General features: G+C 38.0%; 2 protein-coding genes across 2 annotated transcripts; one reads left to right on the top strand and one right to left on the bottom strand.

The window, feature by feature from the left end:
• Positions 1-19,197: 19,197 nt before the first annotated feature.
• LOC107632426 (protease Do-like 9) lies at positions 19,198-24,536 on the top strand. The gene is made up of 9 exons (XM_016336109.3): positions 19,198-19,999; positions 20,881-21,080; positions 21,564-21,744; positions 21,868-22,059; positions 22,518-22,750; positions 23,193-23,294; positions 23,735-23,785; positions 23,897-24,001; positions 24,097-24,536. The coding sequence occupies exons 1-9, from the start codon at positions 19,414-19,416 to the stop codon at positions 24,193-24,195; spliced, it is 1,749 nt and encodes a 582-aa protein (XP_016191595.1). The 5' UTR covers positions 19,198-19,413; the 3' UTR covers positions 24,196-24,536.
• LOC107632436 (WAT1-related protein At3g28050) lies at positions 24,372-26,423 on the bottom strand. Its single transcript, XM_016336118.3, has 7 exons — positions 26,064-26,423; positions 25,929-25,991; positions 25,706-25,822; positions 25,401-25,626; positions 25,160-25,318; positions 24,897-25,048; positions 24,372-24,736 (listed from the first exon to the last, which is right to left on the bottom strand). The coding sequence occupies exons 1-7, from the start codon at positions 26,258-26,260 to the stop codon at positions 24,595-24,597; spliced, it is 1,056 nt and encodes a 351-aa protein (XP_016191604.1). The 5' UTR covers positions 26,261-26,423; the 3' UTR covers positions 24,372-24,594.
• Between the last annotated feature and the right edge of the window lie 34,525 nt (positions 26,424-60,948).

Below are 60,948 nucleotides of genomic sequence, written 5' to 3'. Positions count from 1 at the left end.
TTACATCAAGGTTCAAGAGTTTGGTTGCCCAGTAGGCCTTGTGTTCCAGCTCCACTGGCAAGTGGCACACCTTTCCATACACCAGTTGATATGGTGATGTTCCTATAGGGGTCTCGAAAGCTGTTTTGTATGCCCGTAGAGCATCATCAAGCTTTCTTGCCCAATCCTTTCTAGAGGTATTCACCGTTCTTTCCAGGATTCTTTTTAGTTCTCTATTCAAGACTTCAGCTTGCCCATTTGTCTGTGGATGATATGGGGTGGCCACTTTATGGCGGACTCCATATCGGCTCAGAACAGAGTCAAGCTGTTTATTGCAGAAATGAGTTCCTCCATCACTGATCAGTGTTCGAGGGACATTAAACCTGCTGAAGATGTTCTTCTAAAGGAACTTCATTACTACTCTAGTGTCATTTGTGGGTGATGTGACTACCTCAACCCATTTAGATACATAATCTACTGCCGCAAGGATATAGGTGTTTGAGTATGAAGGTGGAAAAGGACCCATGAAGTCTATATCCCATACATCAAACAACTCAATCTCTAGGATTCCTTATTGAGGCATGTCATGACCATGAGGGAGATTGCCAGCCCTTTGGCAACTGTCACAGCAACGGACAAACTCTCAGAAATCCTTAAAGAGTGTGGGCCAGTAGAAACCACTTTAGAGGACTTTAGTAGCTGTTCGCTCTCCTCTAAATTGTCCTCCATAATCGGAGCTATGGCAATTCCATAGGATTTTATGTGCCTCTTCTTCAGACACACAGCGGCGGATTATCCCATCCGAGCATCTCTTAAAGAGATATGGTTCATCCCACAAGTAGTATCTAGCATCATGAATGAGCTTTCGGGCTTGCTGCCTACTTTATTCCTTGGGGATGAATTTTATAGCCTTGTAATTCGCAATGTCTGCAAACCAGGGTGTCGTCCGGATGGCAAAGAGTTGTTCATACGGGAAGGTTTCAAATACCTCAGTAGAGGGGGGAGATGTCCCTTCTACTAGTTCAATCCAAGATAAGTGGTCAACCACTTGGTTTTCTGACCCTTTTCTGTCTCTGATTTCTATATCAAACTCTTGCATGAGTAATACCCATCTTATCAACCTGGGCTTAGAGTCTTGCTTGGTGAGTAGAAATTTAAGAGCAGCATAGTCAGTGTAGATAATGACCTTAGATCCTATTAGATAGGATTTGAACTTGTCAATGGCATAAACCAGTGCAAGTAATTCCTTCTCTATGGTAGTGTAGTTCTTCTACGCATCATTTAGAACACGGCTGGCATAATAAATGACATGCAGAAGCTTGTCATGCTTCTGCACCCCAGAACTGTGCCAATGGTATGGTCACTGGCGTCACACATCAGTTCAAATGGTAATTTCCAGTTGGGTGCAGAGATGACAGGCGCAGTGATAAGCTTGGCTTTCAGAGTCTCAACGGCCTGCAGACACTCTTGGTCAAAGACAATTGGAGTGTCAGTAGCTAGTAACACTACTAGAAATTGTGTAATTATCAATGCTAAAAATCGACGAAAAAAATCTTCGTCGATAATTTTCTACGGTTTGCCGTCGATAAAATAAAAAAATAAAAAATAAAAATAAAATATTAAAATCGACGACAGAGTTGTCTGTTATTTTAAAAACTTAGAACATTTAACTATTAACATCACATTGCCGACAAAGGATGGGTTGAAATATTTTTTTCCTTTAAAATCGACAGAAATGTCGTTGATTTTAATATTTATTATATCGACGGCCTTTGACTGTCGATAAATTTGAACGATCAAGATTTTTTTTAAAATTATACGGATGGTTTAGATTTATTATATAAAATAGACGGTTAAGATGTTAATTTTTTTCCAAATAAAATCGATGGTATTGCTGTCGATATTTATCAAAAAAAATTTTCACCCGCGTTTACTTCCCGCGCCCTCGTTTCGTCCCAATTCACCTCAATTTACCTCATAAGATTCGCGTCTTCTCTATTTCACCTCTTCTCCATTTCACCAACCCTCCCTCTCCGATGCCGCCACACCTCTTCGCTTTGCTGCTACCGCGTCGTTGCTCTGCTGCTCCCGCACCCGTCGTCGCCCCGTCACACTCGCGCCGCCGTCCCTCCGTCCCTGTTTCAAATCGAAAACACGTAGTAGCACCTCCTTCTCCACATGAATCTCCAGGTTCGGTTTTCCTTTTCTCTTTACTTTTCTATGTTGTTTTCCTTGTTTTGTAAATTGTAATTCCGAATTTCTGATTTTCGAATGGAGTTCTTCTTCTCTACTCTGCGAATTGTTGATTTCTTTCTTTTTTTTTGTTCTCTGATTTTTCTCTTGGCTACACAATTGATTGAGTTTTTTTCTTCTCAAATTATGTGATTCGTTTTGTTAAGTTGTAACTTGTGAGTATGCAATTTCAATTAATATCTTTAGCGTTTTAGAGATGTCGATTATTGACGCAGATATACAGACTCTCGGTGATTGTCGCTTGATCTTCATCTTCCTCTCTTCAAGTCTCAAGTAATGAGCACAAACCTTTACTATTAGCGTGATTTTTAATTTCTAATTGTTCCTCTCTTTATTAGTTTATAATATTAGAGTTTTTGGGGAGTAGTCTCTGGTACTGGATATAGAAACTGCTTAGAGGAATTTCAAGCTTTGAAATTTTCTAATTTGATGCTTGTAAAATAGATGGAATGCTTTATATCAAAACCACGAGTTAATTTTGCTTCTATTTCACTGAATATATGCACACACATCAAGCAAAAATTAGGAAAGAGATAGCTATTTTCTCATCTGCATCATTATCAGAGGTAATATGCAAGCCTTCTCTACAGGCCTCTGAGCAAAATTAGTTTACTCTTAGGTACGTGTCATATGAACTCCTCAATTTTCATCAACTATGTAGATAAGGTGCTATTCTGTATAATTGTTCTACATCATGGCTTAACATTGAAATAGATTACAATTATTTAATAGCATTACTGTCTTGCATATATTTTTTATTAGGATTCTAATTGTAGTTTATGCAAATTGTAGGTATTAGTGATACTGAGATACATAACTATGCCATAAATTTGAAAGTAAATTGTAGTTAAGTTTCTTTTTCAATAACTGTGTGTTTGGCTTTTTTGCAGTGGCAGTGAAGTATGTCTCTCATCTTTTGTTAGCATTGATCTCTTAGTGGCTGAGATTCATGATTTTTTAGAGAAAGTAATGTTAACTTTCTTGCACTATTTCATTTGATCAATTTATGCAATTTATTAATAAATTACTTGGGATGAATGAAAATTTTGGTGAGAAGACATTTTCAATCTTTAACATGTTTGATCAATTTATAAGATTTTTCTACACATGTGTAGATAGTCCTAGTACAATGACAATGGGTACATTTTACTTTATGAAAATGGATAAATTTTTCTATTTGGCCTTCTGATCCCATGTCCAATAACATGAGATCAAATTTTGGAAGTCTAGTGTTTGGTGATAAAGCTATCACATTGCTATCAACCTTGATTTTGATGTTTGTCTCATACACATCAGTTGCAACTTCAGCTAATAGAGCATTACCAATGGCACCACCAGGCATAGAAGTTGGGCAGCCCAATGACAGTCTGTTGCCTTCAAAGGGGGGAACGACATTGCCATTGGATAAATCTTCCCGAACACTAGAGTTTGATAATAAAATGCCAAATGGAAAGCCGAAGAATAAGGTTGTTCATCCTGAGAGTCCTATAATTGATATTGTTGTTGCTCTTGACAGAAGCAAGGTAATGATAGTTTTATAGGTTCTAATAGATGTGAATTTATGTGATATTTATTCTTGCATAATCTGCTGCCTTTGATTTGCTGTAGCTGAGAAAAGTTTCAGAACGGGTTATTTCTCCAAAACCACCCAAGTTAGATGAAAGAAATTCATTGTTAGAGAAAATAAGATCAAAGGTTACCCATACCAACTTTTATTTTTCTTCTGTATGATGTTTGTACCATTATGTATTACAAATTCTGCTTATTTTAAAAATGTAATTTTTTTCAGTCTTTCAACTTAAGACCTACTGCAGCTACACGACCCATCATGGAGGGTCCAAAAACAAATTTGAGGGTTGCTGCCATCTTGGATAAAGCAAATTCAATTCGCCAGGTCTTTCTCTCTCTCACACGCACGTGCGTGCGCAGACACACATATCATATGTGCATATGGAGGTTCCACCAAGGCCCTAAAAATTTTATATCATCTAATCATTAAAATTGATGTAGGTTGCATTGGAGAATTTAAGTATGTTGATGACCATAGGGCTGGAAAAATTTTTGTCAAATTGAACAGCAGGCTTAACAAGTGTGGTGTAATCAGTCCCCGATTCGATGTCGGCGTTAAAGAGATCGAAAGTTGGACTGTTAGACTCCTCCCCTCAAGACAGGTCAGCAATGTTTCCATAGTTTTGCGTTTGCATATTGTGATATCGTGCAAGACTTATGAATGTGTTTCCATAGTTTTGTGTTTGCATATTGTGGTGTATTTTTGTTTTTGATAAACTGTTGCCCTGAAATTTCAATTTTGAGATGAGGTTCACCGGTTGGAGTGGATGATATTCTTTTACTTTCATGGTAGTATGATAGTGAGAGGTGTTTTTCGTGTGCACTTTGTTTGCTTAATATGGCTTCTTTATCATTATTTTTCTTATACCAAAATGTACTCCAGGATTGTTTTATGTTTTAAACTTTGAAGACTTGAATCATCAAAATGATTGACATGCTTCATATGATGTTTTCGTTTTTGTTTCTTTGTTCCCATTAGACACAAAAGGTTCACTATTTTATAGCAAATTTGTCATAGCTAACTCTTCCAAGTCATGGGTGGTTTAGAAATACACACTTTTGTCCTCATTCTAAGAGAATTTTTTATTGCTGTAGTTTAATTTTGAACTTAAAACTATTCTAGGATCTTCTTTCTGCCACTGATGCATATGGTTTTTGGCTTTCTATATTAAAGAGTACTTGGTCACAGTGGAAGTGGATTGCAACCTAATGACAGGCAATTTATGTATGCAAATTGTTATTCTAGAGCTTTCAATGCTAATGTTATAACTTTTGGAAGGGATTTTCCCCAAACACCACCACTGAGTGAGCAATAGCCCATATACCAAACTCTTAGCTATTTGTTGTAACTTCTTTGATTCTTGTATTGTATTATCTCTCAATATAGAAACTACATATACTTATGGGTCTGCCAAAAGCATTACTTCGTACGCAGGACTTGAATCTGAATTCTACTCCAACCAACCATTTATCGGTTGAACACTTGAACTAAATTATTTTGAATCAGTATAGTCGCTTTTCATTTTTAATATATAGCAATTAAAATCGACGGCATTGTTGTCGCTTTTTAAATTTAATATAGACAAAAATCAACGACAATGTTGTCAATTTTTAATGTAAAATAGACAAAAGAAAAAGAAAAATATGTCGGTAATTTAATAATTAAATCGACAGCTAATATGTCAATTTTAATTAATTAAATTTCGACACAAGCGCTGTCGATTTTGGATAATATTATTGACAACGAAGGTGTCGCTTTTTTTAAATACGTAAAAATCTTAAACCTATATTATCGACACAGTAGCCGTCGATTTTATTGAAAGTTTATCGACACCTCGAAAAGCCGTCGATTTTATTAGTTTTTTGAAAAATCGACACGTTTTAAAGCGACGACTAATATCATCAATTTTATCGTCGATTTTTTATATTATCGACGGCTTTCCGTCGATTTGGCCGTCAATTTTAATGGTGTTTCTTGTAGTGTAAATTGCACAAGGGTTTTGGGATTTTGGAAAAATCTTTTATAAACCTCCTGTAGAATCCTGCATGTCCTAGGAAACTTCTTATTCCTTTGGCATTAGTTGGTGGTGGTAATCGTTCAATTACCTCCACCTTAGCTTGATCCACTTCTATTCCTTTATTCGAAATTCGATGTCCAAGGATAATTTCATCAGTCACCATGAAGTGACATTTGTCCCAATTTAAAACCAGGTTTGTCTCTTGGCATCGTTTGAGAACTAGGGCCAGATGGTCAAAGCAGGAGTTAAATGAGTCTCCAAAGATGGAGAAATCATTCATGAATACTTGAAGGAACTTCTCTACCATATCAGAGAAGATGGAGAGCATACACCTCTGAAAGGTGGCAGGTGCATTGCACAGGCCAAATGGCATATGCCTATAAGCAAACATGCCATATGGGCATGTGAATGCTGTATTTTCTTGGTCCTGAAGAGCTACTGCAATCTGATTATAGCCTGAATAGCCATCCAAAAAGTAGTAGAATGTATGACCTACTAATCTCTCTAACATTTGGTCTATAAATGGTAAAGAAAAATGATCCTTTCTAGTGGCATTATTGTGCCTCCTATAGTCAATGCACATACGCCACCCCTGTAACTATCTTTGTAGGAATCAGTTCATTCTTTTCATTGTGAACCACTATCATGCCTCCCTTCTTGGGAACAACTTGGACAGGGCTCACCCAGGGGCTGTCAGAGATGGGATAAATAATCCCAACCTCCTATAATTTTGTGACTTCCTTTTGCACCACTTCCTTCATGGCTGAATTCAGTCGCCTTTGTGGTTGTACAACTGGTTTGGCATCATCTTCCAGCAGGATCTTGTGCATGCATCGGGTTGGGCTAATGCCCTTAAGGTCACTTATTGTGCACACAAGAGCTGTCTTGTGTGTCTTTAGCACTTGGATTAGTGTTTTTTCTTCTTGTGGTTCTAAGCTAGAGCTTATAATCACAAGATAAGTATCTCCATCTCCAAAAAATACATATTTCAAGTAGGATGGTAATGGCTTGAGCTTGAGTTTAGGAGGCAATTTTTCCTCCTTAGGAGTTTTCAGAGGTTCCTTTATTTCCTCTGGCTCCTCTAACTCAGGCTGAGCATCATAAAAGATGTCGATCAGCTCTTCTTCGAGTCCCTCAGCCATATTCACTTCTTCCACTAGGAAATCAATGATATCAATACTCATGCACTCTTCTGGAGTGTCTGGATGCTGCATGCCTTTGACAGCATTTAGTACGAACTCATCCTCATTGACTCTTAGGGTTACTTCCCCTTTCTGAACGTCAATGAGAGTTTGTCTTGTAGCTAGGAAGGGTCTTCCTAGAATGAGGGTTGAACTCTTGTGCTCGTCCATTTCCAGTACCACAAAATCTATGGGGAAAGCAAAGGGTCCAACCCTAACAATCATGTCCTCAATCACGCCTGATAGATAGGGATGGCAGCAGTACCCGTACCCGCGGGTACCCGCCCCGCCCCTACCCGGTCGGGGCGGGTTTGAACCCGACCCGGAGAGAGGCGGGTCTGAATCGTAGCGGGTTGATGAGCGGGGCGGGGCGGGGTCGGGTTCAGGCTAAACCCGCCCCAGAGTGCATATATATATATAATTTTTTACTGATTAGGTTCAGTTCTCACCGCCACTCAGTCACTCACTCGATTAGGGATTTAGGGTTAGCAACCCCTTCCTCTGTTCCTCAGCTCTTCTCCTCTCCAAGACCATAGCCTCGCCGCCTCGGTTCAGTTCAACCCAGTGCTTGTCGTCGAATCTGCTCCAGTTCCGCGTCTCCTTCAAGCCGCCTGTGCCTGTCGCTCCTCCTCCGCTCAACTCGTCTCTGCCATCGCAAGTTCGCAACTCGTCGAATCATCTGATTCATCTCAGCACCGCTCCTCCCTCCGCCACCTCCGCCACCTCCTCTCGACCCTCTCCTCCCGTGTCGTCCTCTCTTTGCTCCCTCCAGTCCTCACATTCACAACCTTCGCCGCCGCTATCGCCGCCTACAAATCCGCCGTCTCCGCACACTTCCTGCTCCCGGAGTATTTCCCAGTTCTCAGGGCTTCTTCTCTGCTTTACCAGCTCACCGCACCCGCCCTGGCCCTCCTCCTCATTTTTTGAACCGAGGCTTCATACGCAAGGTTGGTACTCAGATTTCAGATAATGGTGTGAAAGAAAAAATTATACTTTCCTGCTTCATAATAGAATTGTTCACTCAAGTGAAAATTACTTGATTTATGATATTGTATCGTTGGATTCTGTAGCTGATTTCGTCAAGTGGGATAAGTCTTTAGTTGTTAAATTTCAATTTTCGGAAAGCAATGCTACTATAACCGTAAAAAACAAGGGGAGAAAAAGGAGGAGATTTCAGTGTTTCTGTGAAAAACACCATGGTTGTTTGGGTAGTTTCCTGAGGTTGTTGAGTTTTCCAGCCTTTCTTTTCTTTTTGAATGATTTGATATGTTGAAACAGCTTGTTTGGGTTGAATCACAAACTATTCTGTTTGCTTTGTTAACAAAATATGCAGTTACTTGGAATAAAGCTTGAAAAATTGAATGTGTCTGTGAACAGCTTCCAGAGTTTGGTTTGATAACAAACTAGTAAAATAACGAACTTTAATTTACAAGAGGAGCAAATACTCTAACTTAAAATTTTAGAATTTGTAATGTTGATAAGTTTTGTGGATTGAGGTGACCAAATTAGATTGAAGAATAATGTAACTGTTATCTTTAATGATGGTTTATTCTGGGACTTCAGGTAATGTTGTTAGCTAATATACATTTTTGACATATATTGCTGATTTGGTTGTAAGGAGGTGTGATGGTGCACGTAGTTGTCAAAGTTTGTCTGACCTGTGTGCCTATTCTCTTCCATTCTTGTACTCTTACATACTTTGGACAAATTTATGTTGTTTCAAAATAATGTAACTGTTATCTTTAATGATGGTTTATTCTGGGAGTGGCTGCTGAAATTAGATGGTGTACACAGTACTGCAAATTTGATGATTAACTTGTAAATGCAAACTGTAATATGCTTTATTCTTCAATCTAATTTGGTCACTTGCTATTTGTCATGATTAGTTACACAGTTACCATAATTTGCTATTTGTAATATTGAATTTGTAATGTACTTATTATTGGATTTTAAAGGAAGTGAATGCATACATTTGGCTCGACTACTTTAATTGTGCATTCTGATTTGGTTTATTCTAATTTTGTAATTATGCATTTATGATATGATTTATGTTAATTTTATACCCTCATGTATTTTAATTTTATTGATATAGGTGTTTTCAAATTAGTTCATGGCTAGTAATGCTAGAGAAGACACACAAAGCAACAGTGTTGCTCCAAATGATAATAAAGATCATTTTATATCTAATATTGTAATTTATTTATTATGGTGTTAAATTTGTAGTGATATAACAATATTTTTTTTAATTTCAAGTTATTTTAGCTAATGACATTATATGAATTTTATGTTTGTATTTTAATTTATCTATGAATTTTAAATTTTTGTCTTAATTTATATATGAATAGGTAAAAGTTAAAATATTTAATTTTTACAGGGGCGGGTCGGGGTGGGGTAGGTACCCGCAGGGGCGGGTTCGGGTTCTGCTATTTACTACCCGCGGGTAGTGATGGGGGCGGGTAGTATATGCATAACAGGACGGCGGGACGGGGTCGGGTAGGGCAAAAACACGCCCCTCCCCGCCCCACTGCCACCCCTACTGATGGAAGCTTAATAGAGCCATCAGCAAGTTGAAGATATATGCGGGTAGGTTTAACTACGTGAGTTAAACACAGCTTCTTTATTAATGGTGCAGGTATTAGGTTAATACTTGCTCCGAGATCACATAGGGTTGTCTTTGTACAAGCATCCCCTAAGGTGCAGGGTATCATAAAGCTCCCAGGATCTTTGAGTTTCTCTGGTAAGCTCTTTTGGATTACTGCATTGAATTCTTCAGTGAGGAGAACTGTTTCTGCCTCTCTCCAATCCTTCTTATGACTTAAGATGTCAACTTAGCATAAAAAGGTATCTGCTCAAGAGCATCTGCAAAAGGGATCTTGATCTCAAATGTCTTGAGATAATCCGCAAAGCGGGCAAACTGTTTATCTTTTTCTGCTTGGCGGAGCTTCTGAGGATATGGCATCTTGGCCCTGTATATGTATTCATCAACTTTAGTTGATGAAGGTTGAATGCCTACAGAAATGGAATGGGGTTAGTAGCTTGCTTAGGAAGGGTCTTATCAGCACTTGCATGTGTCTGACCATCCTTAATTGGGCGTCGAACGCCCTTGCTGCCCCCTTCCTAGCGTTCAACGCCAAGGGTGGGTATCTCTTCTTGGCGTTGAACGCCAAGAGTGCTGCCCTCCTTTGGGCATTCAACGCCAGGAGTGAGCACCCCTTCTTGGCGTTGAACACCAATAACATTCCTCTCTGGACGTTCAATGCCCTTAAAGGTGTCTTAGGTTGTAGTTTAGTTATCATCTATCAGCTTTTCTTCTTCTGGTCTCCTGTTATTTTGAAGTTGGGTGTTTAATGTTTTCCCACTCCTCAGTTGGATCGCCTGACATTAATCTTTTATCTGCTTAGATAGTTTATGCTTTGTTTGATTCAGTTGGGCTTCTACCTTCCTGTTGGAAGCTTGAGTTTCTCGCAAAGCCTCTTACAATTCCAGCAACTGCTGTGCAAGGGCGTGTAGCTGCTGAGTCAATGGGCCATTTTGTTCTAGAGGGTTAGACTCAGTAGATATTGCCTTAATCTCTCTTTTTATGGAAGTCTCATCAATTGAGTACAGATGCTGGTTTAGGGCAACTGTCTCAATAAGTTTGTGAGCCTCTTCAATTATTTTCCTCATATGTATAGAACCACCAACAGAGTGGTCTAGAGACATCCTAGCCATGTCTGTTAGGCCATAATAGAAGATGTCTAATTGCACCCATTCTAAAAATATTTCAGTGGAGCATTTCCGTAGCATTCTTCTATACCTCCCCCAGGCATCATGAAGAGATTCATTATTCTCTTGCTTGAAGCCTTGGATGTCCAGCCTTAACCGGGTTAACTTCCTTGGGGGAAAGTATTGATTCAGAAACTTGTCTACTAGCTGCTTCCATGTTTTCAAGCTAGATTTTGGTTGGTTATCTAACCACCTCTTTGCTTGATCTCTTACAGCAAAGGGAAAGAGTAGTAGTCTGTAGACATCCCGGTCTACTCCCTTAGTGTGTACTGTGTCAGCAATTTGTAAAAAGTTTGCCAGGAACTCAGTAAGCTCCTCCTGTGGAAGTCCAGAGTACTGGCAGTGTTACTGCACTAGAATAATGAGCTGATGATTTAGCTCAAAATTACTTACTCCAATGGGGAGTATACTGATGCAAGCAAATTCATCGGTTGAGAATTCCTTCTCGGTAAAGGAGAAATAACCTCGTTGCAAGTATAGTTCTCAACCAACAAGTAATGTTCGATCAAAGTTTACAATTTCTAATCTAAACTAAGAGTAGTTAAATCTCGGGTCATTCTCCCTAGGAATGCAAATGAAACGTTACTTCTTTCGGTTGTGAAGAGAACAAAAGGAGTTTTGTGCAATTAAAGAACAAAAGATTAAAAGAACTAAGCAATGAGCAAAATTGTGATTAATGCAAGCAAAGGTAAATCGGATAAAAACTAGTGAAAATGCTATAGATGCAATAAAGAGCCTTGACTTGGGCATGAGTATCCAAGGAATCCTATCATTGCCATAACCACAACTATGGTAATTGTCATGAGTCAATCTCGCCTAGTTAACCCCAACCATCGAGGAGTAAGTCAAGCAAGCATAATTGACCTTAATCTGTAACTCCTAACCAACTTACCAAACTAGTTGATAAAAGGCTAGCGTCAATGGAAACAAGGGTCAACTAACTACCCAAGAATTACCACTAAATGTCGGACATTATGACTCTAGCATTCTAGGAACTCAAACCACAAGCCAAGGTGGGAAAATCTACTCAAAATTTAGAGTTGACATTTTCACAAACACCTTGTGTGCATAAAAGTAAAGCATGGAAAATTGCAAAGTAAAATATAAGACTATAACCACTATCAACAAAACCAAACATAAACAAGCAATCAAACATAAAGGAAGCATGAAATGTAAAATTCATTAATCAAAACTTCAAGAAACACAAAATTGTAATATGAACAAAGTAACTTGAACCAAGAGAAATTGAAAGTAAAAGTACTTTAATTAAAGAGGAAATTGAAAGTACTTACAATTGAAGAAGTAAAATCAAAGATCAAAGCTTGCTATAAAATGCTACAATGGAAATTGATAAACCCTAAGAGAGCTTTCTACTCTACACTACTCCCACTCCTAATTACTATGAAAACTATCTAAAAATTGCTCCAATGCTTCCCCCCCCCCTTTGATAAGTCTTCAATTCTCCTTAATATAGCACTTCCAAACAGCAATTCATCCTTCCAAAATGGGCCAAGAGGCCTCCAAATTCGCGCAGCACATGCCTCATTAATGAAATCACGTGCAGGGACCTGTGCGGACGCACAGACGTGTGCGTCCGCACATGCGGCTGAAAATTGACCTGTGCGTATGCACAGGTGCGTGCGTACGCACACATGGAAATTCTTGCTTGTGCGCGCGCACGCAGGGCTGTGCGCACACACACTTCGCTGTGTGTGCTTTTACTTGTTTTCTTCATGTTTTCTCCCTTGTACATGCTTTCTTCCACTTTTGGCTATCCATTCTTGCCTACAAGGCCTGAAATCACTCACAAACCATATCACGGTATCGAATGACATAGAAGTGGGATTAAATTGCTCTATTAAAGCACAAAATTGCATGTTTTCACATTTAAGATCAAACTATGGATCAAACACAAAAGTATGCTATTTGGGTGCTTAAGCGTGAGTTCGTGTGCTAGAATCCATCCAAATTGAGTTAAAACATACCATCAAATATGGACTCATCATATACTAATACTTCTCCCATAGAAGTTAGGAGTGGGGGCCATATAGGACCCTAAAGTTCTTCTGAACTGTTCATTCCCATTTGTGTTCATGGTGAAGGAATGTAGGAGAGATTGGATATTAAGAAGTAAAAAGGGAGACTAGAATGAAAATATTTTTGTTTTTATTTTATTTATTAATTAAATTCAAAAATAAGAAGGAGATTAAAAGCTAATTAATTAAAAAGATTTGAAAATTAAATGGATGATTTTCGAAAAAGAAGAGAGAGAAAGAGGTGAAAAGTTTTCAAAAATAGAAGAGAGAGGAATTAGTTAGGAAGTTTCGAAAAAGAAGAAAGAGAAAACAAGTAACTAATTAAGAAAGATTTGAAATTAAGATAAGATAGAAGATTTGAAAAAGAGTTAATTTTGAAATTTAATATTAGAAAAGATAAGATAAGAATTTGAAGAGATTTTGAAAAAGATTTTATTTTGAATTTTAAAATTTAAACAAGATAAGATAAAGATTTGCAAAATAATTTTGAAAAGATAAGATATGGTGAAGATTTGAAAAGATAAGATTTGAAAATTGATTTTTGAAAAAGATTTAATTTTGAAATTTGAAATAAGATCAGATTTTTGAAATTCAAAGAAAGATAAAAAGATAAGATAAAGATTTGAAAAAGATATGATTTTTGAAAAGATTTTAAAATTAAGATAAGATAAGATAATGATTTGAAATTAAAAATTGAAATTTCTTTTGGAATTTTTGAAAATTTTTTTTTAATAAAGATAAAAAAGATATTTTTTATTTTTTATTTTTGAATTAATGAAGAAAGAGAAAAACAACCAAAAGACACCAAACTTAAAATTTTTAGATCAAAAGACACTTGTTTTCGAAAATTAAGAAGACAAACACCAAAAGACACCAAACTTAAAAATTTTAAGATCAAAACAAGAAAAGAAATAAAAACAACTTGAATACTAAGAAGAACACTCAAGAACAATTCGAAAATTTAAAGAAAATAAAGAACACACAAAGGACACCAAACTTAAGAACTGACACTAGACTCAAACAAAAGACACTATTTTTGAAAATTTTGGGAAAAAGACACCAAGAAAGTTCGAAACTTTGGCAAGAACAAGAACAAAAGACTCACACAAAAGACAAAGATTAATAAAGAAAAGAAAAGGTTTTGAAAAATTTTTGAAAAGAAAACAAAAGACACAAACAAAATAGTAAAATGTACATAATCTAAGCAACAAGATAATCCGATAGTTTGTCAAATCCAAATAATCCCCCGCAACAGCGCTAAAAACTTGGTGCACAAAACTGGCTCCGCAGAATTTGCACAGATAGACCGGCAAGTATACCGGGTCATCCAAGTAATATCTCAAGTGAGTGAGGGTCGATCCCACGGAGATTGTTGGTTTGAGCAAGCAGTGGTTACCTTGTAGATCTTAGTTAGGCAGTTAGAAATTATAGTTTGTCATGGAAAACGCATAAAATAGAATAAATAAATAAAACGTTACTAAATAGGTGGGAAATCAATGGTGTGAGAATGCTTGAAGCTTCGGAGATGCTTTGTCTTTCCGGATTAAATTTTCTTACTATCCACTTCAATAACTTTCTGATTCCTTCAATGGCAGCCGTAAGTGATTAACTCATATCCTCTCATCAAGTTAACCTCCTCCACTATATCAATCCACCATTTTGCAAGTGACTCATGTCCTCTCATCAAGCCACCGCTAGGTTTCTCACTGTAATAGAAGATGAAGCTCTAAGCAATCCACTCCCCTTCATGATCCTACTCAAAGTACCACAGACAATGCAAATCTTCTTGATCAGGGAACGCTACTTCTCAGACTCTAGCCTTAGCGCCACAGAGACGTCACTTACCCACGGTCAACGGGGTTTCATGTCATGTATCCAAAGTTGCCCAGGTACTCTATTGGAATTCGCAATGCAATCTCTAGCTTTGGTTCAACGTTATCCGGGTCAGGACTCGCACGGAACCCATGTAGAACAATGGTGATTTTCATGGGTCACCCTCAATTCATAAGATGAAGAACGAGAATGCATAAGAGAATAGAATCAGATATATTAAACTAGAACAGTAATATTATTGATCTATGAAACTCAGTAGAGCTCCTAACCTTAACCTTAGGAGGTTAGTGACTCATGCTTATAGAAAAGTACAATGGAAAACGTGGAAGTGGGCAAGAGTCCTTAACAAGGGTGAACTCTTGTCTATATATACTAATATGTTAACTAAGAATTATAGAAATAAGATAAACTAGTCTTGTAGTGCGAAAATCTACTTCTGGGACCCACTTGGTGAGTGTTTGGACTGAGCTTGAGTGTCTCCCACGAGCTAGTACTCCTTAGAGGCGTTGAACGCTGCCTTGGGACTCCCTTTTGGGCGTTGGACGCCAGCTGCTCCCCTGTGGGTGCTGGACGCCAGGAATGGGACTAGTGGCTGGCGTTGAACACTAGTTTTGGGCCTTCATTTACAAAAAAAAGTATGGACTATTATATATTTCTGAAAAGCTCTGGATGTTAGCTTTCCATATCCATTGAGAGTTCGCCATTCGAACTTCTGTAGCTCCAGAAAAGCTCCTTCGAGTGCATGGAGGTCAGATCCTGACAGCATCTACAGTCCTTTCTCTGTCTCTGAATCAGACTTCTGCTCAAGCTCCTCAATTTCAGCCAGAAAATATCTGAAATCCAAAAATGTGAATTTTACACTAAAACCTATGAAAATATAATAAAGCTTAATGAAAACCTATGAAAATGTGCCAAACAACTTGGCATTTAGCTTCATGAGAAGTCCTAGGTACCGAGCAACTTGCTCTTCCCTACTTTCCTCTTCCTCATCAGAGGAGGAGTGATCCTCATAATCCATGAATTGCAACAAGGCATTCAAGGGAACTTCTATAGTCTCCTCAGGAGCCTTAGTTACATTCTGATGAGCGGATATTTTATACGCTTTTTGGCATCATTTTCATAGATAGCGAACACTCATTGATGAAGCCGGATTTTCCAAATATAGGCATACTGATAACGGTCGAACAGTAAAGAAAAGGGAATGTGTACTAGACAATAAGTTCATTGTTCCTTATAATCCATAATTATTGCTCAAGTTTGGGTGCCACATAAATGTGGAATACACTTGCCAAACAAGTTATATTAAGTATCTATTTATGTATGTACACAAGGGCAATGACCGCATAACAACTACCCTATACAACACTGGTCATCCGTCAGAAGCCACACAAGTTGTTGACGAAATTAGAAATTACTATGATTGTAGGTACATTTCGGCATGTGAGGCAGTCTGATTTATTTGGATACGAAATCCAAGAGAAAGAACCATTTGTGAGTAGACTTCCATTCCATTTGGAGGATGAACAACTTGTGGTTTATAGTGAAACTTCTAATGTGAATGATATCGTCGAAAGAGCAATATCTCAACTCCATGTTTTTGGGATGGATGGCAGTGGACATGTCATATCTCTATACTCGAAGTCTGACTTATGCTGAGTTTCTAACCAAGTTTGTTTGGAAGGACGATGCTTCAAAGTGGTTTCCTCAAAGGCAAGGCTTCGCAATTGGAAGGTTGACTCATGTATCTGCAGGTAATGATGAGTTTATATTCAATTTTGATCTTATTTATTTGATGATTTAAATTTAAAATCTTAACATCATGTACCCCACGTCTATTTTATTCGATTTATCTACACTAAAAAACAAATGTTCAAATAACTTTCAGCAGTTATAATATATAGATTATACAATTTTAGAATTGTTCTATATTTTTTAGAAAAATTAATCTTATGCGGATGTGTAGCTACATAATAATTGAAATCGCATAACCTAATCCATTTAGCAATTTAAAAGTGGGATTTTAACCAAGTTTTTTGCAGCAAATACCGAAGAATATTAATAACGACTTCTCTTGAATACTCAAAGAGGATGTATGAATTTTTGAGATATAAGAACAGTAGGAGAAACAATTTATGCTATGTATAGAGATGCATGCTTCGTCCTTGGATTATTGCAAGATGACAGAGAATTCATGGATGCAATTAAGGAAGCAAGCTCGTGGGCCTCAGGATCATATGTTAGAAGGTTATTTGTCATTCTATTAACATCCAACAATATCTCAAGACCAGAACATGTCTGAAATAGATAGATGTTGGAATGAACTCTCAGATGATATTTTGTATCGACAGAGAACCGTGATGAACATGAGGGGTGAGTTTTTATAATTGCAATTATAAAAGTTCTCCATTATTGATCATTTTTAGTTTGATTGAATTTTTTATAGTATCGTATAATATGCAGAGTTAACCATGTCAGATGATGAGATTAATCAGATGTGCTTAATGGATATAGACAAGATCTTTCATTCCTATGGTAAAACCTTGAAAGACTATCCTCCTATGCCTTTAGCAACAGAAGTTGATAGTTCTTTGTTAACCGAAAGGATTATCAGGGAAGAGCTAAACTTTAACAGGGATGATTTAAAGAAAAATGCCTTAGACATGTTAGCCATCGCAACACCTGAACAGAAATATGCATTCGATAAAATTGTTACAGTTGTGTATTGTGATGAAGGGTTTTTTCTTTGTGTATGGTCATGGAGGTACTGGAAAAACATTTCTCTGGAACCTTATGTCTGCTGAGATTCGCTCAAGGGGTGATATTATGTTAAACATTGCTTCAAGTGGTATTGCATCTTTACTTCTTCCCAATGGAAGAATGGCACACTCAAGGTTCAAAATATCGCTAAATATAACTGAGGATTCTGTATGTAACATCAGACCTGGTTCCCTTCAAGCAATGCTGCTGTTGAAAGTCAAACTTATAATTTGGGATGAGGCTCCAATGGTTAGTAGGTACTGCTATGAAGCGCTTGATAAATGCTTAGGTGATATCATGAGATTTTCTCCAACATATAACAAAGATTTTCCCTTTGGAGGAAAACTGGTTGTACTAGGTGGACATGGTTGAAGAGGTCAACAACCATATGATGGCTATCATTCCTTGAGGGAAAAAATTATATCTTAGTTCGGATTCGATTTGTATGGATGAAGGGAATATAGAGTCAACTAGATTTCTATGATCCTGAATTACTGAATAGTATAAATTGCTCTGGTTTGCCTCCACATAAATTAATACTCAAAGTTGGTGTCCCGGTGATGTTATTGAGGAATATTGACCAATCCAGTGGTCTTTGTAATGGTACAATACTACAAGTTAGTAAGTTTGAAAATCATGTCAAAGAATGTAAAGTCTTAACGGGTAACAATGTTGGTCATATTGCTTTGATTCCAAGAATGAATATGGTACCAACAAATGAAACCGTCCCAGTTAGATTCCAACAAAAATAATTTCCCATAATAGTATCATTTGCCATGACAATTAATAAGTCTTAGGGACAAACTTTATCTCATGTTGGATTGTACTTGCCCAAACCAGTTTTTACACATGGCCAACTATATGTAGCACTTTCAAGAGTTAAGAGTAAGAGATGTTTAAAAGTTTTACTTATGAATCACGTAAGAATGTCTACAAATTCAACCATCAATGTTGTTTATAGAGAAGTCTTTGAAAAAGTAGGATTCTAATATAAATATTTTAATTTTATTTTAAATTCCGTATCAATGCATAATTAGTTTACTTAAAAAAATATAAAATGATTATTACTCACTATTTTTAAGTTAAATTTTGATTTTGATAATAATTTTATAAATTTCTTAACATAATAATTATTTTGTATATTTTTTTTAAAATATCCAAACATATAATTTGTTTTTTACTTTTATAAATTTTTCTATACTGAGCACGGGTTCATACACTAGTTTTTATATAATAGAATAGATGATACCGAATCTCAATCTCTAATCTTTATTTTAATACTTTAAAACAAACGTTACCTAAATGAGTAATAAGTCAAATTTAAAATATAATAAAAATTAAAAAAGATAAATACTATGATGCCTAAAAAATAATACATACTTATTAAAAGAAGTTAAAAATTAATATTTAATTTAAAAAATATAAAAATAAATAATTAAAAAATTAAAATTTACTATAAAAAATAAATTAGATAAAATTTAAATACTAATTCATAAGTACCGTAAAATTGACCATTAAAAAATTATGTCAATCTCTTTTGTATTCTTCGTATCATTTATAGTATTATCGTTATATAACGGTTTAACGCCTTTGATTTCGTCTTTATGGTCATAAAGCCTCTCTTAATATGGTATTAATGCTACTCGTGGATATGTTACCCTTAATTTCCGCGATTTCATTTTAATGACTTTATTTCACAATTCACATCAAAGCAACGATCTTTTGAACGTTTCACGGGCCTTGGGCTTAATACAGAACATATTTGTTGATATACATATAAAATTGTGTAACAAAAATAAAATTCTTAATAAATAATTCTTAACGAGTTTGTTTAAGGAAAATGAGTCTTGAATTGAGGCATTAAGCTGTTCCACTTCCAGTCCAGCACCTTCGAAATTTGGAAAAAACAAAAATCAAATCAAACCAATTCAGTTTAGTTTGGATTCCCTCCTTGGTTTCATTTCATTTCATTTCATTTCATTTGTGTTTTGAACACAAAAACACAACAACACAACAACACAAATGGGAGACAAACGTAAGAGAGGTCGGAAATCCAAAACCCCCACCTCCGCCTCCGAAACCCTAGGCTCACCTTCCACCACCGCCCCTAACGCCGCCACCGCCGCCCCTTCCACCATTGACGACGTCTTCTCCGTCGCCAACGTCAACCTCATGGACACTACTGCTTCCCCGCACCAACGTCGCCGCCCTGGCCGCCCCAAGAAAGTCCCCCACCAGTCCGACAGGCCGGGACGCCGCCAATCCTCCCGTCCCCCAGTCGATGCCAACGGCGCCGTCGAGGTCCCCCCGGCGGCTGAGGCAATGGAGGAGGACCCCGTGTGGGAGAACGTAGTTCCTGGTCGAGTGGTGCCGGCGATGGACTCGGTGGTGAAGGTTTTCTGCGTTCACACGGAGCCGAATTTCTCTCTGCCGTGGCAGCGGAAGAGGCAGTACAGCTCTAGCAGCAGCGGGTTCGTGATCGGCGGGAGGAGGTTGCTGACGAACGCTCATTCGGTGGAGCATTACACGCAGGTTAAGGTCAAGAAGCGTGGCTCGGATACTAAGTACTTAGCCACAGTTCTAGCCATTGGAACCGAGTGCGACATTGGTAATGTTCTTATTCATTTTGAAAAGAATTCGTTTTTGGAGTTTTTGATTTGTTAAATTTTTGCACGCTGACTTGCTTCGATTTTGTGCACCCCGTGTTGTTTATTTAGATAGATACCGCTAAGCTACTAGATGAGTGATTTTGCATGAAATTTAATGGTGGATGGTAGAAAACTAACAATAATTATAAGCTTATTGATTCACAAACGATGATTTTATGTTAGCTGACTGGACACACTGGATGGATAGAATTAGGAATCAATGCATTAGAGAGATATTTGGTGTAGTGCTTATTGTGAAAAGCATGGTAGAATCATATCTTTGGTACTTTATACATGTGTGAAAAAGGCCGGTATAAATAGTAAGGAGACTAGATGAGATGGTGGATAGTCTAATGGCTAGAGGTACTGAGGTAGAGACAGACATGGAAATACCATAGGAGAAACCATGAAAAGACATTTGGATGTTATTATGTTAATGGTTTGAATATAGACATGATTTATGGTAGCGCATTTTGTCATTGTCACTAACTCCATCTCGCGAGCTTAGGAGAGCATTGTTGTTGTTGTTTTGCTGATTGTAAAGTAAAAATACTGGATCCTTCTGCACGCGCAATAGTAAAGCATGATTAATTTGTTTAATTGTGTAACAACTTTAACTTATTGACCTTGAATGTTCCAAAAGGAGTGGATGAGTAGTAATTTGTAAGACATAAATAGTGTGGGGTGCAGCTCCTTTATAGAACTAGTAATAGAAAAGAGAGAGCCAGGGGGGGGGGGGATGGGATTTCTAATTTTCTATGCGTAAAGCATTGAAGGATGGGTTTTATCTTAACTTGCTAATATGAATTCAAATTAATCTATTTGATTAATATACTTGCAGCCATGCTCGCAGTTGATGATGATGAGTTCTGGCAAGGGATGTCACCTGTAGAGTTTGGGAATTTGCCTGCACTTCAGGATGCAGTCACTGTTGTGGGATACCCAATTGGTGGTGATACTATTTCCGTAACCAGTGGTGTTGTATCACGCATTGAGATCCTATCTTATGTCCATGGTTCGACTGAACTTCTAGGTTTACAGGTTAGGCTGAAACGATTGAGCTTCCAAATTCATCTTGTTATGGCGCGCGTGTGTGTGTTTGTTTTTATTTTTTTATTACCTAAACTAATAAGAGTTTATATTATAATGAAAAAGTATTTATATTTTCTAATCCGATTATGGTAAAATAAAATCTTGATAAAACAAATATGTCAAAATTTCATTTTTAACATCATTATAAAAGAAAAGAAAATATAAAATATTATATAAAAATTAAAATAATAAAAAATGTAATCCATAATGAGTGTATGAAGTCAAAATATCATATCTTCAAATTTGGAAGGCTAATTAAAAAGTTTTCTTGTGAAATTCCATGTTTTCATACTTGAGAGACGAAATTTTGGCTGAAATAGTACATGCGTGAGCAAGAAATTGATTTGGGGACTTAATTTGAGAGTTTGATAACCATAAGTTTGATTTCATTTAGCATTTCCTAGTTTTCCCTAATCAAGGATAATTTTACAGATAGATGCTGCTATAAATTCTGGCAATTCCGGTGGACCTGCATTTAATGATAAAGGAAACTGTGTGGGCATTGCATTTCAGTCCCTCAAGCACGAAGATGCGGAGAATATAGGTTATGTTATTCCAACACCAGTGATCAATCATTTCATCCAGGATTATGAGAGAAATGGAAGATACACTGGTAAGATGATGCTATGTTCTAAGATGCAGATTTCACTCATACAAACTGTTCCATTGAGCATTGTGGAATTTGAGCATTGAAGTTCTATTTATTTATACCTTTTTGTTCTTGATTTGCTGTTAGGGTTCCCTGTTCTTGGGGTTGAGTGGCAGAAGATGGAAAATCCTGATCTAAGAATGGCAACAGGCATGAGAACTGACCAGAAAGGTGTGCGGATTAGAAGAGTTGATCCTACTGCTCCAGAATCCAAGGTTTTGAAGGCATCAGATGTTATTCTTAGCTTTGATGGGGTTGATATTGCCAATGATGGAACAGGTGAGTCCTTTAGTTTCATCATACAATTTTCCGTACTATTATCGTCTGGCATGTATTTTGCTAAAGTGCACTTTGTTTACTAGTAGTAAAGAATCTTCCGAGAGAAGCTACAGTTTTGTTTCTGATAGCAACTATGACCACGTGGTGGCAAACACGGGCTCTTTCAGGAACAATGACAACATTTATATAACATGTCACCTCTCCACAGTTTTATCTCACATATTAGTAGTATTACAGTCATTATATAAGTTACCTGTTTCATGACTAAGAAAGTCAATAAGTGATTAATAAAAAGATATACTATGCCTATATATTGATTGTTAAAATAATTTTGAATGCATAGCTTTCCCAAACACACACCAAGTTTTTAACATCAAGTCCAAGTGCATATCTGTGAAGTGTTTACTTTTTGTCTCATTCTGTCATATAATGCCTTGTACTTCTGGTGTAATTTTCAGTTCCATTTCGCCATGGGGAGCGCATTGGTTTCAGTTACCTCATATCCCAGAAATATACTGGTGATAATGCTGTAATTAAAGTATTAAGAAATTCAGAGGTCCTCAATTTTGACATTAAACTCGATAGTCATAGAAGACTAATTCCAGCACACACCAAGGGCAGGCCTCCTTCATATTATATCATTGCAGGATTTGTTTTTACGACCGTTTCAGTTCCATATCTTCGATCTGAGGTTTGTGGTTAATTCAACATCCTTATCTTTTATAATTCTACTGTTTTCTATCTAGGTTCTACTATTGCTTATATTTAGTATATTATATGGTTGTTCTTTCTATTTCTTATCTCAAGTGGTATTTAAATGTCTGATACTGACTGTTCTGGATAAATTTAATCTAGCTTGGCTATTTTAATTTGTATCATATTTGCCTGAGGAGGAAATTGTTCAATATTGTGTAAACTGAAGATGAATGAGATCTTTCAAAGTTATAATATTATTTGTGACTTTTTGAAATGTTATGCTATAACTATATAGTGAACTGCGTTGATGAAATTCTAACACCGAGTAATGTGGTTCCACTGACTGTATTACTTTCTTACTTAAGCAAATAGAACATACACATGCCTGAGGTCCTTATTGAGCCATACGTTTCCAACTCATTTTCATATATGAACAGTATGGAAAGGATTATGAGTATGAAGCTCCTGTCAAACTTTTGGATAAACTGCTGCATTCAATGCCGCAATCGCCAGATGAACAACTTGTTGTGGTTTCTCAGGTACGATCTTTTGGAGTCTTTTCTGCTTTCGTTTCTCGTAAGTATCTCATTGTAGGTTGGCACATCATGTAAGGTACTTCTCGGATATATTTTAGATACTCCAAATTTACAAGTTTTGGCTTCAAACTTGCATGCCTATATAAATGGAAATTCTATAACAATCAAATAGATAACTTCATTTTAGTATTGATTTGAAAGAATTTATGCTAACATGAAAGTTATTATCATCTCTCTTATTTTTATCCAAAAAAATATTCATCTCTTTTAATTTAAAGTTTTATGAATGCTAATTTAGTCTCAACTTTATATTTTATACTACAGTTGTATATTTCAAACAGTGTTGCATCTGAGTACTTATGTCATGTTTGTTCTTTATTCCATATCTATTTATGTGCTTCATAGATCTGATCAAGTTTGACTATCTCTTTGATACATTAAAGGTGTTGGTGGCTGATATCAATATTGGATATGAAGAGATTGTCAACACCCAGGTTTGTAATGGCTATATTCTGTTTTTCTGTTTGTTTGGATTTGCCCGTCAATAGATATATCACGATAACCTCTTAATTGTTCACGTCCCTGTATTCTTTATATTTGTTAAGGTCCTTGCTTTTAATGGTAAACCTGTGAAAAATCTCAAGAGCTTGGCCAATATGGTAGAGAGCTGCAACGATGAATACCTGCAATTTAATCTAGACTACGAACAGGTGGCCATCTCCATCCCCCTCTCTGTTTTAAGTGCCCCCTTTTTTTATAGGTGAATTATGGCTTTATCTCTTATATTGACTAATAATCTATGCAGATTGTGGTTCTTCGCACAAAGACTGCAAAGGCAGCTACTCTAGACATACTTTCAACCCACTGCATTCCCTCAGCAATGTCCGATGATCTGAAGTCATGATCAGGCTTCTGTTTCATGTGTAGGCCGCGCTTAACATTTTGTTAGTTGGTAGATTTTGTTTTCCCTACACAGTATTGCGAGTGTTATTCTAGTGTGAATACCTCAATGGGGACCGACTAGGAAAACTGCATTTTTTGCAAAGGATAGTAGATAGCTTAGCAGGATTTACAACTGTCTTGCGGGACATTTAGTTTTTTTTTTTAATTGAGGGAGGTGAGCAATGTAGAGTTTTCATTCGTTTCACCAATGTAATGTCTTTTTTTGACTTACCTGAGGGGTAATACAAAATAGAACGATAAATTGGTAAAATTTTCCTGAGAAAAAGATATGTTCTTTCATAAGTGATATCTGTTGAATTATATTCAACTTGGATCAGTGGTTGTGCCTAAAACATTGCTTTCATGGTGACTCTAGTAGAGGACTTGCTTGTGCAGACAGGGATGATTGTCTATCTACATCGATGCCTTCTCCAATTTCTTCTTTGGATTGTGCCCAAAGTACTGTGTAAAATCCGATGATGATTACCATCAAACCAATAGTCCTGAAAAGTAGAGTAGAAACACAAAGTAGTTAACATTGAAATTGATATCGATAAAGTTGATATTTATATAATACCTGAACAGCTATGAATATGCCCTGTCCAAAAAGTCATATCTCATATCCATTATTGCGAAGTTAATAGATTATATATATTGAGTTACCTGCCAACAGGAAGTGTTTCACCAAGGAAGACAACACTTGAGAATGCAGCAATTGCAATCCCCAAAGGCTTGAACATGGTTACAAATACTGGCCCTTTTTTATTTATGCACCAGGTCAATACAGAAAAAGTGACCACACTTCCGAAAATTGCCTGCAATATTGTTTTCCACATAAGAAGCTTTTGCAGTGAATATTTATATCTTATTTATGTTCTTTATTTTTTGTTGTCTTTGGTTGCTAAGTAGTAAGTACATATGCTTACTGAATAGAATATGGTGGTGAGCTCAATGTCAGGCCTTAGTTTCCAGGCATTTGGATCTCTGACTACGATCAAGGAAAGTATTGCACATTGGATGGTTCCAAACAGGCAGTAGAAGGCTATAATGGTCAACTGAGACGGGTATCCTTTAAGAATTGCTGCCTACAAATTCACCTAACCAAATCAAATATAATATATTGATTCAAAGATGTACGAACAAGTAACGACGACATAAAATAATGACCTGAGCAATATTCCAGATTGCAAGGGATGTAGATGCAATGGCAAGAAAGAGGCCACCAATGATCCAATTGGTAGTCTCTGTAAGCATTTGTTGTAATGGTTGAATTTGAAAGCCAGCAATCGGACTTCCCTTGTAAAGGGTGACGAGTAATGCTCCTGATATGGACACCACGGCTCCCAGCATCTTCATCTGGCTTATGGAGCTCCTAATTTCAAATTTCTCCATCCTATAATGGTTTTCAAATTTCATGGTAGTGACAAAATCTAGTTGCAATGCGTAGATGTATGCCCCCTGTAATTAGTTACCTGAATATGACAGCCAGCAAAAAAGTAATTGCTGGAGTCAAGTTGCTCATAGCAGATCCAAGAGTGGGAGAGCTGTAGCTTATGCCAGTGAAAACACAATTCTGCATCACAGTTATGCTGCAATGTATATCTCAGCAACAAAAGATATAATCACTGAATGAGAAACCAAAGATATAAGAGCAATTCCCAAAAATATTATGTTTTAGCTACTTTTGGGGCATACCCAACAAGGGCAAGGAGGAAGAATTTGCAAAGAAGCCAGAAAGAAAGAGGTGGTGTTGTAGTTCTGCAAAACAAAGGAAAGGAAGAGAATTAGGTAGAGATGGAATCAGTGAAGATGAGATGAAAAGACAGGTACCTGTTCCTGTTGATGAAGAAAGAAGAAGGGAGGAGGATCAAAGTGGCAAGAGCATTTGAGTAGACAACAAAAATAAAGTGGCTCATCCCTCTTGACATGGCTGCTTTGCTAAGTGTGGTCAACCCAACGTCAAGGCACTCCACAATCACCATCGCCAGAAACGGAATCCATGAACAAAACCATCGTCTCACTCCCATTATTGCTTTGCTTTGCTACTGCGTGCTATCTCTTTCTCTCTACTCTCTCTCATTACATGATCCAGTACGGAACAGGGGGCCATAGTACCTCTTACAGCCACAAATCAAATGCTGGACATGATTCATGTCCTTGTAGCTTTTCTTTTACGTACCTTCACTTTATGCTGACTTCTGACTATGCTATTTTATAAATTAACTCAGTTTAATTAATGCCAGTAATATATTAAATTTAAAATTTAAAATTAGTCTTTTTTAATTTAATAAATATGAGTAATAATAAAAATATAAAATTAGTTAAAAACTTAAAATAATAGGTATTCTACACTTTAAATAAGAGATTTTAAGTTCAAAATTTAATTTTAATGCATATAAAATATAACTATTTTACGCAATAATCGACTCATTTATTTTTTAGATGATTATTTACACAATAGTTGTAAAAAGTTGTTAACCTATAATTGCTAGTCTTTAATTAGTCTAACTAGTGAATGATTCGTGCGATGCATCGAAAATGTTCAGTACTGGAATTAAAAAATACATCATTTATATATAATATAGTGTGTATCATAATCAAATAACATTATGCACAAATATCATAACGTCTACCCTAAATCGAATTAAATTAACATATACGAATTTTTCAGCATAAATGAAAAACCGAAAATCATTCCTTTCATATTCATTACTAATGTAAAGAAGTTTCTTCATATCAAGTTACATACCAAAACCGAAATTTCATATATTTGCTAAACAATCAACAAAGAAATAGGTTCAGCATTAGATAGAGTTACCTAATAACTTCCTATTAAACATTGAACCACCTAATTAAAAATATCAAGCCTTCGACTTAAAAATGTCATCCACAATTTACTAATCAATAATACTGAATCATACAAATAGAGATTTCTCTACACATAAAAAATTTAAAGCTCCGAGTCATAGATTATGAAAAATCTCCCTATACACAACATTCAAGGTAGAACCATCACTCAGTGAACCATTGTTCTTTATTAAAACTCTCAAGCCCTTTTTAGACTTGACCCTAGACAAAGCAACATATAATTGACCATGCGTAAAAACAGGTTTGGGTAAGTATAACCCCACTATACTTAGAGTTTGACTTTGGAATTTATTGACGGTCATTGCAAGGGAGACTACAAGAGGAAACTGTCTTCGTTGGAACCTGAATAAAAGAGTTTCATTGTTAAGCAATATATTCATCCGTGGAATCAGAACTATTTTGCCACACTTGTCACCTGTCAAGATATTACATTCAATTATATGATTACCTAATCTTTGAACCTGTAATCGAGTACCATTACAAAGTCCATTGCTTTGGTCTATATTCCTCAACAACATAACAGATACACCAACTTTGAGTTTCAACTGATGGTTAGGTAAGCATGAGCAATTTATCGAATTCAACACATCAGTTTTGATAGCATCCATCTCATATTCCATGTTGCCCTCTTCATCACACAACGAGTCCGAATTAAGATACACTCTTTCATCAGCATCAATGTATTCCATTACCGGGTTGTTGACATCATGCACAACTTCAAGTGTAGGTGCTAGAATTGTGCGCTCCTTGAAGTAATCATGTTATCCAAGTTCAACAATAAATCTAGGTAGACAAATGTAACTAAATTCTAAAACCCATCACCAGTATCATTAATTAGAATGTCTTTAGGGATGACTACCTCAGACTCACTATCTGTTGAATCACCTGCCAACCCATCACCAATTTGAATTAACCATTGTGCAATCTCTTTGAGATCATTATCAACTTCAATAGTACCTCCAACAGTAAGTCTCATATTCTTTGAAAGCTTTAAGACTATGCAAAATTGCCATAGATAAGAAGAACTAATGGATGCTTGCACTATGTCTTGATGCGAGCCCATTGGTATTACCGGAAGAATCTGCCCGAAGTCTCCACCAAGTACAACAACTTTGCCACCAAAGGGAAGGTCTGCATTAAATGATGGCTCAAATCTAAGAATATCTTTCATAGACTTGTCAAGAGCTTCATAATAAAACTTGCTTAAGATTGGAGCCTCATCCCATATAATAAGCTTTGCCTTACATATCAGCTTAGAAAGAGGAGTGCCTTGCTTTATGTTGCAAACAGAATCCTCGTTTATGCTTAATGGTATCTTGAATCTTGAGTGAGCAGTACGACCATTAGGAAGTAATAAAGAAGCAATGCCACTTGAAGCAACATTAAGAACAATGTTCCCACCATTTCTTAAATAAGCAGAAAGAGTCCTCCGTATGAATGTCTTCCCAGTTCCTCCATAACCATATAAAAAGAAAAACCCACCACGATCATTATTTACAGAATCAATGATAATGTCAAATGCAGTTCATTGTTCATCTGTCATGGTGTTTAGCGATTGTATGTATTGTTGAGTAAGTAAAGAACGATCAAAATTAAGTTCATCCAATAATACTAAGTGATCCTCTAAAACATGGACATCATCTAATGACGGGTAAGGCATACACACAAACTCTTTAAGAGACCTTCCATTACTTTGCATTCTGTCATGAAGCTTTGCAAGTGTCAAGTTCATGATCTTCTCATCTAACAATTGAAGCTCTGGCAAAAAAAAAAAAAAAAGGTTAATACATGACTACATTATAAATCATTTTAAATTAATTAACTTAATTTTCAAATGTAATTATAAAATAAAATAAAAACAAAAATATTTTTAATTCTTATTTACTTTTTCTATTTATACTTCTTCTCATCTGTACTCATATCATTCGACTTTTATCTCTCTCTTTTCTTCCATTTTCACTTTTATTTCTCTCTTCTCTCTTCATGTCTCACTTTAAGGAGGAGCTTCTTGCTAATTGGCACAAAAAGCTTCTTCTCTTCTTTCTCTTCCTTTCTTGTTTCTGACCAGAAACAAGGATAAAGAACCCCTCTTAACTCCTGATCCTGAACCTGAGAAGACTCTATGCAAGGAGGCATTTACAACAAGCTAAAGCATAACACTCCGGAAGAGACCTTTCAGAAAGTTTTGAACAAGAACTGGGAGACATGGCCGAACCTCAAGAGGAGCCCAAAAAGGTTCTTGGTGACTTCACCATGCCTACCTCTGACTTTTATGGCAGGAGTATCTCTGTACCTGCCATTGGAGCTAACAATTTTGAGCTTAAGTATCAGTTAGTCTCTCTTCTACAGCAGAACTGCAAGTTCCATAGACTTCCAAAGGAAGATCCTCATCAGTTCTTAGCTGAATTCTTACAGATCTGTGATACTGTAAAGACTAATGGAGTTAATCCTGAAGTCTACAAGCTTATGCTCTTTTCTTTTGCTGTAAGAGACAAAGCTAAGCTATGGTTGGATGCCAAACCAAGAGAGAGTCTTGACTCTTGGAAAAAGCTGGTTAATGCTTTTCTAGCTAAATTCTTTCCTCCTCAAAGGATGAGCAAGATTAGAGTGGAAGTTCAAACCTTCAGATAAAGAGAAGGTGAATCCCTCTATGAAGCTTGGGAAAGATACAAGCAACTGATTAGGAGATGTCCTCCTTACATGCTCTCAGAATGGTCCATCATAGACGTGTTCTATGATGGCTTGTCTGAGATATCCAAAATTTTATTGGATAGCTCTGCAAGTGGATCCCTCCACTTGAAGAAAACACTAGCAGAAGCAAGAGAACTCATTGAAATGGTTTCAAATAACCAATTCATGTATACTTCTGAAAGGAATCCTTTAAACCATGGGATCCCTCAGAAGAAAGGAGTTCATGAAATTAAAACTCTGAATGTCATATGGGCTCAGAATAAGATCTTGACTCAGCAAGTCAATATGATCTCCCAGCATCTGACTGGAATGCAAACTGTAGCTGGCAATACTCAGAAGCTTCTTCTGAAGAAGAAGCTTATGATCCTGATCAACCCACCATGGAGGAGGTGAATTACATGGGAGAACCCTATGAAAACACCTATAATCCTTCATGGAGGAACCATCCTAACCTTTCATGGAAGAATCAACAGAGACCTCAGCAAGGTTTCAATAACAATCAAGGTGGTAGGAACCAAAATAGGTTCAATAACAGACCACCATTCCCATCTTCTCAAGAAAATATGGAAACCTCTAAGTAGAGCCTTTCTGAATTAGTAACTCTGGTTTTCAGCCTCTCTAAGACTACTCATAGTTTAATAAATGAAACAAGGTCCTCCATTACAAACTTGGAGGTGCAAGTTGGTCAACTGAGCAAGAGGATCCCTGAGATTCCTTCTGAAACTCCTCCCAGTAACACTGAGGTGAATCCTAGAGAAGAGTGTAAGGCCATAACCATGGAGGTAGAGGCCGAATCTGAGGAGAATGGGAAGGTGTTGAACGCCAGTGAAGAAGCCTTCACTGGGCGTTCAACACCCATAATGGCAGCAAGCCTGGTGCTGAATGCCAGTGAGGAACCCCTCACTGGGCGTTCAACGCCCAACCAGGCAGGCTTTCTAGCGCTGAACGCCAGTGAGGAACCCCTCACTGGACGTTCAACGCCCAACCATGCAACCATTCTGGCGCTGAACGCCAGTGAGGAACCCCTCGCTAGGTGTTCAACGCCTACAAACCCAGGGAAGCTAGCGTTGAACTCCAGCAAGGACATCCCTGCTGGGCGTTCAATGCCCAGAATGCTAGAGGAACTGGCGTTTAACGCCAGTAAGGGTGGACAACAAGGGCATTTGACGCCCAAAGAGCTCACAGAGCTGGCGTTGAACGCCAGTCAAAGCACACCCCTTGAGTGCTTAAGTCCCACTCAAGAACCCTCTATCCCAGAACTAAAGGAAACTATAAAGACCATTGAGGTTCTTTTGCATGCACTTCAACAGTGCATGAGTTCTGATGACTACTCATCCTCGGATGAGGATGAAGACACTAGGGAAGAGCAAGTTGCTTGGTACCTAGGAGCTCTTATGAAGCTGAATGGCAAGTTATTTAGTACAAGGCCATTGGAGGAAGAACCTCCACTGCTTACCAAATAACTCCATGCTTTGGTTCAGCAGAGGCTACCTCAAAATCTTCCAGATCCTGGACGCTTTCTGATTCCTTGCACCATAGGCACCATGTCCTTTGAAAAGGCTCTGTGTGACCTAGGTTCAAGCATCAACCTCATGCCACTCTCTATAATGGAGAAACTGGGCGTCATTGAGGTGAAGTTTGCAAACATCTCACTAGAGATGGCAGACAAAACAATGAAGAAGCCATATGGCTTAGTAGAGGATGTCTTGGTAAAGGTTGAAAACCACTACATCCCTGCAAACTGCATTGTCTTGGATATTGGAGAGGATGAGGATGACTCTGTCATCCTTGGAAGACCTTTCCTAGCCACTGATAATGCTATCATTGATGTGGCTAAGAGAGAACTGACCCTACAATTAGGGGAGGATCATATCTTATTCAAGATGCCTCATCCCAGTTCTCCCTCTAAAAGAGAGATAACTGTGCAACACCTAGTGTTCCAACCCTCTCTTTCTGTGCAGAGCTTTACAGAGCACCCAGACATCAATTCTAAGTTTGGTGTTGGGCAGCTATCAACAAGCTCTAAGCACAAAGGTACTAAGAAGAAAGTACCTAAAGGTTGGAGGGACAAGAAAGTCCCAACTAAAGGCCTCTCACCTGGCATGAGAGTTGTCTTCACTAAAAAGCCAGCCTTACCACATACAGTGAGTCGTATCCTATTTCTAGAGCATGTGGAGCTCATTCATGAGAGGACAGGAAGAAAATTCACTGTAAAGGGCAAAAATCTGAGCCCATACTAACCTCCGTAAGGAGCTAACCATCAAGCTAGTGACGTTAAAGGAGCACTTGTTGGGAGGCAACCCAACCTTAGTTAATTATTTATTTTCTTTTATTTTAGGGTCATGATCATATGCAGCAATCAGAACAAAGACAGAATTTCACAGCAGTGAAAACAGAACACTCTGGATGGAGTGTTAAAGTTAAACGCCAGCCAGGGTATCCCTGCTGGGCGTTCAACGCCCCTGGGCATTTAAACGCCAGTGCAGAGAAGCAGGGAATCTGGATTCCCTAGCCTCTCGGGACCTATAGGTCCCACAGCATCTTCACCTACCTTACCTACCCTACTTACTTTCACACTTTCCCAAACACATTTCCCTATAAACTTAGCCCAATCATATCCATACCACTTCCCCACAACCATCATAATTACTACCTAACCCCACCCACTTCAAAATCATATTTCCCACCCAAAACCCACCCTATGGCCGAACCCTACCACTCCCCTCCTATATATACCCCTCTTCATAACTCTCCATACACACACCTCTCATACCCTTATACACCCACAAGGCCGAGCCCTCTCTCTCCCTCTATCTTCCTTCATTTTCTTCTTCTTCTACTCCATTCTTCTCTTTTCTTTATTTTTGCTTGAGGACGAGAAAAGTTTTAAGTTTCGTGTGGGAAAAGCATAGCTTTTTTCTTTCCATGACCATTCATGGCACCCAAGGTTGGAGACTCCTCTAGAAAGAGGAAAGGAAAGGTAGTAGCCACTCCTTCTAAATCTTGGGAGACGGAGAGATTCATTACCAACGCCCACCAAGACTACTTCTATGAAGTAGTGGCAGAGAAGAAAATGATCCCTGAGGTCCCTTTCATGCTCAAGAAGAATGAGTATCCGAAAATTTGAAGAGAGATCCAGAGAAGAGGTTGGGAAGTCCTAACCAATCCCATTCAGATGTTGGGATTCTCATGGTGCAAGTTCTATGCTAATGCATGGGTTACTAAAAACCATGACACTAGTGTGAACCCAAATCCACGGAATTAGATCACCATGGTCCAAGGAAAAATCTTAGATTTCAGCCCGGAAAGTGTGAGGTTGGCGTTCAACTTGCCTCTAATGCAAGGAGATCCTGATCCTTACACTAGGAGAGTCAACTTTGATTAGAGATCAGATCAAGTGCTCTTAGACATCTGTGTGAAAAGAGCACAGTGGAAAAAGGATTCCCAAGGCAAGCCTATTCAACTAAGAAGGGTTGACCTAAAGGCCATAGCTAGAGGATGGTTGGAATTCATCCAACGTTCTATCATTCTCACTAGCAATTGGTCAGAAGTGACTGTTGACAGAGGCATCATGATCCATTGCATCATGATTGGAAGTGAGGTAGAAGTACATGAGGTGATTCCTCAAGAATTGTACAAGGTAGCTGAAAAGCATCACACCAATGCCAGGTTGGCATTCCCATACCTCATCTATCATCTATGCAATTCAGTTGGAATTGTCATAGAAGGAGATATCTCTATTGGTGAGGATAAGCCTATCACTAAGAAGAGGATGGAGCAAACCAGAGAGCATGCATAAGAGCCTGTGCAACCGCCTCAGTATGAGATCCCTGAGATGCCTCAAGGGATGTATTTTCCTCCCCAAAGTTATTGGGATAAATGGCAAACTTCTCTTGGAGAATTGAGCACTAACATAGAGCAATTGAAGATGGAGCATCAAGGGTATGCTACCACCCTCAATGAAATAAGAGAATATCAAAGAGCCATAAGGGAAGACCAAAGGGCTATGAGGAAAGAGCAACAAAGGCAAAAGAGTGATATTGAAGAGATCAAGCATCACATTAGATCCTCAAGGAGGAGCACTAGACGCCACCATTAAAAGTGGACTCGTTCTCTTTTACCTCCTTTCCTTTACTATGTTTCTATTTTTATCTTATGTTTTGTCTGTTCTCCTGTTCTAGTTGCATGATCATTTACATTGATGTCTTAAAAAGTTGTAAAATGTTCCATATATCTCTCACCTTGCTTAAAAAGAAAATTTTTATTTGAAAAGAATTGAGAGATGCATGAATTTCAAGTTTAAAATAAGAATAGTTTAATTATGTTGATGTGGTGTCATTGCTTTTGTTTTCTGAATGTATGATTAAACAGTGCATAGTTGAAGTTGAAATTTTAGAATGTTGGCTCTTAAAAGAATAAGGAAAAAGGAAAAGTATTATTGATAATCTGAAAAATCTATAAAATTGATTTTTGAAGCAAGAAAAAAGCAACAAAAAGAAAAAGAAAAAGCATGTTGCAAAAGAAAAAAATTATATGCATGTGAAAAAGAAAGAAAAATGGCAAAAAAAAAAAAGAAAAAAATAAAAGCAGAAAAATCCATTACTGCCCAAAAATACAGGAAAAAGAGGGCAGATTGAAAAAGCCAGTAACCCTTTAAACCAAAAGGCAAGGGTAAAAGGACCCAAGGCTTTGAACATTAATGGATAGGAGGGCCCAAAGGAATAAAATTATGGCCTAAGCGGCTAAACCAAGCTGTCCCTAACCATGTGCTTGTGGCGTGAAGGTGTCAAGTGAAAAGCTTGAGACCGAGCAGTTAAAGTTGTGGTCCAAAGCAAAAAGAGTGTGCTTAAGAACTTTGGACACCTCTATCTGGGGACTCTAGCAAATCTGAGTCACAATCTGAAAAGGTTCACCCAGTTAAAGTGTCTGTGGCATTATTGTATCCGGTGGTAATATTGGAAAACAAGGTGCTTAGGGTCACGGCCAAGACTCTGAAAGCTGTGTTCAAGAATAAAAAAGAACTGAACTAGGAGAGTCAATAATATCATCTAGATTCTGAGTTCCTAAAGATGCTAACCATTCTGAGTTTCAATGGATAGTGAGATGCCAAAACTATTCAGAAGCAAAAAGCTACTAAGTCCCGCTCATCTAATTGTGACTAAGCTTCATTTGAAACTTAGAGATTTGTTGTATCTTAATTTTCATTTTATCCTACTATATTTTTAGTTGCTTGGGGACAAGCAACGGTTTAAGTTTGGTGTTGTGATGAGCAGATATTTTATATGCTTTTTGGCATTATTTTCATATAGTTTTTAGTAAGTTTTATTTGGTTTTATTAAGTTTTTATAGGTTTTCATGTTAAATTCATATTTTTGGATTCTACTATGATTTTTTGTGTTTTTGTACAAGTTCAGGTATTTTCTGGCTGAAATTGAGGAGCTGGAGCAGAAGTCTGATTCAGAGACAGAGAAAGCACTGCAGATGCTGTCCGGATCTGACCTGCCTGCATTCGGAATATCTTTTCTAGAGCTACAAAAGTCCAAATGGAGTGCTCTCAATGGATATGGAAAGCTGATTTCTAGAGATTTCCAGCAATATATAATATTCTATAATGTACTTCGGATTAGAAGGCCCAAAACTGGCATCCAACGCCAGCCTCCTGGCCCCTTCCAGGCGTCCAGCGCCCAAAGAGCAGAGACCAGTGTCCAAATGCCCAAAGAGGACCCCCTAGCTGGCGTTCCATGCCCAAGAGGCCTCATAGCACGTGGATCTTATCAAAGCTCATCCCAAACACTCACTAAGTGGGCCCCAGAAGTGGATTTTAGCATTGAAAAGACTGTTTTACCCTTACTAGTCATTTGTTTAGTATTTAAGAGATTTTATTTATGTAATTAATAACAATCTTGACCATTCAGCATTATTTTTGTTTTACATTGTATTTTCCTTTTCGTATGAGTTTCTAAATCTCCTAGGTTAAGGGGAGGAGCCCTGCTGAGTCCTATGAATTAATAAAAGTATTATTGTTTTTTCTTTGATCCGTGTTTGATTAATTCTAAGATGTATATTCGTACTTCATCATGGTGGATAGGATGATCGAACAATCAGCTCTGTTCATCACATTAAGACGAACGTGCCTAAAAAATACCTGCGTCTACTTGTGTTCGTGTGAATACTTCAGTGGAAAGCACGCACCACTAGATTAAATCATACATCTCTCAGACGGCTAATCCACGACTTCGTTGGGGACTTCTCGAGACACTAGTTCAGCCGATTTTGGGGAGATTAGGGTCTCTATGGTAGAGGCTAGAACCCTATGATACAGCATTCTCTAATCCAGAAGATCCGACCTTGTCTGTGGCGTTTTGAGTAGGATCATTAAGGAGAATGGACTGTACGCACTTCACCCTCAAGCAGAGATGGATCCACACTAACCCTAGGGTTCAGATCTGGAGGAGTATTGACGACCTCTCAATAAAGGCGCCAATCACTTACAACCTGCCATTGAAGAGATCACTCACAAGCAATGAAGATAGTAATACCAGAGTTAATTCAGAAAGACAAAGTAACTCCAATCCTTAACCCTATTCTTATTAGTATTTTCTACCTTTTTTTGCTTTATTCCTATTACTAATTTTAATCCTAATATAAACTCCATATATGACATAAAATCAACAACCTTCTGATCTGCTTGACTAAGACCTGCAAGATAACCATAGCTTGCTTCAAACCATAATCCTCGTGGGATCGACCCTGACTCGCTCAACTATTACTTGGACGACCTAGTGCACTTGCTGACACAACAGTACGTAGGTGTAGGGATTCGTGCTACCAGTAGACAACCGACGCATGAGCTCATGGCCTGCACTAGGAATAGGCATGCATCATAAATTGTTGCGCATTTGATTGTGATTGTTTACTGTTCATTCTTTCTGCTACGTGCTATCTGTTTCTTGTTAGTTTCCTATTCTCTTATTCTTGTTTCTGTTTTAAAGTTTTATAATTATAATTTCTCCAAAGATTATATTAAGATAGTAAAACTAGGAACAATAGTCATAGAGAACAGTATAAGGAGCGGCATTAACCCCAACGGAAGATGCCAAGATAGAGTTATGTCAGAGCCGCCATATGGAAGTATCCATGAGACTTAGCAAGCGAGTTATTACGATAGAGCCATAATTCTAGATTTCATGAGAGGGATGCTTTTTCATGGTGTCGCCTTACTGGGAACCGTATAGGTTCTCACCCCTTCCTTTTTCCTTTTCCCCGCAGTTGGAGGATTTCGATTTGATTGCCGCCACTGCAGTTATATTCAGAGAAGCACCAGAGAAGCATATGTTTCTGAACCCTACAGGAGATGCTCAAGACTAGTCTTGAGATGAGGTCTACAGACTTATGCCTCAATTGTGGAAAGAATGTAGGATAGATAGTCTTTATTCCTTAGACTTAGCTTTTTCTCACTTTTATAGCATTTTTTAGGGGTAGAAGTTGATATTTTCTTTTCGTTTATTAGTCCGAGTAACAACTTAGGGGTTTTCTATATAAACCAAGTATCTGGGAAGTTGTCAGCTGTATATAGGTTTATGTGTGTGTGTGTGTGTATATATATATATATATATATATATATATATATATATATATATATATATATATATATATATATAAATATTACCAAGTCTGGAGTTTTATAGGACTATTGGGAAGTAACACCTGACAACTAACAGTGATCCGGACCTGCTAGAAATTAGGTCGTTACAATTTGGTATCAGAGCAGTTCGTTCTTAATAGAACCTGGGAATGGACTGACTACGCTTCGTTGCATACTCTGCTTTTTGTTTTCCCATGTAGTTAGGGTATCCTCATTGATACATTTAGCATGATCGTCTACGAGAACTTGTTCAGGAATTATTCACACTTGACCTGATTGATTGTTGGGAATGAATAAGACTTGAATGACTATAAGTAGACAAACTTATCAATATAGGATTCCTCACAACACCTGCGATTATTAGATAGACCACCATTATAAAACTTTTAAACACCGATGACCACATTTGAGTGGAACGCAGCTGCTGTACTTAGAAGTACGGTTGACTATTAAACATTGGGATAGGAATAGTACAAGAATGGTAATGATGAATCCAAGATGGCCCGATGTGAGTGATGCGTAGTGGTAGCGTGGTGACACGAGAATATGGAGTTTCCATCGACTCCGCTTACGAATACCTTTAGGATCAAACCTTTTCTTGCCGTAAGATAGTTGTTGGGATAGTTAAGATAGGATCTTTTATGGTTTTATAACCCTTAAGATATACTCGAAGTTTCGAGGACGAAACTTTTTGTAAGGTGGGTGGGATATAACATTCTGATTCTCTACAGAGTTAATCTCAGAATTCTGTGATGAGAAATTTAATAAATATCTAAGAATCACCTCATCATAAAATAATAAGGTGGATTTAGACTTGATAAGTGAAAAGAATATATATGCCGTGAGAGATAAAAGCGTGTCCTAAGCCAAAAACCATACCGATAACGATGAATTTGACTATTGAGTTAAATTCATCTATGGAATCTTTACTAGAATATTCTAAATTTGATTCAGAGTCGAGATACTTTTTGCTGTTGATTTCTCAGTTACCGATTGGTTAAACCGATACGGTTTGAAAAACGATAATCTTACGGTTTAGTTATTGAATCGTTTTCTTTCCTCTCTTCAGCAATTTGGCCAAACCTTTAAGGAACCTATCTTCAATCTAAATTCATGAAGCCACTAGAAAGATTATCTAAAAGAAAAATAAAGAACCGAAACACTTAGCCTAATTAAAAATCTAACCGAACTTAAACCGAACTGAGTTTTTCTTAATCAAACTACTCTCTCAAGATTAGCCACATAACCACAATTGAACCACTCCCTCCATTCTCCTTTTAATGGCCAAATCTCAGCCATAAATTAGCCAATAATGATGAATCATTAGAAAGCATTTAATGAAGAGATACATGCCATTAAACAAGTTCATCCTTCCTTGATTTGGTGGCAACGTACCACACCATTCACCACACTAGAAATAGACATGCTCACCCTCATTTTTGAAGCTTTAACAAGAGAACAAGAGAGGGAGGATAATTTGAGATATTAGAAGCTAAAAAGGAAGAGTGATTGGAGGAGAGAACAACTGAGGAGATTGAGAGCTTGGAGCCCAACTTTCCAACCTCCATCAAGATACAAATGTGATCTTCACCTTACCATCTTGACTCTAGGAGTTCCTTGAGCATGATCTTCTTTTTCATTCTCCTTTAAGGCTTTCCAAAATCCCAGCTCAAGGAGGAGCCTCGACCGAAGAGATAAAGAGAAAGCTAGAACCGATTTCTTGAGGAAGGGTGAACTTCATCGAGGTAGGGGTTAGGTGGTGCATGAATTGTAAATCACACTTTTTACAACTCGTACCACTAACCAGCAAGTGCACTGGGTCGTCCAAGTAATACCTTACGTAGTAAGGGTCGATCCCACGGAGATTGTCAGCTTGAAGCAAGCTATGGTTATTTTATAATTCTTAGTCAGGAAATCAATGATAAGAGTGATTATATTTATGAAGAGTAAAAAGCATAAATTAAATAGTACTTGTTATGCAGTAATGGAGAACAGATTGAGGTTTTGGAGATGCTCTATCTTCTGAATCTCTGCTTTCCTATTGTCTTCTTCTTCACGCACGCAGGTCTCCTTCAATGGCAAGCTGTATGTTGGTGGATCACCGTTGTCAATAGCTACCATCGATCCTCTCAGTGAAAATGGTCCAAATGCACTGTTACCGCACGGCTAATCATCTGTCGGTTCTTACTCATGTTGGAATAGAATCCATTGATTCTTTTGCGTCTGTCACTATGCCCAACACTCGCGAGTTTGAAGCACATCACAGTCATCCCTTCCCAGATCCTACTCGGAATACCACATACAAGGTTTAGACTTTCCGGATCTCAGGAATGGCCGCCAATAATTCTAGCCTATACCACGAAGACTCTGATCATGAACCAGGAGGCTAAGAGATACACACTCAAGCTAGTGCAGATAGAACGGAGGTGGTTGTCAGGCACACGTTCATAGGTGAGAATGATGATGAGTGTCACGGATCATCACATTCATCAGGGTGAAGTGCGAGTGAATATCTTAGAATAGAAACAAGCGTGATTGAATGAAAAACAGTAGTAATTGCATTAATTCATCGAAACACAACAGAGCTCCTCACCCCCAATCATGGGGTTTAGAGACTCATGCCATCAGAAATACAATGTGAAACGTGTAAAATGTCATGAGGTACAAAATAAATCTCTAAAAGTTGTTTAAATACTAAACTAGTGACCGAGGTTTACAGAAAATGAGTAAACTATTATAGATAGTGCAGAAATCCACTTTCGGGGCCCACTTGGTGTGTGCTAGGGCTGAGACTTGAGCTTTACACATGCCTAGGCTGTTTTTGGAGTTAAACGCCAGGTTGTAACCTGTTTCTGGCGTTTAACTCCAGAATAGGGCAGGAAGCTGGCGTTGAACGCCAGTTTGCGTCATTTATCTTTGGGAAAAGTATAGACTATTATATATTGCTGGAAAGCCCTGGATGTCTACTTTCCAACGCAATTGAGAGCGCACCATTTGTACTCCTGTAGCTCCAGAAAATTCACTTTGTGTGTAGGGAGGTTAGAATCCAACAGCATCTGCAGTCCTTTTTCAGCCTCTGAATCAGATTTTTGCTCAGGTCCCTCAATTTCAGCCAGAAATTACCTGAAATCACAGAAAAACACACAAACTCATAGTAAAGTGCAGAAATGTGATTTTTATTTAAAAAGTAATAAAAATATAATAAAAAGTGACTAAAACATATTAAAAACTACCTAAAAACAATGCCAAAAAGCGTATAAATTATCCGCTCATCACAACACCAAACTTAAATTGTTGCTTGTCCCCAAGAAACTAAAAACAAAGTAGGATAAAAAAAGAGAATATACAATGAATTCCAAAAACACCTATGAAGATCAGTCTTAATTAGATGAGCGGGGCTATTAGCTTTTTGCTTCTGAACAGTTTTGGCATCTCATTTTATCCTTTGAAGTTCAGAATGATTGGCATCTATAGGAACTCAGAATACAGATAGTGTTATTGATTTTCCTAGTTTAGTATGTTGATTCTTGAACACAGTTACTTTATGAGTCTTGGCTGTGACCCTAAGCATTTTGTTTTCTAGTATTACCACCGGATACATAAATGCCACAGACTGGGTGAACCTTTTCAGATTGTGACTCAGCTTTGCTAAAGTCCCCAATTAGAGGTGTCCAGGGTTCTTAAGCACACTCTGTTTTTGCTTTGGACCTCGACTTTAACCGCTCAGTCTCAAGTTTTCACTTGACACCTACACGCCACAAGCACATGGTTAGGGACAGCTTGGTTTAGCCGCTTAGGCCAGGATTTTATTCCTTTGGGCCCTCCTATCCACTGATGCTCAAAGCCTTGGATCCTTTTTATTACCCTTGCCTTTTGGTTTTAAGGGCTATTGGCTTTTTGCTCTTGCCTTTTGGTTTTAAGAGCTCTTGGCTTTTTCTGCTTGCTTTTTCTTTTTTTTTTCTTTTTTTTCGCCATTTTTCTTTTCTCTTTCTTTTTTTGCAAGCTTTGTTCTTCACTGCTTTTTCTTGCTTCAAGAATCATTTTTTTGATTTTTCAGATTATCAATAACATTTCTCCTTTTCCATTATTCTTTCAAGAGCCAACAATTTTAATATTCATAAACAACAAATTTAAAAATATGCACTGTTCAAGCATTCATTTAGAAAACAAAAAGTATTGCCACCACATCAAAATAATTAAACTATTTTAAAATTCGAAATTCATGTACTTCTTTTTCTTTTTCAGAAAACTTTTTTCATTTAAGAAAGGTGATGGAAGAAAGGAAGTAGTAGAAGAAGAAGAAAATAGAGGAGATTGAGGGAGAAGGTGTATTCGGCTAAGGGGGAGAAGTGGTGGTTGTGATGTGTGAAAAGGAAGGAGTGATGGTTTGAATTTGAGTGGGTGGGTGTAGGTGGGTTGTATGATGGTTTTGGAGGAGTAATGGAGGTGATTGGTGGAGGTTATTTTGGGGAAGAGAGTTATGAAAAGGTGTGAAGAGGAGAGAAGAAAATGTGGGGATCTTGTGGGGTCCACAGATCCTGAGGGGTCAAGGACTTAGCATCTCTGCTCCAATTAGGCGTGCAAAACGCCCTTTGTCTGCAATACTGGCGTTTAACGCCAGACTGCTGCCTGTGTTTGGCGTTAAACGCCCAAATGTAGCCTGTTTCTGGCATTTAATGCCAGGTTGATGCTTGTTTCTGGCGTTAAATGCCAGCTTGGTGCTTGTTTCTGGCGTTAAACGCCAGACAGATGCTTGTTTCTGGCGTTTAAATGCCAGAATGCTCTTCCTCTAGGGTGTGCTATTTTTCATTCTGTTTTTTATTTTTCAGTAGTTTTTGTGACTTCACATGATCATCAACCTAAAGAAAACATAAAATAGCAATGGAAAATAAATAGATATAATTAAATAACATTGGCTTGCCTCCCAACAAGCGCTTCTTTAATATCAATAGCTTGACAGTGAGCTCTCATGGAGCCTCACAGATAACCAGAGCAAGGTTGGGGCCTCTCAACACCAAACTTAGAGATTGAATGTGGGGATTTTGTTTGACTCTGTATTGAGAGAAGCTTTTCATGCTTCCTCTCCATGGTTACAGAAGGAGAACCTTGAGTCTTATAGTTTGCAATGTCTGCAAACCACAGAGCTTCCTGAATAGCAAACAATTGCTCATCCGAAAAGGTTTCAGAGATCTCAGTAGGAGGGAGGGATGCTCCTGCTACTGGTTCTATCCGGGACAGGTGATCAGCTACTTGATTCTCTGTCCCTTTTCTGTCTCTTATTTCTATATCAAACTCTTGCAAAAGCAACACCCATCTTATGAGCATGGGCTTTGAATTCTGCTTTGTGAGTAGATATTTAAGAGCAGCATGGTTAGTGTACACAATCACTTTTGATCCTACTAAGTATGATCTAAACTTGTTAATGGCATAAACCACTGCAAGCAACTCTTTTTCTGTGGTTGTGTAATTTTTCTGGGCATTATTTAAAACACGGCTAGCATAATAAATGACATGCAGAAGCTTGTTATGCCTCTGTCCCAATACTGCACCAATGGCATGGTCACTGGCATCACACATTAGTTCCAAAGGTAATGTCCAATCTGGTGCAGAAATAACTGGTGCTGTGACCAGCTTAGCTTTCAGGGTTTCAAACGCCTGCAGACACTCTGTGTCAAACACAAATGGCGTGTCAGCAGCTAGCAGATTGCTCAGAGGTTTTGCGATTTTTGAAAAATCCTTTATAAACTTCCTATAGAATCCTGCGTGCCCCAGAAAGCTTCTGATTGCCTTAACATTGGTGGGTGGTGGTAATTTTTCAATTACCTCTACCTTAGCTTGATCCACATCTATTCCCTTGTTCGAAATTTTATGCCCAAGGACAATTCCTTCAGTCACCATAAAGTGACATTTTTCCCAATTTAAAACCAGGTTAGTCTCTTGGCATCTTTTTAGAACAAGTGCTAGATGGTTAAGGCAGGAGCTAAATGAGTCTCTAAATACTGAGAAGTCATCCATGAAGACTTCCAGAAATTTCTCTACCATATTAGAGAAGATAGAGAGCATGCACCTCTGAAAGTTTACAGGTGCATTGCACATACCAAAAGGCATTCTTCTGTATGCAAATACTCCAAATGGACATGTGAATGCTGTTTTCTCTTGGTCCTGGGGATCTACTGCAATTTGGTTGTAACCTGAATAGCCATCCAAAAAGCAGTAGTATTCATGACCTGCTAGTCTTTCTAGCATCTGGTCTATGAATGGTAAAGGGAAGTGATCCTTCCTGGTGACTGTATTGAGCCTTCTGTAGTCAATACACATACGCTATCCTGTAACTGTTCTTGTAGTAACCAGTTCATTTTTTTCATTATGAACCACTGTCATACCTCCCTTCTTAGGGACAACATGGACAGGACTCACCCAGGGGCTATCAGAAATAGGATAAATAATCCCATCCTCTAGTAACTTAGTGACCTCTTTCTGCACTACCTCCTTCATGGCGGGATTTAGCCGCCTCTGTGGTTGAACCACTGGCTTAGCATCATCCTCCAATAGGATCTTGTGCATGCATCTGGCTAGGATAATACCCTTAAGATCACTTATGGACCACCCAAGAGCTGTCTTGTGTGTCCTTAGCACCTGAATTAGTGCTTTCTCTTCCTGTGGCTCTAAAGTAGAGCTTATGATTATAGGAAAAGTGTCACCTTCTCCCAGAAATGCATATTTCAGGGATGGTGGTAGTGGTTTGAGCTCAGGTTTAGGAGGTTTCTCCCCTTCCTGAGGAGTTTTCAGAGGTTCTTTTAGTTCCTCTGGTTCCTCCATATCAGACTGAACATCTTTAAAAATGTCCTCTAGCTCTGATTCGAGACTCTCAATCATATTGACCTCTTCCACCAGGGAGTCAATAATATCAACGCTCAGGCAGTCGTATGATGTGTCTGGATGTTGCATGGCTTTGACAACATTCAACTTAAACTCATCCTCATTGACTCTCAGGGTTATCTCTCCTTTTTGGACGTCAATGAGGGTTCGTCCAGTTGCTAGGAATGGTCTTCCTAGAATGAGAGTTGCACTCTTGTGCTCCTCCATTTCCAGCACTACAAAGTCAGTAGGGAAGGCAAATGGCCCAACCTTGACAATCATGTCCTCAATTATGCCTGATGGGTATTTAATGGAGCCATCAGCAAGTTAAAGACAGATCCGGGTTGGTTTGACCTCTTCAGTCAAGCCAAGCTTTCTGATAGTGGATGCAGGGATTAGGTTGATGCTTGCCCAAGATCACATAAAGTTGTCTTGGTGCAATTACCCTCTAATATGCATGGTATCATAAAGCTCCCGGGATCTTTAAGCTTTTCTGGGAAGCTTTTCAGAATGACTGCACTGCATTCTTCAGTGAGGAAAACTCTTTCAGTTTCTCTCCAATCCTTCTTATGACTCAAGATCTCTTTCATGAACTTGGCATATGAGGGTATTTGCTTAAGTACCTCTACAAACGGAATCTTTATTTCAAGAGTCCTGAGATAGTTTGCAAAGCGAGCAAAATTGCTTATCCTGCTCCTCTTGACAGAGTTTTTGAGGATAAGGCATCTTGGCTTTGTATTCCTCAAACTTAGTTGCTGCAGGTTTATTTCCTACAGAGGTGGTTGGAGAAGCCTTCTTAGAGGGGTTGCTATCAGCACTTGTGTGTGTCTGATCCCTCACTGGCGTTTGAACGCCAGAACTGAGCTTCCATTGGGCGTTTGACACCAACTCCTTGCCTGTTTCTGGCATTTGAACACCAGAACTGTGTGTAGGTTGGGCGTTTAACGCCAACTTTGCATCCTTTTCTGGCGTTTGAACGCCAGAGTTATTCCTCTCTGGGCTCTTACTGTCCTCAAATGGATTTTGGATAATATTTTGCTCATCCTCTATCAGTTGTTCTTTTCTTGGCTTTCTGCTGCTCTGAAGTGAGGTATTTAATGTTTTTCCACTTCTTAATTGAACTGCCTGGCACTCTTCTGTTATCTGCTTTGATAACTGCTGTTTTGTCTGATTCAATTGTGCTTCCATATTTTTATTAGCATTTTTATTGTCTTGTAGCATCTCCTTAAATTTTGCTAGCTGTTTTGTTAGAAAACACAATTGTTGATTGAATTCAGCAACTTGATCTGGAGGACCAAGTTCAGCAGACACTTGATGAGCGGATATTTTATACGCTTTTTGGGGTTAATTTCATATAGATTTTAGTATGTTTTAGTTGGTTTTTAGTTTATTTTCATTAGTTTCTAGGCAAAATTCATATTTCTGGACTTTACTATGAGTTTGTGTGCTTTTCTGTAATTTCAGGTATTTTCTGGCTGAAATTGAGGGAGCTGAGCAAAATTCTGATTCAGGCTGAAAAAGGACTGCTGATGCTGTTGGATTCTGACCTCCCTGCACTCAAAATGAATTTTCTAGAGCTACAGAACTCCAAATGGCGTGCTTCCAATTGCGTTGGAAAGTAGACATCCAGGGATTTCCAGCAATATATAATAGTCCATAATTTGCTCAAGGATAGATGACGTAAACTGGCATTCAACGCCAGTTCTCTGCCAAATTCTGGCGTCCAGCGCTAGAAACAAGTTGCAAGTTGGAGTTCAACGCCAGAAAAGGATCCAAAGCTGGCGTTGAACGCCCAAAACAGCCCCAGGCACGTGAAAGCTTTAGTCTCAGCCCCAGCACACACCAAGTGGGCCCCAGAAGTGGATTTCTGCACTATCTGTTATAGTTTACTCATTTTTTGTAAACCTAGGTTACTAGTTTAAGTATTTAAACAACTTTTAGAGATTTATTTTGTATCTCATGACATTTTTAGATCAAAACTTTATACTCTTTAACGGCATGAGTCTCTAAACTCCATTGTTGGGGGTGAGGAGCTCTGCTGTGTCTCGATGAATTAATGCAAGCATTTCTGTTTTCCATTCAAACATGCGTGTTCCTATCTAAGATATCCATTCGCGCCTAACTATGGAGAAGGTGATGATTAGTGACACTCATCACCTTCCTCAATCCATGAACGTGTGTCTGACAATCACTTCCGTTCTACATCAGATTGAATGAATATCTCTTAGATTCCCTAACCAGAATCTCCGTGGTATAAGCTAGATTGATGGCGGCATTCATGAGAATCCGGAAAGTCTAAACCTTGTCTGTGGTATTCCGAGTAGGATTCTGGGATTGGATGACTGTGACGAACTTCAAACTCGTGAGTGCTGGGTGTAGTGACAGACGCAAAAGGATAGTAAATCCTATTCCGGTACGACTGAGAACCTGCAGATGATTAGCTGTGCGGTGACAGCGCACCTGGACCCTTTTCACTGGAAGGATGGATGGTAGCCATTGACAACGGTGATCCACCTACACACAGCTTGCCATAGGAGGACGTGCGTGCATGAATCAGAGGACAGAGGAAAGCAGAGATTCTGAAGACAAAGCATCTCCAAAACTCCAACATATTATCCATTACTGCATAACAAGTAACCTTTAATCCATGCTCTCTTGTTTATTCACAACTCAACTGATAAATATAATTGACTTCCTGACTAAGAATTGCAAGATAACCATAGATTGCTTCAAACCAACAATCTCCGTGGGATTCGACCCTTACTCACGTAAGGTATTACTTGGACGACCCAGTGCACTTGCTGGTTAGTGGTACGAGTATGAAAAGTGTGATTCACAATTCGTGCACCAAGTTTTTGGCGCCGTTGCCGGGGATTGTTCGTGTTTGAACAACTGACGGTTTATTTTGTTGCTTAGATTAGGAAAATTTTTCTTTTTGGTTTAGAGTCTCTTATTATTGTTCTTGGTTAAAAATATCCTTCTTCAAAACAAGTGTTATATTTATTTCCCAATTGGCTAGAGTGTTGGTTTATGTTCTTGATGATTGGGCACCAGTTTTATTAAAAATCTTTTTCAAAAATAATTTTCCCTTGATTAAATCTTGTGCCAAACTTTAAGTTTGGTGTTTTCTTGTTGATTTTTCTTTGGTTTTCTAAAAATTTTAAGTTTGGTGTTCCTTATTCATGTTCTTGTGTTCTTGTGAATCTTCAAAGTGTTCTTGAGTTTTTCCTTATGTCTTGATCTTAAAATTTTAAGTTTGGTGTTCCTTGGTGTTTTCCCTCCAAAAATTTTCGAAAACAAGGAGCATTAGATCTAAAAATTTTAAATCTTGTGCTATTTTATTGTTTTTCTCTCTCCTCCTTAAATTCAAAAATATCTTCCCTCTCTATTTTAAAACAAATTTTCGAAAATTATTTTTAAAAATTCAGATTTAAAAAAAAAATTTCATATCTTTTTCAAAAACTTCCTAACCACTTTCTCTTTCCTCATTTTTTTGAAATTCTTCACCCATTTTTATTTATTTTATTTTAATTTTTTTATTTCGAAAATAAAATAAATTAATTAAATAAAAAAAAAGAAAATAAATATATTTTTCTTCTATTTTACATCATCTCCCTTTCTCCATCATGGATCTAAGCGGAAATAAACAGTCCAGGAGGACTCTGGGGTTATATGCTAACCCCTCTACTGCTTCATATGGGAGCAGTATCTGCATACCCTCCATTGGAGTCAGTAGCTTTGAGCTGAATCCTCAGCTCATCATCATGGTGCAGCAAAATTGCCAGTATTTCGGTCTTCCACAGGAAGAACCTACAGAGTTTTTGGCACAATTTTTACAAATTGCTGACACAGTACATGATAAGGAAATAGATCAGGATGTCTACAGACTATTACTTTTTCCATTTGCTGTAAAAGATCAAGCTAAGAGGTGGTTAAATAACCAACCTAAGGCCAGCATAAGGACATGGAAACAGCTGACAGAAAAATTCCTGAATCAATACTTTCCCCCAAAACAGATGACACAGCTAAGGCTGGACATCCAAGGCTTTAAACAAGGAGATAAGGAATCTCTTTATGATGCCTGGGAGAGATACAGAGAGATGCTACGAAAATGCCCCTCTGAAATGTTTTTAGAGTGGGTTCAGTTAGACATCTTCTATTATTGGCTTGCAAAAGGAGCTCAGATGTCTCTAGATTACTCAGCTGGTGGATCTATCCACATGAGAAAAATAATTGAAGAGGCTCAAGAGCTCATTGATACAGTTGCCAGGAATCAGCATCTGTACCTAAGCAGTGACCCTTCCATGAAAGAAGAGGTTAAAACAGTAACTGCTGAACTCAGCCCTGTAAAATAAGCTGCTGAATTCAATCAGCAATTGGACTTTCTAACAAAGCAGTTAGCCGAATTCAAGGATAAACTACAAGAGACAAGGATGGCTAATATAAATATGGAAGAACAATTGAAGCATATAAAGCAGCAGCTGTCAAGACAAATAACAGAAGAATGCCAAGCAGTTCAACTAAGAAGTGGGAAAACATTAAATACCCCACCTCAAGGTAGCAAAGAGCCAAGGAATGAGCAAACCACCCAAAAATTACCTGAGGACAGTAAGAGCCCAGGGAAAAGTAATTCTGGCATTAAAACGCCAGCAATCTGGTGGAAGGCTGGCGCTGAACGCCCAGACCATGCCCAAGACTGGCGTTCAACGCCAGTAACAAGCAAGGACTGGCGTTCATCGCCAGAAACAAGCAAGGATCTGGCGTTGAATGCCCAAAATGGGCAGGATCTGGCGTTGAATGCCCAAAATGGGCACAGTTCTAGCGTTCAGACGCCAGGAACAGACAAGGAATTGGCGTCTAACGTCACTCCAGCTTCTAACTCTGGAACTCAATTACCAGAGAGGGATCAGATACACACAAGTGTTGATGACAACCCCTCTAAAAAGGCTTCTTCAACCACTTCTGTAGGCAATAAACCTACAGCAACTAAGGTTGAGGAATATAAAGCCAAGATACCTTATCCTCAAAAACTCCGGAAAGAGGAGCAGGATAAGCAATTTGCTCGCTTTGCAGATTATCTAAGGACTCTTGAAATAAAGATCCCATTTGCAGAGGCACTGGAGCAAATACCTTCTTATGCCAAGTTCATGAAAGAGATCTTGAGTCATAGAAAGTATTGGAGAGAAACAGAAAGAGTTCTCCTCACTGAAGAATGCAGTGCAGTCATTCTGAAAAGCTTCCCTGAAAAGCTTAAAGACCCTGGGAGTTTTCTGATACCATGCACATTAGAAGGTAATTGTACCAAGACAGCTTTATGTGATCTTGGGGCAAGCATCAACCTGAGACCTGCATCCACTATCAGAAAGCTTGGTTTAACTGAGGAAGTTAAACCAACCCGGATATGTCTCCAACTTGCTGATGGCTCCATTAAATACCCATCAGGCGTGATTGAAGACATGATTGTTAGAGTTGGGCCATTCGCCTTTCCCACTGACTTTGTAGTGATGAAAATGGAGGAGCACAAGAGTGCTACTCTCATTCTAGGAAGACCCTTCCTAGCAACTGGACGAACCCTCATTGATGTCCAACAAGGGGAAATAACCCTGAGAATCAATGATGATGAGTTTAAGTTGAATGCTGTCAAAGCCATGCAGCATCCAGACACATCAAAAGACTGCATGAAAGTTAATCTTATTGACTCTTTGGTAGAAGAGATCAACATGGCTGAGAGTCTCGAATCAGAGTTGGAAGACATCTTTAAAGATCTTCAGCCTGATTTGGAGGATTCAGAGGAGATGAAAGAGCCTCTGAAATTTCCTCTGGAAGAGGAAAAACCTCCTAAACCCGAGCTCAAACCATTGCCACCATCCCTGAAATATGTATTTCTGGGAGAAGGTGATACTTTTCCAGTGATCATAATCTCTGCTTTAAATCCACAGGAAGAGGAAGCACTTATTCAAGTGCTAAGGACACACAAGACAGCTCTTGGGTGTTCCATAGGTGACCTTAAGGGCATAAGCCCAGCTAGATGCATGCACAAAATCTTATTGGAGGATAATGCTAAACCAGTGGTTCAACCACAGAGGCGGCTAAATCCAGCCATGAAGGAAGTGGTGCAGAAAGAAGTCACCAAATTATTAGAGGCTGGGATTATTTATCCTATTTCTGATAGCCCCTGGGTGAGCCCTGTCCAAGTCGTCCCAAAAAAGGGAGGCATGACAGTGATTCATAATGAAAAAAATGAACTGGTTCCTACAAGAACAGTTACAGGGTGGCGCATGTGTATTGACTACAGAAGGCTCAATACAGCCACCAGAAAGGATCATTTTCCTTTACCATTCATAGACCAGATGCTAGAAAGACTGGCAGGTCATGATTATTACTGCTTTTTGGATGGCTACTCAGGCTATAACCAGATTGCAGTAGATCTCCAGGATCAAGAGAAAACAACATTCACATGTCCATCTGGAGTGTTTGCTTATAGAAGGATGCCATTTGGGCTGTGTAATGCGCCTGCAACCTTCCAGAGATGCATGCTCTCTATTTTCTCTGATATGGTGGAAAAATTTCTGGAAGTCTTCATGGATGACTTCTCAGTATATGGAGACTCATTCAGCTCCTGTCTTGATCACATAAAACTTGTCCTGAAGAGATGCCAAGAGACCAACCTAGTTTTAAACTGGGAAAAATGTCACTTCATGGTGACTGAAGGGATTGTCCTTGGGCATAAAATCTCAAACAAGGGAATAGAGGTGGATCAAGCAAAAATAGAGGTAATTGAAAAATTACCACCACCTGCCAATGTTAAGGCAATCAGAAGCTTTCTGGGGCATGCAGGATTCTATAGGAGGTTTATAAAGGATTTTTCAAAAATCGCAAAACCTCTAAGCAATCTGCTAGCTGCTGACACGCCATTTGTGTTTGACACAGAGTGTCTACAGGCGTTTGAAACGCTTAAAGCTAAGCTGGTCACAGCACTAGTTATTTCTACACCAGACTGGACATTACCATTTGAGCTAATGTGTGATGCCAGTGATCACGCCATTGGTGCAGTATTGGGACAGAGGCATGACAAGCTTCTGCACGTCATTTATTATGCTAGTCGCATTTTGAATAATGCCCAGAAAAATTACACAACCACAGAAAAAGAATTACTTGCAGTGGTTTATGCCATTGACAAGTTCAGATCATACTTAGTAGGATCAAAGTGATTGTATATACTGACCATGCTGCTCTTAAATATCTACTCACAAAGCAGGATTCAAAACCCAGGCTCATCAGATGGGTGTTGCTTCTGCAAGAGTTTGATATAGAAATAAGAGACAGAAAAGGGACAGAGAACCAAGTGGCCGATCATCTGTCCCGGATAGAGCCAGTAGAAGGGACGTCCCTCCCTTCTCTTGAGATCTCTGAGACTTTTCCGGATGAGCATTTATTTGCCATTCAGGAAACACCATGGTTTGCCGATATTGCAAACTATAAAGCTGCAAGGTTCATACCGAAAGAGTACAACAGGCAACAAAAGAAAAAATTAATCACTGATGCAAAGTACTACTTGTGGGATGAACCCTATCTCTTTAAGAGATGTGCAGACGGAATAATCCGTAGGTGTGTTCCTAGAGAAGAAGCACAGAGGATCTTATGGCATTGCCATGGATCTCAATATGGAGGCCATTTCGGAGGCGAGCGAATAGCCACCAAGGTCCTCCAATGTGGCTTCTATTGGCCCACACTCTATAGAGATTCCCGAGAGTTTGTACGTCACTGTGACAGTTGCCAAAGAGCTGGTAATCTGCCTCATGGTTACGCCATGCCTTAACAAGGAATCTTGGAGATTGAGTTGTTTGACGTATGGGGAATTGATTTCATGGGACCTTTCCCACCATCATTCTCAAACACTTATATTCTGGTGGCAGTTGACTATGTATCAAAATGGGTTGAGGCCATTGCCACACCCACCAATGATACTAAAACAGTGCTAAAGTTCCTCCAGAAACATATCTTTAGTAGGTTTGGTGTCCCTAGAGTACTAATCAGTGATGGGGGCACTCACTTCTGCAACAAACAGCTTTACTCTGCCATGGTTCGGTATGGGATTTTCCACAAGGTAGCTACTCCATATCATTCACAAACTAATGGGCAAGTTGAAGTGTCTAACAGAGAATTAAAGAGAATCCTAGAACGAATAGTAAATACCCGTAGAAAAGAGTGGGCACGGAGCTTGGATGATGCTCTGTGGACTTACAGAACAGCATTCAAGACCCCTATAGGGACCTCTCCATACCAACTTGTGTATGGTAAGGCATATCACTTGCCCGTGGAACTGGAACATAAAGCCTACTGGGCAACCAGATTCCTAAACTTTGATGTCAAATTAGCAGGAGAAAAAAGATTGCTCCAGCTAAATGAGCTAGAGGAATTCAGATTCACTGCTTTCGAAAATGCCAAGCTTTATAAAAAGAAATAAAAAAAGTGGCATGATAGAAAGCTGTCATCTAGAATCTTTGAACCAGGACAGAAGGTTCTGCTGTTTAACTCTAGACTCAGGTTATTCCCCGGGAAACTGAAATCCCGGTGGAGGGGATCATATGTGATTACAAGTGTATCACCATATGGTTATGTGGAGCTTCAAGATATTGATTCTGATAAGAAGTTCATTGTCAATGGACAGAGAATCAAGCACTATCTTGAAGGCAATGTTGAGCAAGAGTGCTCATGGCTGAAGCTAGATTAAAAGCTCAGCAAGGTCCAGCTAAAGACAATAAAGAAGCGCTTGCTGGGAGGCAACCCAGCCATGGGGCATCAATCCTCTAAGCATTTTGCCCTATTTTTATTTTTATTTGTTTATATACAGTTCATTGATAACAAGGTAAAGAATCAATTGCATAAGTTCACAGGGTTTACAGAAGGATTTTGCACACAAAACAGAGAAAAAGAGCTCACTGGCAAGAAAACGCCAGTAAAAGTCTGTTTTGGGCGTTCAACGCTCAACAGAAGCATCCACTGGGCGTTGAACACCAGTGAGGATAGCCATCTGGGCATTAAACGCCAGAAAGAAGCTCTTTCTGGGCATTTAACGCCAGATTTACAGCATTCTGGGCGTACGGAAAAATGCCCAGTAACAAAGGATTTCCTGGCGTTCAACGCCAGAAAGAAGCAGCAGTTGAGCGTTGAACGCCCAGGAGAGGCAGCATTTGGGCGTTGAACGCCCAAAACATGCAGTGTTTGGGCGTTCAAACGCCAGGATGGTGGGATGGAGGTAAATTCAATTTTTTCTTCATATTTTTCATTTTAATTTTGATTTTCATGCTTCAATTCATGATTTCTTACATAAACATGTTAAGAACCCTGATTTTTAAAATTCCTAATTTCTAAAAACCCTTTTTTTAAAAAAAAAATAATATCAAATGTATCTTAATCCATAAGCACCAACCCTTTTTATCCAAGTCATCTCTTTTTCAAAATTTTCAAAACAAATCCATCTCTTTTCATTCAAAAATCTTTTCAACTAATTAATATCTTTTTCAAATCCCCACATTATCTTTTTCAAAATTTAGATTTATCTTTTTCAAAAATCTTTTATATCTTTTCAATTTTAAACTATATCATCTCTTATCATATCTTCTATCCTATCTTTTCCAAATCAATTTTTTTTATCATATCTCTTCTAAATTTTCGAACCCAACCCCCTCCCTTTAAATATGGGTTCGGCCTCCCTCCCCTTCCATCAACAATTGCACCTAGCTCTCCTTCTATCCCTCTCCTTTCTTTTCTTTTGCTTGAGGACAAGTAAACCTCTAAGTTATGTGCTTGTGGCGTGAAGGTGTCAAGTAAAAACTTGAGACTGAGCGGTTAAAGTCAAGGTCCAAAGCAAAAAGAAGAGTGTGCTTAAGAACCCTGGACACCTCTAATTGGGGACTTTAGCAAAGCTGAGTCACAATCTAAAAGGGTTCACCCAATTATGTGTCTGTGGCATGTATGTATCCGGTGGTAATACTGGAAAACAAAGTGCTTAGGGCCACGACCAAGACTCATAAAGTAGCTGTGTTCAAGAATCATCATACTGAAATAGGAGAATTAATAACACTATCTGAATTCTAAGTTCCTATAGATGCCAATCACTCTGAGCTTCAATGGATAAAGTGAGATGCCAAAACTGTTCGGAAGCAAAAAGCTACTAGTCCCGCTCATCTAATTAGAATCTGAGCTTCACTCAAAAACTCTGAGATATTATTGCTTCTTGACTTATTAGTCTTCTATTTTATTTTTCTAGTTGCTTGAGGACAAGCAACAGTTCAAGTTTGGTGTTGTGATGAGCGGATATTTTATACGCTTTTTGGGGTTAATTTCATATAGATTTTAGTATGTTTTAGTTGGTTTTTAGTTTATTTTCATTAGTTTCTAGGCAAAATTCATATTTCTGGACTTTACTATGAGTTTTTGTGTTTTTCTGTAATTTCAGGTATTTTCTGGCTGAAATTGAGGGAGCTGAGCAAAATTTTGATTCAGGCTGAAAAAGGACTGCTGATGCTGTTGGATTCTGACCTCCCTGCACTCAAAATGGATTTTCTGGAGCTACAGAACTCCAAATGGCGTGCTTCCAATTGCGTTGGAAAGTAGACATCCAGGGATTTCCAGCAATATATAATAGTTCATACTTTGCTCAAGGATAGATGACGTAAACTGGCGTTCAACGCCAGTTCTTTGCCCAATTCTGGCGTCCAGCGCCAGAAACAAGTTGCAAGTTGGAGTTCAACGCCAGAAAAGGATCCAAAGCTGGCGTTGAACGCCCAAAACAGCCCCAGGCACGTGAAAGCTTTAGTCTCAGCCTCAGCACACACCAAGTGGGCCCCAGAAGTGGATTTCTGCACTATCTGTTATAGTTTACTCATTTTTTGTAAACCTAGGTTACTAGTTTAAGTATTTAAACAACTTTTAGAGATTTATTTTGTATCTCATGACATTTTTAGATCAAAACTTTATACTCTTTGACGGCATGAGTCTCTAAACTCCATTGTTGGGGGTGAGGAGCTCTGCTGTGTCTCGATGAATTAATGCAAGCATTTCTGTTTTCCATTCAAACATGCGTGTTCCTATCTAAGATATCCATTCGCGCCTAACTATGGAGAAGGTGATGATCAGTGACACTCATCACCTTCCTCAATCCATGAACGTGTGTCTGACAATCACTTCCGTTCTACATCAGATTGAATGAATATCTCTTAGATTCCCTAACCAGAATCTCCGTGGTATAAGCTAGATTGATGGCGGCATTCATGAGAATCTGGAAAGTCTAAACCTTGTCTGTGGTATTCCGAGTAGGATTCTGGGATTGGATGGCTGTGACAAACTTCAAACTCGTGACTGCTGGGCGTAGTGACAGACGCAAAAGGATAGTAAATCCTATTCCGGTACGACTGAGAACCTGCAGATGATTAGCCGTGCGGTGACAGCGCACCTGGACCCTTTTCACTGGAAGGATGGATGGTAGCCATTGACAACGGTGATCCACCTACACACAGCTTGCCATAGGAGGACGTGCGTGCATGAATCAGAGGACAGAGGAAAGCAGAGATTCTGAAGACAAAGCATCTCCAAAACTCCAACATATTATCCATTACTGCATAACAAGTAACCTTTAATCCATGCTCTCTTGTTTATTCACAACTCAACTGATAAATATAATTGACTTCCTGATTAAGAATTGCAAGATAACCATAGATTGCTTCAAACCAACAATCTTCGTGGGATTCGACCCTTACTCACGTATGGTATTACTTGGACGACCCAGTGCACTTGCTGGTTAGTGGTACGAGTGTGAAAAGTGTGATTCACAATTCGTGCACCAACACTGCTTTGGCTTCTTCTTTTATGGAGGACCCACTACTTATGTACAGATGCTGATTTCTAGCAACTATATCAATAAGCTCTTAAGCCTCTTCAATAGTTTTTCTCATGTGTATAGATCCACCAGCTGAGTGGTCTAGAGATATCTGAGCTCTTTCTGTAAGCCCATAGTAGAAGATGTCTAATTGCACCCACTCTGAAAACATTTCAGAGGGGTATTTCCTTAGCATCCCTCTGTACCTCTCCCAGGCGTTATAAAGGGATTTATCATCCTCTTGTTTAAAGCCTTGGATGTCCAGCCTTAGCTGTGTCATCCTTTTTGGAGGGAAATATTGATTCAGGAATTTGTCTGATAATTGTTTCCATGTTCTTATGCTTGCTGTGGGTTGGTTATTTAACCACCTCTTAGCTTGATCTTTTACAGCAAACAGAAACAGCAACAGCCTGTATACGTCCTGATCTACCTCCTTGTCATGCACTGTGTCAGCAATTTGCAAGAACTGCGCCAAAAACTCAGTAGGTTCCTCCTGTGGAAGACCGGAATACTGGCAATTTTGCTGCACCATGACAATGAGCTGAGGATTTAGCTCAAAACTGCTTGCTTTGATGGGAGGTATACAGATGCTACTCCCATATTCAGCAGTAATAGGGTTAGTATATGACCCCAGAGTCCTTCTGGACTGTTCATTTCCACTTAGGTCCATGATGGAGAAAGGGAAATGATGCAGATTGCAAATAAATTTTTTTTTGAAAACCGAAATTAAAATAAAATAAAATAAGATAAAATAAATGAAAAATTGACTATAATTTCAGAAATTAGAAGAAAAAGAAATAAAAGAAAATTGAAAACTAAATTAATTAATTAAAAAGATTTGAAAAAGATGTGGGTGAGGATTTTCGAAAAAAATGAAGAGAGAGAAATTGGTTAGGAAGTTTTGAAAAAGATATGTCTTAAAATTAAAGATACTTGTAAGAAAATAAAATAAAAAAAGAAAAGATATGAAAAAGATTTGATTTTAAGATTTGAGATTAAAAAAGATAAGATAAGCTAGGTAAGAGAAGATAAGGAATTTAAATTAAAAAGTTTTGAAATTTTGAAATTTGAAATTTGAAATTTGAAATTTGAAAATTGAAACTTGAAAGTTGAAACCTGAAAATTGAATTTTGAATTTTCGAAAAAGTCAACAATATAAGATAAGGATTTGAAAAAGATTTAAATTTTGAAAAGATTTGATTTTTAAATTTGAAAATTAGATTTTGAATTTTAAATTTTGAAATTTGAATTTTGAAATTTTGGAAGTTGAAATTTGAAATTTGAAATAAGATAAGATAAAATTTTGAAAAAAATATGATTTTTTTGAAAAAAAATTGAATTTTGAAAATTTTAAAACTAAGATAAAATAAAATAAAAATTTTAAAATAAAAATCTGAAATTCTTATGTAAATTTCAAAAATTAAGTTAAAATAAAGAGAAAAGATATTTTTTTGAATTTAATGAGGAAAGAGAAAAACAATAAAATGACACCAAACTTGAAAACTTTTAGATCTAGGATCTTGAGTTTTCGAAAATTTGAAGAGAAAAACAACTAAAAGATACCAAACTTAAAATTTTAAGATCAAACAAAAAGAAAACACAAGAACAACTTGAAGATCAAGAAGAACACAAAGAACAAAACTCAAGGAACTCAAGAATATAAAAAGAACACCAAACTTAAAATTTTCAGAAAACTAAAAATAAATTTTCGAAAATTAAAGAAAAATAACAAGAGAATACCAAACTTAAAAATTTGACACAAGATTTAATCAAAGAAAAATTATTTTTGAAAAGTTTTGAAAGAAGATACCAAAAAAAAATTTGAAAATTACTGTAATTAATAAACACTGAAACTCAAAGAAGCAATAGTTACCAAGAACATAAGCACAACGCTCTAACCCACTGAGTTATGAAAGAAAGAAAAAATAATATTTTTTTGAAAAACCTTTTTGAAATTTTTGAAAAAATAGAGAGGGAAAATAAAGATAAGAGACTTAAATACTAATCACATATTAATAAAGAAAAATAAAATATTTTTTTTAAAGATTTTTGAAGAGAAAATAAAATACTCAAATTTAATGACTCTAAATTAAAAAGATAAATTTTTCCTAATCTAAGCAACAAAATAAACCGTCAGTTGTCCAAACTCGAACAATCCCCGGCAACGGCGCCAAAAACTTGGTGCACGAATTGTAAATCACACTTTTCACAACTCGTACCACTAACCAGCAAGTGCACTGGGTCGTCTAAGTAATACCTTACGTGAGTAAGGGTCGATCCCACGGAGATTGTCGGCTTGAAGCAAGCTATGGTTATTTTGTAATTCTTAGTCAGGAAATCAATGATAAGAGTGATTATATTTATGAAGAGTAAAAAGCATAAATTAAATAGTACTTGTTATGCAGTAATGGAGAACAGATTGAGGTTTTGGATATGCTCTGTCTTCTGAATCTCTGCTTTCCTACTGTCTTCTTCTTCACGCACGCAGGTCTCCTTCCATGGCAAGCTGTATGTTGGTGGATCACCGTTGTCAATGGCTACCATCTATCCTCTCAGTGAAAATGGTCCAAATGCGCTGTCACCGCATGGCTAATCATCTGTCGGTTCTCACTCATGTTGGAATAGAATCCATTGATTCTTTTGCGTCTATCACTACGCCCAACACTCGCGAGTTTGAAGTACGTCACAGTCATCCCTTCCCAGATCCTACTCGGAATACCACAGACAAGGTTTAGAGTTTCCGAATCTCAGGAATGACCGCCAATAATTCTAGCCTATACCACGAAGACTCTGATCATGAACCAGGAGGCTAAGAGATACACACTCAAGCTAGTGCAGATAGAACGGAGGTGGTTGTCAGGCACACGTTCATAGGTGAGAATGATGATGAGTGTCACGGATCATCACATTCATCAGGGTGAAGTGCGAGTGAATATCTTAGAATAGAAACAAGCGTGATTGAATGAAAAACAGTAGTAATTGCATTAATTCATCGAAACACAGCAGAGCTCCTCACCCTAATCATGGGGTTTAGAGACTCATGCCGTCAAAAATACAATGTGAAACGCGTAAAATGTCATGAGGTACAAAATAAATCTCTAAAATTTGTTTAAATACTAAACTAGTGACCTAGGTTTACAGAAAATGAGTAAACTATGATAGATAGTGCAGAAATCCACTTCCGGGGCCTACTTGGTGTGTGCTAGGGCTGAGACTTGAGCTTTACATGTGCCTAGGCTATTTTTGGAGTTAAACGCCAGGTTGTAACCTGTTTCTGGCGTTTAACTCTGCTTTGCAACCTGTTTCTGGCGTTTAACTCCAAAATAGGGCAGGAAGCTAGCGTTGAACGCCAGTTTGTGTCATTTATCTTCGAGCAAAGTATGGACTATTATATATTGTTGAAAAGCCCTGGATGTCTACTTTCCAACGCAATTGAGAGCGCACCATTTGGACTTTTGTAGCTCCAGAAAATCCACTTTGAGTGCAGGGAGGTCAGAATCCAACAGCATCTGCAGTCCTTTTTCAGCCTCTGAATCAGATTTTTGCTCAGGTCCCTCAATTTCATCCAGAAATTATCTAAAATCACAGAAAAACACACAAACTCATAGTAAAGTCCAGAAATGTGATTTTTATTTAAAAACTAAAAAAAATATAATAAAAAGTGACTAAAACATATTAAAAATACCTACAGATAATGCCAAAAAGCGTATAAATTATCCGCTCATCATTAGGCTAGTGTAATTGTCTGTTTATGTTTATGTGAATGATGTTTGTTGATGATATAATGAGTAGTTTCTGCTAGCTATGACGTTGGATTATGTTTGATAAAGATAGATGATGATTAAGAGATGATGAGAAGCTTAGGAAACCAAAATGGTTAGTTAGAACCTAAGCCAAATTCTGTCGATATGGTCACTGAAATTAGGCAGCGACTTGCGTGAATTTTTGGGCAAAATCTAGCCACTCAAAAAATTGTGTAATAATTCTCTGGTAATCCTCGATGAGGTTAGATCATCCTCGCAAAATTTCAGAATTTTCTGATGAGTAGGTTGAAAGATAAAAATGTTTGAAAGTAAATGGTTTCTGCTAAAAAATATGTTTTTGAATTAATCCAGTAGCAACTTCCAACCTACGCAACTTTTGATCCTGATGAGTTTTTGAGTTGCAACCAAACCAAAGAGTGTAGAAATATTGGTATGTGAAGAACGGTGTGCCGAAATTTTGGGGTAATACCCTTTTTATATAATTAAATATGTAATTTACAAAATAGAAGGTTCACTGTTTTATTGACATGCAATTCTGAAACTAGTTTGGTAATTCCAGTGATTTATTTGAGTTACTGGTATTGATCTTAAACTTCAAATTGAGTGCAACTAGTTTTGATAGAACCTTCATGATGTATATTTTGTTCCCTCAAAAGTTCAGGATTTTAGAAGCTATAGATTAAAAGTTATAGGCTTTAACATTTTACTGCTCACTAATGGCTAAACAGGATTTACAAACTTAGAGTAGTGATTTCCTAGATGGATATCTCCTGATGTAGAAAATCTTTTGTAATGAAACTAAAACCAAATGAAACCTTATGGTGTCTACCTCATTTAGTTCAAATTTCAGAGCCATAGCTATTCTAGAAAATTAGTTATGCACTTTGGAAGTTAACCGATTCACCGGTTAACTAAATAGAAATATCTCAAAATAGAATAGGCATAACTTTTGTTCTGAAAATGGGAATTCTATGAAACTTAAACCAAATGAATCTTAATCTCAATACG

The sequence above is a fragment of the Arachis ipaensis genome, chromosome B1 (genome assembly GCF_059453495.1).
Source record: "Arachis ipaensis isolate K30076 ecotype BB chromosome B1, ASM5945349v1, whole genome shotgun sequence".
In the NCBI taxonomy this organism is placed as follows: Eukaryota; Viridiplantae; Streptophyta; class Magnoliopsida; order Fabales; family Fabaceae; genus Arachis; species Arachis ipaensis.
This window is presented reverse-complemented; position numbering and strand designations above follow the sequence as displayed.

What these genes read in the sequence shown, in the direction of transcription:
- LOC107632436 (XM_016336118.3), bottom strand. Translation starts at nt 26,260, where the DNA reads ATGGGAGTGAGACGATGGTTTTGTTCATGGATTCCGTTTCTGGCGATG. An exon ending in TTCCTCCTTGCCCTTGTTGG is followed by an intron (nt 25,823 to 25,928) that starts GTATGCCCCAAA and finishes TATACATTGCAG; the next exon opens with CATAACTGTGATGCAGAATT. An exon ending in CAATCTGGAATATTGCTCAG is followed by an intron (nt 25,319 to 25,400) that starts GTCATTATTTTA and finishes GTGAATTTGTAG; the next exon opens with GCAGCAATTCTTAAAGGATA.
- LOC107632426 (XM_016336109.3), top strand. Translation starts at nt 19,414, where the DNA reads ATGGGAGACAAACGTAAGAGAGGTCGGAAATCCAAAACCCCCACCTCC. An exon ending in GAGAAATGGAAGATACACTG is followed by an intron (nt 21,745 to 21,867) that starts GTAAGATGATGC and finishes ATTTGCTGTTAG; the next exon opens with GGTTCCCTGTTCTTGGGGTT. An exon ending in AAGAGATTGTCAACACCCAG is followed by an intron (nt 23,786 to 23,896) that starts GTTTGTAATGGC and finishes ATATTTGTTAAG; the next exon opens with GTCCTTGCTTTTAATGGTAA.